The sequence below is a fragment of the Lathyrus oleraceus genome, chromosome 4 (genome assembly GCF_024323335.1).
Source record: "Lathyrus oleraceus cultivar Zhongwan6 chromosome 4, CAAS_Psat_ZW6_1.0, whole genome shotgun sequence".
NCBI classification, from domain to species: domain Eukaryota; kingdom Viridiplantae; phylum Streptophyta; class Magnoliopsida; order Fabales; family Fabaceae; genus Lathyrus; species Lathyrus oleraceus.
This window is the reverse complement of record NC_066582.1, coordinates 197,240,185-197,312,273: the sequence shown is the minus strand read 5'-3', so window position 1 is coordinate 197,312,273 and position 72,089 is coordinate 197,240,185. Positions and strand designations below refer to the sequence as shown.

Below are 72,089 nucleotides of genomic sequence, written 5' to 3'. Positions count from 1 at the left end.
AGAAGTCATATCATAAAACTCTGCAAAATGCATTTTATAAATGACCATAAATAAAATGTTACATACATAGTGCAATAATAAAACACAATAATCATAAAGAAAATCTGACAAATAAGAAGTAAATGATCAACAATGTTGTTATGTCCTAATTTACTACTCAAAAAGTACACAAAGTAATTACAAACTTATATAATTGTCCAAGAAGTAAACCCTAAACAAATAACCATGGTGATATTTGTATATTCTCTAGTCTCATTCTGAAATAGAATAAGATATACCATAGAATATTCCCTATGTAATTAATATGCTGAGTTGTATATTACACTGTATAATACAATTTTCATAGTGTTATTGGAACACACAGTTCATTCAAATGTCTCTCATTCTCTCTTATTTCAACATGGTATACATAGCCTATTGTGACGCAATTGTTCACCATGCTTTACATGGTTGACCCATTGTCTTTCGATGATAAATTTTTCTGAAAAATTGTACCCTAACTCTTATTTGTCTTTCACACACTGTCGTGACTCATCCCGACATCAGTTTTCCGTAACCCTCCCCGGTCACCACCACCCCTTCTGTCACCGCTAGATTTGATAAAATCGGCTAGTCCATATGGGCCATCCCGTCAGACCCGAAAAATCCTAGGGCTTGAGCCTTAAAATTATAGCTCATGTTTTTCAGGACTTTTTTATCCCGACCCTAAAAATCCCGCTACCCATTAGGGCTAGCCTGTATGGATGACGGGTGGCCTGTTAGACCCGTATAACTATAAATATTTAAAAAAATATATTAATACTTATACTCCCTCCGATCCTTTTTATAGGAGAACTTCACATTTTTATATTCATTGAATAATTAATATGTATAATATCTATTATAGACCAGATACATTAATTATTTAATGAATATAGAAAGATGAAGCGTCTCTTATAAAAATGACATGAGGGAATATTGTCTTACTCCAAAATAATACATTGATATTTCTCACCTCACTAAATTTTATGTCTATTCAATTCAATCTTTCTCTTTTAAATCTTATACATTAATATAATCAACATTCTTTCCTCATATTTTTGTAGTTTCTCTTATGTTAAATATTCGAGTAATACTTTATATAATTTAGACATGTGTTGTATTTAAAAACACATTATAGTATTTATAAAAGATGATATAGTACTTAAAAATGTATTATGATTAAAATAATATAATTTTTAATTTCATTTATAATAAATATTATGGGGATTTGCTTTAATTTCTTATTAAAAAAAAGTCTGTTTAGGACCGAGTAGCCCGAAGTCCATATAGAGTCGGACTCGGGTAGTAATTCTCGAGCCCATATTACAACTGGACTTTTCTGGCCCAACCCTAAAAAGCTCGAGGCCTAACAAGGCAGGATCGGGTAGCATATGTTGACAGCTTGAGCTACCGCCGCCACTAATTCTGGAAAATTTCTGGCACACCACCCCCACATACAAAAGTGTCTGCCCCGATCTGCCTCATCCCCAAAAAACTGCCACAAGCGGTCTCCACATGCGTCACTGCAACCTCTAACATGTAGCATGTTACTCCTTCTCGTCCATTTGTCTTAAACGACATTAATATATTCACTCGTGGCAGCTGATTTGGCACTGACTGATGATCTTCTTTGTATTATTATAGATTTATTTATTATTTTTATTATACTTCACTAACCCCAATTAATTTAATTTAATTTAATTTAATCATTTTGTTTTTATGCGATTGATTGAGAAATAAATAAAAAAACCTTTATCCTTACCCACTCAATCATGCTAATTCCGGTGTGAGTTTAAGCGTCTTTAATTTTTTAATGACTTCATATTTGTAGAGAGATTGAACCCAACATGATAAAAAAGATGAAGAGAAATTGAACGCAAAAAATATTAATCATGAAAAATTTGAACTCAAGTATGAAAAGCTCATCACATATTGTAGTTGTGCAAAACTAAACCAAGATCTACTTGAAAAGAAAAAGCAACTTTATAACTCAGAAAAACATATTTTACCGAACTTGAGAATCTTACAACTTGGAAAACTGAAATCAACATCTCGCGTTTTCAACATACCTAGATGAAAAAAACTAATTTTCTAATCGAACATTGTGCGAAACTGCACGAACCTAGAAATGTAAAACTAATCCTTCACAATCGAAATCAGCGAACTCGAAGAAGCATGTCCGAAATTGTTTCAAGTGCTTGAGAGATTCGAAAAAACAGGTTCCAAATTGTTGGTACACCCACAAACAAATATGTATGCATGAAAATCTAGTGAACTTTGAGACGCGCGGGCAAACTTACAAGAAAGCTGACATCAAGAAACTCAGGAAGGAAGCTACCTATGACGTCGTCGGTTTTCCCCCAATTTATATTAATGTTCTTATTGTGTCCTGGTTGACGACAGATATTACATAGTCTTATCATTTTATTTGTCATATCCATTTCTGTCCTGATACATGTGTTGTTTGGCCGTCCTTTTTTCTTTCTACGCATCTCGTCGTTGTGCCAAACTATGTCACCTTCATATGGAGGCTAGTATTCCTCCATTGATAGCACCGAGAAGCTTTTTTTATAGACATTCATGACGGTGATGGCCTTCTAAACATCAGATAGATGGCTGTAAGCGTCCTGGCGAGTATGTGTGCATGCTGCAATGACATGGGAGCAAGGAATGCGGAAGATCTGGAATTTTCCACAGTCGCACAAACTTCTGTTTAATTTGACAGCATAGGCTAAATTTGGTATCCCCTCATTGTAGTCCGTTGTACGTGTGCTAGCTTTGATGCTCTCCTCTTTCATCACTTTCATGCAACATTAACTGAATATTTGCCCATACATCAACACCGCACTCCATCTTTCACCCCTGGTTTCGAAGGTAGAAGCCAACCTATAATAGGTTGATCTGACCAAGACGGTTATTGGCAGATTTCTAATGCCTTTAAATACGTCGTTCATGGATTCCACAAGGTTTGTTGTCATGTGGCCCCATCGACAACTTCCGTCAAATGGCCTTGTCCACTGCTCTACTGGTATGTTATTCAACCATCTTCCTGCATCTTCATTAAACAGTTTAATTTCATCACGGTAATATTGAAATGACGGTTGAGTTAAAGCATACCCAGCGTTCACCACTTTCTTGCGTAGGTTCTTATCTTTTATTGCACGCATGAAGTTTTGTGCGATATGTCTAATGCAATAGACATGGGTAGAAGGAGGTTCATGTCATCAATTGTCATGGTTATTGTAAGCACTCTCAATGTCTCCCTTCAACCGTCCCGGTCGCCCACCAACAAGTCAAACACAACCCAACTACTCTGGCATGGGTCATGAACTCAGCTATGGCGTACACCTTCGTTGCATACTCAAGACTACGCTGATTTGTCTGACTATCTCAACAGACAATCTTCTGCAATTGGTAGTGATGTTCCTGGGCCCTCAGTCTCAGATGCTCAAACACCAGTGGTGAATCATCAACGTGGGTTAGGGTCACGGGTTCGGGTAACTAAGGGATGTGGGATTGGAGGTCAGTTAGATGATCCCGATCATCAACATTAGTTTTTTTTGTGTAAACAGAAATCTATATTAATATAAATTGGTCCGATTTCAAAATTATGTATCACGTAGACTGTTTTTGAAAAAAAAATCACAAAATACACTGAGATGCCAATCCAATTGGCGCCTCCCGTTAATCCATACACTTGGACGCCAATTGAATTGGTTGCACCATGTACCTTAGTCAATCCAATTTGCATCTCATCTCTAATTTTAAAAAGAGATGCCAATTGGATTAACGCCTCATCCTAAAAATGTGATAGTTTAAGAATTTTTTTGAAATCAGAATTATTTTAGAATCTTTTTTTGAAAAATTGAGTTATTTTAGTAAAAAATTCCTAGTTTAAAATAAATGAAATTCTTAACTAGCCGCCTTCATATTGGTCTTATATCATGTGATAGATAAACCAAATTGCTTGTGAGGTTGCTAAATTATAAAATTGGCGAGAAACTGAAATTCATAAAAAAAATACTCAGTTATTGATTGATGATTCACAATAGCACAAACTAAGCTTTTTCTCAAATAATTTAGACAAGAAAATTGGACACAAGATGAAAATTGCTTTATTAGAATCCAAAATTTCTACATCTTGCATCATACTGCATAGTCATTTTCTTTATCGCATATGACCCTCTCGCAAGACATCAATCATATTGTATATTCTCTTAGGATCCTTTGCTTCAATCTGCATACATCAAATATAATTTTAGTAAGAGATAAATTGTTATACACCACCGGTGGAAATAGAGCAAATTGTCTAAAATTTTAAGCACCTTCTTAGCAAGAAATAGTACAGCATCAACAGTGCCTTCGGCGTATATTGATCTACCACAAACATTATGTTGAAATTCAAACGAAACTCTGCAACAATTTGATGAAGAAACAATACACAATAAAGAAAAATTAGTTAGCGAAAAGAAGTGTGTCAAAACATAGAATCAGAGAAGAAAATGAAAATTGTTAATTCTTACGTTTCGTCTGGTGATGTCAAATGATACATATGAAAGGCATGACCCGACAAATACTCCTCTGGAACTCCTACCATTTCAACCTGTAGCTTAGGGTCCCTGATCAATTGTATCTAACAAAATTCATGGAAAGAAGGGGGAAACTCCAGTAAGAATTTGTGGTTATTTTAATATAGACAAAAATGAAAATCAATTTGAGGAATTTCCTGACAGTCAAGAATGGGAAACTATGTTGTACCAAAATGAACCGTGCAATGTGATCTAACGCACCTGATCCATATTGAAAGACGCCCCCAGTTTATCAAAGCAAGATATCACAGCCTTGGCAGTTCCAGATGCGTCAACTTTGTTTGCTTGATGAGACTCTAATACCTACAATCTTAGAAGAATGCATCAGATTTTAATATTGCATTGAACAGAAGCTTTATTAAAGGATGAGAACCAAAATAATTGAAGAAATCATGAAACCTAATGTTACTTTTACCAACATGAGAGTTTAACAAAGAATTTATACAGCAAGATTTGCTTCTGTAATAAGTAAGGTAATACTTTAAATATAAATGCAATTTATCTTACCAATCACAATCCACGGGACTGTACTCTCTAAAACAAGATATGCCAATACTATGTAAGTAATAGGCAATTTAATCAACCAATCTACTTAAACACGAGGTTGCAGACCAGACCAGGATAAAGCAAACCAGAACAACAAAATATCAAGATTATGCAAGTGACCAATAAAATTAACCAAGTGTATGCAGACCAGATACATTTTAGGCTCAATCAATTATCCTAAAACTCACAACTCATTGCAACTCTACATGAGGTTATGCCAGAGTACTCAAGTTTACACACAACTTTATATGCGAGCTAAATTAATTTCGGTATTGAATGATGCGAGTTAACTTGACTTTGACAACCATGCTGGCCTAGAACTCAATTCAAGTTTCTAGCAAAGAAAGAAAAGTCATTGTGTTTGAACAATCTGACAATCTGTCTTTTAGTTTCAGTAGGAATGTTATGAGTTATGACTTATGGCAGATAAAAATGTCCCAAAGTGTAAATACAGCAAAAGGTAAGAGATACCTGTAAGGAATACCCCGAAAAGGCTCCAGGGAATTGCTCTGCCATAATTTCCATAGCTGCAAGAAAAGCAACAACCTAGGGGAAAGAGTATAGCAACATAAGGACTACATGAGTGTAAAAGACATGATAAACAGAAAATTGATCAAGGTTTTCAGAATTATGATTTACCTGCTTTCCCATTTGCGGGGATATGACAGCATAATTCTTTGCATCTTCAACTGTCTTATGCAACAAATCCCTATCTCCACCGGTGGTTCCCATCACAAAGGGTACTCCGACCTTACTGTATAACTCTGCATTGCCTGCAAATTAGAATGAATTAATATATAGCACCAACACCATTAAAATTTTCATAAAATACTCCTAATCGTAAATTTTATAACATCAAAAGTTCAAACACAATTCTATTTTTGAAAGTTCAAAAACGTGTCTTGCACTGATCAATAAAATGGCCAAGTACAACCCGTATATTCTTTGGCATCAAAATACAATTATTTTTGTTGTTTTTTTATAATAGTTATAACTATTTGCATTGCAATTGTCAATCTAATATCAAGAAAACCCTCTCTTTCAGAAGGACCGTTCACAAGAAACTCCCTTCCACTGACCTCAAAAGTCCGTCCTGATTCCTCTTCAACCCCAAACGACACACCAGCACAACATTCAGTCCAGCACATAATAGTGGCTACCCTAAAAAGCACCGCGTAATGGACCACTTAACTTATTCGGTTTGTTAGGATAATACTACAAACACTAGTTCGGTTTAACAGTGGATACCCTAAAAAGCACCAAGTAATGGATCACTTAACTGATTCAGTTTGTCGGGATAATACTACAAACACTAGTTCAGTTTAATAGTGGCTACCCTAAAAAGCACCATGCAATGGACCACTTAACTGACTATGATTAATTAGCATTATATGCATATGAAACCGATTGCTGTCCAGCTGTCCAATTCCACTCCATTCCCACAAACCATAAGCCTTATAGTTTACTATAAATTAGAGCACATGATTTTTCTGTTTCATCACTTCTCACACAAAACAACTCTCTTCTGTCTCACATAAATACTGTCCAATGGCTGTTAATCATGTACTCACTTTTTTAATATGTACACCTGTTATGGTAGCTTTTGCTGAAAACTTATACCAAGATATTCGTATCACTTGGGGAGATGGAAGAAGTAAGATTCTGAACAACGGTTAGCTTCTTACTTTGTCTCTAGAAACCTCTGGCTCTGGCTTTCAATCCAATAATCAATATCTTTATGGTAAGATTGACATGCAAATCAAACTTGTACTTGGGATTTCAGCTGGCACAGTCACCGCTTATTATGTGAGTTTAATCCATGCTCAATCTAAAACAATACTGTAGTATTATTTTAAAGCATGCCTAATGTCTAATATTGAACTTTTGTATCATGCATTGCAGCTACGTTCAGAAGGCTTATCTTGGGATGCATTAGACTTTGAATTCTTGGGAAATTTAAGTGGTGATCCTTACATAGTTCATACCGCTGTGTATACCAAAGGCAAAGGTAACAAAGAGCAACAATTTTATCTATGGTTTAATCCAACCGCGGATTTTCATACATATTTCTTTCTATGGAATCCTACACATGCCGTGTAAGTTTCTCAAACTCATATCACAATCTTAGTATACAAATGAGCTTTTAAAATTACACTATATCATAAGCTCTGCCACATGTGAGATCAGTGTTGCCGATGGCAGATGGCGGTCCATGGCGGAGAGCCAAAATCCCGCCATACCGGTCGATTTGCAGCGTCGCTATAGCTGAAAAAACCGGCAATATCGGCCAATATTTACCATTGTGGTGAGCTCAAAAACCGCCATGTATATCCTCTATTTGGTAACACTACTTAGATTTCATAATTTATACTAAAACATGATAAAAGTAAATGAATATTAAGTTATAGATACTTCTCTACAATGATAAGAGAACATGCTTCAAAATAGTGATACCTACCATTGACTGCATTGGGTACAGTGTAGTCCACAACAATCAAATTTGGATATTTATCGAGAACAGATTCAAGAAAACCCTCTCTATCAGAAGGTCCATTCACAAGAAACTCCCTTCCACCGACCTCAAAAGTCCGTCCTGATTCCTCTTCAACCCCGAACGACACCGGCACAACATTCAGTCCAGCAGCTTCTGCTGCACTAATGACAGCTTTTCCCATTCTTCCAGTACATGAATTAACCTAACCAGAATAAACAAAAATCAACAATCAGTGCTTCACATCTATCGTATTTTCCACTAACCGCTATCAACGACGTTGTGTTAAATCATGAATTATGCGTTTAAACAGATACATAAGTGTAGAATCGAAATTGAAGGATACTTACCATTATTGGAAGTGCAGTGTTCTGAGTGGAAGGCGCGGATTTTTGGAGAAAAGTCTGAACCGGTGAGGCTGACATTGAGACTTTAGGGACCAAACGCAAAATCTTATTCTGAGAAATGCGGAGATTTCTCTTCAAAGTGGGGTTATTGGAGAAGAATGTGAGATTGTTGTGGTGACTGTGAAAAACGTTGGTTGCGGGTTTGAATGTGAAAGTTGCCATGGAGAGATTGAGGTTGGAATTAGGGGTTTAGGGTTTTGGGAAGAAGCTGCGAGTTCACGGTAGGTTTAGAAATGCAGAGTTTGATGCTCTTTCGATTCTGGCACGTGATCCTCAGGAGAGGGTAAAGGTCTCGCACGTGATCGATCGCATCATCGCTGATTGGACGGTTTAGATTAATTAATTATGACTATTTTTCATTGTATATTTATACATCTTTCTTTCCTCTTACTTTTATTCATTTTCACTTCTAAAAAACAACTAGACATTTTGTTCTCTTTCCATTCACTTTCATTCTTTAATATTTATTTTCTTTTACTTTATTTTCTTATCTAAACAAAGTGTAAAAATAACCCAGATGATTCTTTACATTTTTAGTTTAGGGTGAGTTTGAATTTTGAAAAACACCAAGATAATCATGTTTTGCACAAACCTTGTTACAATATGCATGCATATTGTTTTTTCATTTATAAATAGACGTGTAATTGCTCTACGTCACATAGTGTATTTAGGATATTAGGTTGTAATGCTGCTTATAACCTTATTTCTGTTTTTCCAGCAAGATTAATGTTTTCCAAGATGGAGTACAAAAATGAATTTAAGAGTACATATTGTCCGCTAACTAGGTCGCCAATAGCATGTCACATCGGCAAGACCCCTTACCGCTACGTTATTCGCATGCAAAACACTATCAATAATAACCTTTACAGACGCCATATCAATAATAACCTATGCAAAACAAATTTGAACATTTTCTTCTTATAAATAATATAAATTTAATATTATTTATAAAAATGAAAACGAGTTATTTATCTTTAATTGCTGTCATATGGATCATTTATCCATCATTTTCAAAGGCAACCAAAAAAACCTTTAATAGATCATGGTGTTTAGACCGTGCTGACTTTTTTTATAAAAATATAAAATTGTTAAGGACAATTAAAAAATTAATTGATATGCTCCAATATTTTAACAATAATTTACGCATTAAGAAGTCAAATTCAATAACATGACACTTTCGATAACTCTTTACCGCATATTTGCATAATAAAATATATTGTTGGATTGAGACATATTATTATATAGATCATTTCTATAAAATTTAACATCAATACAAATTTATTTGATATGTTAAAGTGAATGCTCATTGTTAAAGTTTTGTAAGACGTTAATTATTATGCACATAGTTGAGATGTCAAATTTTTTTTATTGATGTTAAATTTTATATAGATGATCTATATGCTTATAACATTCAATTCAACAACAAATTTTATAATACGGATGTGTGTTGAAGAATTATCGAATGTGTCAAACTTAATAACATGACATTTCCGATAACTCTTTACCGCATATTCGTATAATAAGATTCACTGTTTGATTGAAAGTTATTATCATATAGATCATATATATAAAATTTAATATTAATCAGAAATCATTTGACATGTCAACGAGATACATAAAAACTAATGTCTTACAAAATTTCATGATGACCGTTAATTTTTATCATTCTCTTTAATATATTAAATAATTTTTTATTGATGTGTAATTTTATATGTATGATCTATATGATAATAATTTTCAATCTAATAGTGAATTTTGTTATACAAATAGGACCGACCATGAACAAGGGCAAAACGATCCTTAGCACAGGACCTCCAAATTAAGTGGTCTCATTTTGCTTTAAAATAAGCAAAATATATAGTTATTATTATATTAAATAAATTATAAAATAAAAAATAAGAAATGAATTTCTTAATGGTCCGGTGGAAGTAGAGCAAATTTGAAACATGGTAGGAAAAGTTGTGGGTTTGATCCTCTTAAAATTATTTGTTCTAATCATTGTTGTATGTGGTGTCAGTATTGTATACGATGTTGAAGACGCACATATTTAGCATAATTTTGACGAATATATGAATAATTCTTTATTAAGGATCCATTTTTGTTTTTTGTCCCGGACCTCTAAAAATCGAGACCGACTCTATGTGGTGAAGAGTTATTGGTTGTATTATGTTATTAAGTTTGATATCTTTGTGTCATTTGACCATGACTATATATATATATATATATATATATATATATATATATATATATATATATATATATATATATATAATATATATATATATATATATATATATATATATATATATATATATATATATATATATATATATATATATATATATATATATATATATATATATATATATATATATATATATATATATATATATATATATAATGACAATTATAAATGATTGTGATGGATTGATTCTATAAAATTTTGTACATTTAAAATACATAAAAAATAATTTCATTTAATTCATTATTATTATTATATATTAGATCAAATATATTTTTAATTCTAATACAATCCGGAGCTTCCAAGCTAACTCGCATATGAAGACTACGTATATTATTTCTCATAAGGATTTTAAAATATATTCTTGTATAAAATTTACAAGACTAAAGATTTTCCGTCTTTCCATTTTAAAAATAGTTCTTGAACTTTTTCTAGAATTTAGAAATAAATTTTCAAGGAGTGACCATTTTATTTTATCATATATCAACTTCTAAAAGACCAATTTTCACTTCAAACCACTAATGATTTCTACATGTTTAAGTTTTATAAACACTTTTTTAATTTAAAAACAAATTGATGTGAGACTCATTCTTAATATTAAGATGTGTTGTGTGGAGTAAGAGTTGGCATACAAAGTACATCATTTTCTGCACAAAAGGTGTATTAAAATGTAACAAAAACTCGAGAGTTGCATTGGAAAGAGCTCAGAAAATGATAGCATGCTAGGTACATCAATTTTTGGGCAGAATTGTTTATCATTTTTTTTTTTGAAGTGATGAAGATAGTATGCTAGCTGAGGTATACGCGGATGCAATGCAACCTTAGTTTAATGAAATTCAAAGTTTCTTCAACAGCATCACAACCGTTTGGTTGTGTATGAAAGATCACTTTAAACTTATGTGGTTCTCTTTTCTTGTTGTTTTTAAGATATTGACACTGATATAATAATGATAGAAAGCACTTTCATGAAAATTATTTGAAAATTTAAAGTAAAGTGAATCTTTTGGTTGTGTGTGAAAAATTATTAAAAAGCAAGAAAGGTTATATTATTGGAGCAATGTTTTTCAACGACAATAAAAATAATTGTTATAAATTTCGGAAAGATTAAAGGGATCCAGGCTTGAATCGTGAACGCAACATTTTTCTTATAGTATTTCAAACACTCTCGATTGTCTTAGAGTTCTGATGCAGGAATACTCAGGATAATTCAGCCTTATCGAGTTTGCGCAAGACCGGCAAAAACCCGAATGCAGCGAAGAGCGTCTGGAATTATTTAGAGGATTTTCAAATTTTTGTGTGTTTTATTCTAAATCCGAATTTATGCTTTTATAGGCCATGTTGATATTGTTTCACAAGGTAGCGACCCTTGGTGAAGCAATGTCCTTTTTCCAATAATCATAATGGTTGGCCTGCAGCATGTTTCACCAACAGTTGCATGGTTTCGCCTTTGCAACATCTCATGAAGAGTTACAATCTCCGAATTCAAAATTCAAATCGTAGGCACTGACCAAAAGGGAACAAAGATAATAGCCCGGCCGAAGGCCGGCCGGCCGCTGTAACACCCTTCTACCCAAACGACATATTTAATTAATTTATCAGAGTACAACATGTAGAAGAGTTTACATTTCACATCATATAATACTTATCACATCAGAGAATAAAATTATTATTTATTTTGCTAAAATTTCGCAGCGGACAACATCAGGAATATGTCATGCATCATATGACAATTCATAAAATATCTTAACATTTAAATATCATAGACAACGTAAATCATAACTCGTTTATCTATCGAATCCCATAACCCCGGTGTCACATGACCAGAGCATTTGACTCGACTCTGTAGAATAACTCTACACTTATTCTTCAAACCTCAACAAAAGCTACTCTTCATTATCTGCACATTGCTCATCATAGATGAACATAAACACATGCAGAAGGGGTGAGAATTTCATTATTAAACAATAATATAACGACAGAATATAATATAAACATATTGCACACATGTCAACACAGTTCATCATCAATCATCATCATTATAATCACAACTCATGAACATCAACAAAACAACACATCAATTGCAATGCACACACCCATGCATGACTCAACACGACTCGGTATACCCATTTTGTGACCACTACAGGATCACCACTCCCAGATTCATCACCATAGAATCCGAGTTCCCCGTAAGGAACCAAGCCTCTCAACAAGCCCGGAGTCAACAACATCATTGGAACTCAGTCCGTTCATCACTAGGCATCGGCCTTTCATGAATGCATGCACATCAAACATGCATCATAATCATCATAGCAACAACAACATCATATAGTCATGTTATCATCATCATTAATAATATGATATACAACTCAACAAAACAACAACAACATTTCATCGATTTCACATCATTACATAACACATTTATTATTAAACATGTACATTCAACATGTAATCATCATAAACACCTCATACACTATCATATAATCACTATTAATTGTTATAATACAATTACAGCGACCTACTAAGAGTCTCGCAACTCAACGTACTCCAAACTCATTAACATCAGATTCTGGATTTATCAGTTCGCGCCGCCAACATAGGTTCGCGTCGCGAATAATCAATTTCGCTTCAGTTCGCGCCGCGAACGAAGGATCGCGTCGCGAACAGTGAATTACAGAACTCCTCTGAATCCTGCTCAGTTCGCGCCGCGAACTGAGCTTCGCGCCGCGAACGCGCGCGAACAGAACTCCCCTGCTACGAAAACCAGCGCAGCTTTGCCTCTTTGCTCGCTATAACTCACACCACACGGCTAACAATCCAAAATCAACATTCAACAGTTATATATACACAACATACTTCGATTACAATACATATAACGTCACAAAACTCACAGATCGGACAATTTCCCTCAAAAACCCCAACTTTCCCAATATCCCTAAAATTCCCAAAATCTATCAACGATCCCACAGATATCGCGAAATTGCTCGCATATTAACGTTTAATAAGATTCAGACCCCTTACCTCTTTGGATTGAAGGAAACTCTGAGCACTCTTTGGCCTTTTCCTCTTCCTTCCCTTTCTCTTCTGCAGTTCTTTCTCTTTTTCTGACTCTGAAGCAAAACACGTGAAAACCAACTGAGTTCTCCTTTTGGCCTCTTATATCCAATTCCACCTTTACCCTTCCACTCTTCATATTCCATTTATTTTATTTATTTAATTATTATTAAAATAAATAACATCTATAATAATAATAATAATTCCCAAAATCTCAACTTTATTTAATTAAATTAATAACATAATATTAACTTAATTAAATAATTCTCTTATTTTAAATCGGGGTGTTACAACTCTCCCCCACTTTAGAAGTTTTCGTCCTCGAAAACATACCTCAAGTAAATAGAGCCGGATACGACTCCTTCATCTGATCTTCACGCTCCCAAGTCAAGCTCTCACCAGCTGGACCTCCCCAAACAACTTTCACTAGAGCAATCTTCTTACCTCTCAGGGTCTTCTCTTCTCGGTCATCTATCCGAATTGGCAACACCTCAACGGTCAAATTATCCCTCACCTGGATATCATCCAACTGAACAACATGCGAAGGATCCGCAATATATTTTCTCAACTGAGATACATGAAACACATCATGCAGATTAGAAAGCGACGGCGGTAAAGCTATCCGATACGCCACTTCCCCAACCCTCTTCAAAATCTGATACGGACCCACAAACCTCGGAGTAAGCTTTCTAGACTTTAAAGCTCTACCCACACCTGTCGTCGGAGTAACTCTCAAGAACACATGATCTCCCTCTTGGAACTCAAGTGCCTTTCTCCTCTTATCATGATAACTCTTCTGACGACTCTGAGAAATCTTCATCTTCTCCTGAATCATCTTAACCTTTTCAGTCGTCTGCTGCACAATCTCAGGTCCGAGTACAACACTCTCACCTGATTCGTACCAACACAATGGAGTTCTACACCTCCTACCATACAATGCTTCATATGGAGCCATACCGATACTAGCATGAAAACTATTATTATAAGTAAACTCCACCAACGGCAAATAACTATCCCAAGAACCACTCTGCTCCAACACACAAGCTCTCAACAAATCCTCCAAGGATTGGATAGTTCTTTCAGTCTGACCGTCAGTCTGAGGATGATAAGCTGAACTCAACCTCAACTTAGTCCCCAACGCTTTCTGCAAACTTTCCCAAAATCTAGAAGTAAATCTGGGATCTCTATCAGACACAATACTGGATGGAATACCATGCAGCCTCACTATCTCCTCAATATACAACTCTGCCAACTTCTCTAAAGAGTGATTAATCTTCATCGGCAAGAAATGCGCCGACTTAGTCAATCGATCCATAATCACCCAAATAGAATCATTACCTTTCACCGTCCTCGGCAATCCCGTCACAAAATCCATGGAAATGCTATCCCACTTCCATTCAGGAATCTTCAAAGGTTGCATCATACCTGTCGGTTTCTGATGTTCAATCTTTGACTTCTGACAAGTCAAACAGGCATACACAAACTTAGCAATATCTCTTTTCATACCAGCCCACCAAAACAATTTCTTCAAATCTTGATACATTTTAGTTGCACCTGGATGGATACTCAATCCACTCCTATGGCCCTCTTCAAGAATACTCTTTTTCAATTCCGACACCTCAGGAACACAAACTCTACCTTTAAATCGCAGGATGCCATTCTCATCAATCTCAAAATTACCACCATTACCCTGGTTAACCATAGTAATATGATCAACTAGAGCGACATCAACTTGCTGACCATTCCGAATATCCTCCAGAATTCTACTAGTCAACTTCAGCATACCCAACTTTACACTATCGGCGGAAACTTCACAACCCAAACTCATATCACGGAACTGTTCAATTAACTCAAGCTCCCGAACCATCATCATAGACATATGTAGAGACTTTCTACTCAGCGCATCTGCAACTACATTAGCCTTACCAGGATGATAACTCAATTCGAAGTCAAAATCCTTCAGTAATTCTAACCACCTTCTCTGCCTCATATTTAACTCTTTTTGATCAAACAGATACTTCAGACTCTTGTGATCACTGAACACTTCGAATCTGGAACCATACAGATAATGTCTCCACATTTTCAACACAAATACCACAGCTGCAAGTTCTAGATCATGCGTAGGATAATTCCTCTCATGAACTTTCAACTGTCTAGAAGCATAAGCTACAACTTTACCATCCTGCATCAAAACACCACCAAGACCCATCAAAGAAGCATCACAATAAACAACGAAGGACTCACCAGGTTTAGGCAAGATCAACACTGGAGCACTGGTCAACCGCCTCTTCAACTCAACAAAACTCGCTTCACAAGCTGTATCCCACACATACACTTGACTCTTCTTAGTCAACTGCGTCAATGGCAATGCCAACTTAGAGAAGCCCTCAATAAATCTGCGATAATAACCAGCTAACCCCAGAAAACTGCGTATTTCAGTAGCAGACTTCGGAGTCTCCCACTGTAATACAGCAACAACTTTAGCAGGATCAACAGAAATCCCACCACTCGAAATCACATGGCCAAGGAAACTCACTTCCTTCAACCAGAACTCACATTTAGATAACTTTGCATATAATTTCTTTTCTCTTAACACCTGCAAAACAATTCTCAGATGTCCTGCATGCTCTTCTTCCGTCTTAGAATATATCAATATATCATCTATGAACACCACAACAAAATTATCAAGGTACGGATGAAATATACGATTCATATATTCCATAAACACACCTGGAGCATTAGACACACCGAACGGCATCACAGTGTATTCATAATGACCATACCTCGTACGGAAAGCAGTCTTCGCAATATCCCCTGACTTCACTCGGATCTGATGATAACCCGACCGCAAATCAATCTTACTGAAAACATGAGCTCCAACCAACTGGTCCATCAAATCATCAATCCTCGGCAATGGATACCGATTCTTGATAGTCACCTTATTCAACTGCCGATAATCGACACACAACCTCATCGTACCTTCTTTCTTCTTCACTAACAATACTGGTGCACCCCAAGGAGAAACACTTGGACGCACAAACTTCTTCTCAAGCAATTCTTCAAGTTGCTTCTTCAGTTCAACTAATTCAGTCGCCGACATTCTATAAGGAGACATCGACACTGGACTCGTACCTGGTACTAAGTCAATGGCAAATTCGACTTCACGTTCTGGAGGTAATTCACTTACATCCTCCGGAAACACATCCTGAAATTCACAGACAACAGGCAAATCTACACTCACCACTTTCTTATCTGCTTGCAGAGACGCAAATAGAGCGAATATCTGAGCTTCATCTTTCATAAATTCCCCCACCTGCCTAGCAGATAGAAATCTTGCCTCATCATTCTCACCAACTTCAGAAAACCGCACCGTCTTCCTATAGCAGTTGATAAGCACGCCATAGAATTCTAGCCAATTCATTCCCAGAATAATATCAATTTGGTGCAAGGGTAAGCACACCAAATCAACCACGAACTCTCTCTCAAAGATCGTCAAATGACAACCTCGACAGACAACAGAAGTCTTCACAGAACCATTAGCAGGAGTATCTATCACCATACTTCCGCCTAGGGACGACATAATCACACCAATCCTGGTCGCACACTCATACGAAATAAACGAATGAGTAGCACCAGTGTCAACAATAGCAAGCAATTCAACATTATTTATCAAGCAAGTACCTTTAATCAGATTATCTTCTTTAGGAGCTTCAGCCCCACTCAGAGCAAACACCCTACCAGTAGTATGAGCTGCAGTAGCCGCTTTCTTCGATTTCGAGCACTGCGAACTGATATGGCCTTTCTCGCCACAATTAAAACACGTCGGACCAGCATCCTTACATTCAGTAACTCTATGACCAGCCTGACCGCATCGGAAACATCTCAGCACTCTCTTGGTACAGCTATCAGCACGGTGGCCTGGCTCGCCACACTTGAAACATTTACCAGCTATGGAAGATCCTCCCCCACTTGGCTTCTTCTCATCTACCACTTTCTGCTTACCTTTACCATTCGGAGATGCATAAGGACTACCACGATCCTTATTCTTCTTCTCACTAAGACTCTTGTAATGAGCAGTCCTAGCCTTGCTATCTTCATCAAATATCCTGCACTTATTAACCAGTGTAGGAAACCTACGAATCTCCTGGTAACCAATGCCTTGTTTGATCTCGGGACGCAACCCGTTCTCAAACTTGACACACTTGGATTCCTCAGCATCAGCATCATTATAATGAGGACAATACTGCACCAGCTCCTCAAACTTCGAAGCGTAACCAGCAACAGACATGTTACCCTGCTTCAGTTCTAGAAATTCCATCTCCTTCTTACATCGCACATCAGCAGGAAAATATTTCTCCAGAAAGGCCGTCTTGAACCTTTCCCAAGTCATCTCAGCACCTGGTACTGCAATTCTCTGGCGAGTGTTATCCCACCAGTTTTCAGCCTCTTCAGATAACATATGCGTACCAAACTGCACCTTCTGTGCTTCAGTACACGTCATCACTCGGAAAATCTTCTCAATTTCCTTCAGCCAAATCTGAGCACCATCTGGATCATAGCGTCCTTTGAATGTAGGAGGGTTATTCTTCAGAAACCTTCCCAAATTCCTAAACTCGTCGACCGGTGGATTCTGCTGCGCCTGCATAGCCTGCGCCATAGCAGTCAAAGCCTCAGCAATCGCACGGTCATTCTCTCCAGCCATACTCTGCATAACACAACTACAACTGTTAAATATCGACAGTGTCATTTACGCTAATCGACCAACAGGGAAAACATCACATTATGACTCGACTGGACTGACCATGCTCTGATACCACTAATGTAACACCCTTCTACCCAAACGACATATTTAATTAATTTATCAGAGTACAACATGTAGAAGAGTTTACATTTCACATCATATAATACTTATCACATCAGAGAATAAAATTATTATTTATTTTGCTAAAATTTCGCAGCGGACAACATCAGGAATATGTCATGCATCATATGACAATTCATAAAATATCTTAACATTTAAATATCATAGACAACGTAAATCATAACTCGTTTATCTATCGAATCCCATAACCCCGGTGTCACATGACCAGAGCATTTGACTCGACTCTGTAGAATAACTCTACACTTATTCTTCAAACCTCAACAAAAGCTACTCTTCATTATCTGCACATTGCTCATCATAGATGAACATAAACACATGCAGAAGGGGTGAGAATTTCATTATTAAACAATAATATAACGACAGAATATAATATAAACATATTGCACACATGTCAACACAGTTCATCATCAATCATCATCATTATAATCACAACTCATGAACATCAACAAAACAACACATCAATTGCAATGCACACACCCATGCATGACTCAACACGACTCGGTATACCCATTTTGTGACCACTACAGGATCACCACTCCCAGATTCATCACCATAGAATCCGAGTTCCCCGTAAGGAACCAAGCCTCTCAACAAGCCCGGAGTCAACAACATCATTGGAACTCAGTCCGTTCATCACTAGGCATCGGCCTTTCATGAATGCATGCACATCAAACATGCATCATAATCATCATAGCAACAACAACATCATATAGTCATGTTATCATCATCATTAATAATATGATATACAACTCAACAAAACAACAACAACATTTCATCGATTTCACATCATTACATAACACATTTATTATTAAACATGTACATTCAACATGTAATCATCATAAACACCTCATACACTATCATATAATCACTATTAATTGTTATAATACAATTACAGCGACCTACTAAGAGTCTCGCAACTCAACGTACTCCAAACTCATTAACATCAGATTCTGGATTTATCAGTTCGCGCCGCCAACATAGGTTCGCGTCGCGAATAATCAATTTCGCTTCAGTTCGCGCCGCGAACGAAGGATCGCGTCGCGAACAGTGAATTACAGAACTCCTCTGAATCCTGCTCAGTTCGCGCCGCGAACTGAGCTTCGCGCCGCGAACGCGCGCGAACAGAACTCCCCTGCTACGAAAACCAGCGCAGCTTTGCCTCTTTGCTCGCTATAACTCACACCACACGGCTAACAATCCAAAATCAACATTCAACAGTTATATATACACAACATACTTCGATTACAATACATATAACGTCACAAAACTCACAGATCGGACAATTTCCCTCAAAAACCCCAACTTTCCCAATATCCCTAAAATTCCCAAAATCTATCAACGATCCCACAGATATCGCGAAATTGCTCGCATATTAACGTTTAATAAGATTCAGACCCCTTACCTTTTTGGATTGAAGGAAACTCTGAGCACTCTTTGGCCTTTTCCTCTTCCTTCCCTTTCTCTTCTGCAGTTCTTTCTCTTTTTCTGACTCTGAAGCAAAACACGTGAAAACCAACTGAGTTCTCCTTTTGGCCTCTTATATCCAATTCCACCTTTACCCTTCCACTCTTCATATTCCATTTATTTTATTTATTTAATTATTATTAAAATAAATAACATCTATAATAATAATAATAATTCCCAAAATCTCAACTTTATTTAATTAAATTAATAACATAATATTAACTTAATTAAATAATTCTCTTATTTTAAATCGGGGTGTTACAGCCGCCGCCTCATTAACGCCGCAAATAGCCCGATTGCTCTGAGGTGCTCAAGTGCCGTCTACAAGCCGCCACTAGCGCCCTACGCCCACGGACCCGGTCCCGGTCCCCGAGTCGGACCGAAGCCGGTGTCGCCGGTGGCGACACCGGCGAGTGGTTGTAAGGTTGGGACAAGTGGCATAATGCTTGAGACCACCATATGTGTTCATGTGGCACTTTATCCTCTTTTGTCCTTTTGTTGAGTTAATGATATTAACTCTTTATAAGGAATTACAAAGTGAGTAAATCTTCCAATGTGGGACTTTATCTCATGCATTTATTAGCATTAACTCACTTCCACCATTTGTCATTTTGGAACACACTTGTATTTAATAAATTACAACAATCCGCCACTTGTTCTAATAATGACAAATCCAATTCCAGAATATAGAAAGCAAAAAAATGTTAATACAATTAGGTATCTTTCGATTTGAACTTAACCTTAGTAAAGACAACGCAAAGCCTAATCGGAACGTTAGGTAGCTATGCTTTGAACCATTATCCCATGTGATCAGACCGGCGTTGCTATACACACACTTTTAGAGGTTCTTCACCTACATACCTCGCCTGGCACTATTTATGGCCATGTGCTTTTCCTGTTTTCATGAATTTTTCATGAGAGAAACTCCAACTCTCACCTTAAGACGGCACCATCTTGAAGTTCATATAGGTGAAGTTCAATTCGTATCTATTTCTTGAGATACGTATCTTCCTTGATATAGAACTTCATTAAGAGTTTCTTTGAAAACTCAACCCTCAGTTTGTAATCGTCAACATTATCGCGGAATGTTGCATAACCTTCTGAATCAACGACTTGTTGTTACCCATTGAATCTTAGGTTAAGATGTGTTAACTTCAGATTGGGTTGTTATCATTGTCGGAACCCTTATTCAAGGAGTTTTAATCCCATACCTTTCGAGGTAGTCTTTACTAAATCTCTGGCCAGTGGTTTAGTAAATGAATCAGCCAAATTATAGCTTGTTTGTATATATGTTAGTGAAATGATCCCATCCTTTATCATTTTTCTCACGAGAGAGTGTCTAAGACCTATGTGTCTAGACTTTCCATTGTACACTTCACTGAACGCTCTAGCCAGGGTGGCTTGACTGTCACAATGTATCAATACTTTTGAAACATTATCTTTAGCTAACGGAACCTCCAATAAGAGGTCCCTCAACCATTCTGCTTCTTGTCCAGCAAACGCAAGAGCCACAAACTCTGATTCCATGGTTGAGAGAGTAATGCATATTTGTTTCTTGCTTTTCCAAGAAATCGCACCTCCAGCTAATGTGAATATCCACCCAGTTGTAGATTTATAATCTCCAACACTTGATATCCAACTTGCGTCGGTATATCCTTCTAGTACGGCAGGAAACTTACCATAATGAAGGCCAAGATTTTTGGTCTTTAACAAATATCCGAAAATCCTAGTTATGGCCTTCCAATGTTCATCATTTGGATTGCTAGTAAATCTACTCATCTTACTAACTGCAAAAGCTATGTCAGGTCTGGTGCATTGCATTAAGTACATTAGACATCCAATTGCACTTGCATATTCCAGTTGTGCCACGGTTCTCCCATTGTTCTTTTGAAGTTTGACACTAGGATCGAATGGAGTGTTTACTTCCTTAAAGTTTAGGTGTTTGAACTTTTCCAACATTTTCTCAATATAATGTGTTTGATTAAGTTCATAACCCCCACTATTTCATTTTACTTTGATCTCTAGTATAGTGTCAACTAGTCCAAGATCTTTCATCTTGAATGTGGAAGTCAAAAATTTCTTTGTTTCTAATATTCCATTCATTTCATTGTTGATAATCAACATGTCATCAACATATAGACATAGAAATATCACAACACTTCCGCGCACCTTTGTGTACAAGCATTTGTAACAAGAGTTTGGAACAAACCCATTTGAAATTATGGCGGTGTCAAATTTTTGATGCCTGTTTTAAACCGTATAAAGACTTAACAAGTTTGCATACCTTTTGTTCATTTCCAGGAAGCATGAAGCCTTCTGGTTGCTCCATGTAGATCTCCTCATCGAGATCTCCGTTTAGGAATGCTGTTTTAACATCCATTTGATGAACAATAAGATTATTCAAGGAAGCTAGTGCAAACAGGATTCTAATTGTCGTAGTTTTTGCTACCGGTGCATATGCGTCAAAATAATCGACACCTTCCTTTTGTCTAAATCCTTTTGCTACTAGTCTAGTCTTGTAGGTGTTTAATGTACCGTTACTATGATACTTTTTCCTAAACACCCACTTGCATCCAATGGGTCTTGATCCTTTTGGAAGATCAACTAGTTCCCAAGTATGATTTGACATAATTGAATCCATTTCATCTTGGATAGCATATTTCCAAAAAGAAGCGTCCCTAGAAGCCACTGCTTCCTTATATGTTTTAGGATCATCTTCTACTTGAAGAATAATAGGAATTTTATGAACATCATTCTTGCTATTTCCTTCAACTAAATAAAGAGAAATGAGTTGGGAATTGATTTCATCTGGTCCTATATCCTTAGTTTTTCGTGCCCTTTTGCTTCTCCTTGGTTCTGATTGTGTTTCAACAATTTGTGTCGAATCTTTGTCACGAGATTCTTCAATTGTGGGATTTTCGGGTCTCTTATCCTTTGTGATGAGATTTTCAAAGAATTCCACATCTCTGGATTCAACAATTACATTAGACTTTAGATTTAGAAGTCTGTATGCTTTGCTATTTGGTGCATATCCTATGAAGGCACATCTGATTCCTCGAGGACCCAATTTTGTCCTTTTGAGATCCATGTTCCTGTAATAAGCTACACACCCCCACACTCTGAAATAACCAATACTTGGTGGTCTTCCTTTCCATTTCTCATATGGAGAAATACCAGTTGTTTTTAAAGGAATCTTGTTCATTATGTGACATGCGGACAATAGTGCTTCACCCCATAAATTAAATGGTAATTCTGAATGCATTAACATATCATTTATCATCTCTTGATATGTTCTATTTTTTCTTTCGGCCATGCCATTTTGTTGTGGTGTGCGGGGCGCAGAACATTCGTGTATGATGCCATATTCTTCACAATATGCATCAAATTCTGCTGAGAAATATTCTCCGCCTCTATCGCTCCTAAGTATACCCCACACAGTCTTCGTCGTCGTTGAAACAACGATTTTCTCAAACACATTCGCATCCACACAATGATGAATGTAGAATAACGCTTTCTGGTTTTTCTTCCTCGTATCTCTTTGCGCGTTTCTATGTTCCTCTGTCACATCCACTGCAACCGGAACATAATCATCGGTAACAAGATTATGAATGTCTTGAGCACCGAACAACACATGCATTTGAATCATCCACCGATTCCAATTCTTTCCATCAAACACCAGAAGCTTAGTATTCAAATTGTTTTCGTCGTCCATCTTCGCTCTTGTGCACTGAAACTCAAACAGATCTCTGATCTCACCAAAACACCCGTGTTTCTCGATTCCGCAAAATCAAGAAATGCAATTCTGTTACGATTCTGATCGTGAATTCAAGAAAACAAAATCAATCACACACGCTTCACCGAACACTCATGTTTCTCTGTGATTCAAACTGGAGCTCTAGATATCAACTGTTGTTGTACAAGGTTGAAGATGATAGAAGAGAGAGAAAGAGAAGAGAAAGGGAAAATGTTATAACAAACTTTAAAGGAGAGAGAAACTCTATTCACTTATAAAAACTAATTACACATTTGTTTAAATACACAAATCAAAATTCCACGTATGCATAATAAAGTAATACTAAAATTCAAAAACTAAACACCACTTATGAATCTCAAGTATATATCTAACAATATCGTCTGTATTCAAACTCTAATAATAATATCTATTTATATTTATATATCAACGTTAACTATTTAAACAAAAATGTTATAGTAGTTATTGCCCACAATGTAAAAGTTCTGAAACCAGGTTGGCAGGCAAACCATTGATAACCTTCATGCATAGCCCGTGGGGATGGCATTCTGCCTTTATGATCATCCATGCGTCACATCCTTCCTTCCTTCCTTCTCTCTCAAACGTTAATGTCGTGGTCCTTACTGCTACTGTCCTTAGTTTGTCACCGTATACACACCCATTGCAACCCAAAAATGAATATACCAATTTCACTGCCCAAAAGCACAGTCACTAATTTGTCTCCTTCTCTGACCCTACATAACATAACCCCATACACACAACACAAAAACAATAACAAAACATTCCCAGTACAATTCACACATATTGCTACTTGCTCCTTTATTTCCATCCCTCTCATTTTCCTTACTTTCAAATTTGAACATAAAATAATATCTATCACCTTTCTTCTTACTCTTAAAATCACTTTTCTTTTTCTTTACAACAAAAATAGAAACACAAATAACTCTTCACCTTTATTTTCAAATTTCAATTTCCTCATTTTGGTACCAACCTTCAACTACACTTTCACTTTTTCATGCTTTTGTTTTTCAATTTCAATTCCGCCACAAATTAACACTACCATGACCGCCGCCCAAGGAATGCAGTTAACCAGACCTCCGCCGCTCGATGATCATCCCGTCGACGGAATTCCAGTTTCAGAGGTTCCTTCCTCCGACATTCCGTCATTACCGACGGTTGCATTTGACCGGAGTAACTGTTCAGGTAGAACAACAGTCTCTCCGACATCAGTGATCGCATTCGAAGATGAGAGCAACGGTGTTTCCGAGTCATCGTGCGAATTGAGTACCAAACATTCGCGCGAGTCTTCAATCATGAGAAATTCAAACGGTGAAAAAGAGAGTTTGGATTGGTGTTCAGCGTTGAGTTCAGATTACGCATCGTCTCGTGTTTCTTTCTCGAAAAACAACAACGAACCTATTTCAACATCCAACGTGGATTCTGATTCTGAAAACGATGACTGCAAACCGGGAGAGCCGGTTAAGAGAGACTCCATTAGGAAAGGGAAGAAAGGTTCGTGTTACCGGTGTTTCAAAGGTAGCAGGTTAACGGAGAAAGAAGTTTGTCTTGTTTGTGATGCTAAGTATTGTGGGAATTGTGTGCTTAGAGCTATGGGATCAATGCCAGAAGGAAGAAAATGCGTTGGTTGCATCGGGTATCCGATTAACGAGTCGAAAAGGGGTAGTTTGGGAAGATGTTCTCGGTTGCTTAAACGATTGCTTAATCGGTTGGAGGTTAGACAGGTAATGAAGGCTGAAAGATTTTGTGAAGTGAATCAGCTTCCTCCTAATTGTGTTTGTGTTAATGGAAATCCTCTTTCATTTGAGGAACTAGTTACACTGCAAAACTGTTCTAACCCTCCTAAGAAGTTAAAGCCTGGGAACTATTGGTATGATAAAGTATCTGGTTTTTGGGGGAAGGTAGCTACCTCTCTTTCTTTATCTTTGTTTACTTAATAATTTTCTCTATGCATTAATATTTAGCGTCGGTTAGAAGTAACTTATTTGCCGGTTAGAAGTAACTTATTTGCGCTTATCTGCTAGCTTAAACACGTGTGAAACGGTACGACAAAATTTATGAAAACAACTTATGACATGTCTGTTAGCTTTTTTCAGCTATGCACTACAGGATAACTTTTAAAAACAACTTGTTACTGATTATATCAAAACAAATTGACTATATTATAGAAATAGTTTATATATAATAGCTTACCTATGTAATATATTCACACAAAAAAACACTTCCATGCAATGTAACAAAGACACTTCAAATTGAAGGTGCGTTTGGTGTCCACACATGTCATTGTCCGGAATGTATGGTTATTATTTAATTACTGTATTGTCTCAAATTATTACCCGTGTATGGTGTGTGAATCTGTTTATTTTTTTATATGTTGGTGTGTGTATGCATTGGTGCTTTATAGCTTATGTGATAAGTGCTTATACTAATAGTGCTTAATTAAGTTGTTAATCAAAACTTATTTGTCTTGTTGTTTGAAATTGAGTTTTACATGACGTGTTGTGTGTTTTTTAGGAAGGACAGAAGCCTTGCAGTATTATTAGTCCTCATCTGAATGTTGGAGGACCCATCAAACAGGATGCTAGCAATGGAAATACTCAGGTTTTCATCAATGGTCGAGAAATAACAAAAGTAGAACTTCGAATGTTGCAGGTTGTAAATTCAATTCATGCAAGTACTAATAGAAAATTATAGGCTTTGTCTTAATCGTTTATGTTCTTTTGCTTTCAAACAAAAAATGATATTGAAAAGATGTTTTGGTTGGGCAGTTGGCGGGAGTTCAGTGTGCTGGTAACCCACATTTTTGGGTCAATGAAGATGGTTCATACCAAGAAGAGGGACAAAAAAATACCAGAGGGTATATATGGGGAAAGGTAACATTTCTTTTGAAAACTTTTCTCTTGTTTTACTATTTTTAATTTTGCAATATTACACACTCTTGTTTTACTTGATAGGCTGGAACGAAGCTTGTATGTGCGTTCCTTTCCCTGCCAGTTCCTTCTAGATATTCAACTTCATGTGGGTTTCTATCCTCCAATGTAGTTGCTAGGACGGTTCCTGATTACACCGATCATGGAGTAGTTCACAAGCTCCTCTTAGTTGGTTATAGTGGTTCTGGGACAAGCACTATTTTTAAGCAGGTATTTTTTATTTAGTAATAATTGGGTTTCCTATTTCTCTCTGCTTTTTGTTTTATGCTTGAAACTTTCTTTTAGTCAGGAAAAATTCCTTTGGACAATATATGTTCAAAAGCTTACTTTCATTAAAATTATAATTTTTAAGTCAATTAAACAAGCTAACATGGAAAAAGCTTCTATGAGTATTCAGTCATAAGGAGTATGATCTTGTCGGTCATAATAATATGCATTTATGTGGATACACAATCATGTGTATTATAATTCTTGGGTTGGATGAACATTCATGTTAGGCTTCTGTAACTGGCTTGATAGTTGAACATATTACATGATTATATGCAGTTACACGGGCAACTGAAGAAGCTTTGTTGACTTCAAACTATTGAGCTGCTTTTGAGCTATTTAAAACTTATAAATGTGCTATGATACATGACCTGACTTGTGAAATTGGAAAATTCTCAAATAAATTTTAAACCTCCATTCCCATCCTCTGGGGAAAAAATTGACTGTTGCTGTCGATAACTAGCTATGTTGTGCTCTTCTATGTCAGCATGCCTGTTGTTGCTTAAAGATAGAGAGATCAACATATTTATCAAGTTGTAAATACTTTTGTCAGGCCAAGATTCTTTACAAAAGCACCCCCTTCTCAGAAAAAGAACGTGGAAATATAAAGTTGACCATTCAGACCAATGTCTATGCCTATCTTGGCATACTTCTTGAGGGCCGTGAGCGTTTTGAAGAAGAAAGTTTGGGGAATTTAAAGAAAAATCAATCTTTACTTTATACTACAGGTTTGAGTTTAATGTTTTCCCTCCTTTTCATCCCTACCAAAATATGTTCATTTTTATTGAATTTTGACTCATTAGCTCATTAGCGAAGCTTTCTTTCTTTTTAAAACATTACATATGTGATATGTGGCTTAGTAAGCTTCAACTATACCATTTGTTTGTTGTTCTAATGGTTTTATTATTTTGAGTAATATTTTTTCAGACTTCAAATATTTGACATGCATTTTATCAAAAGCAAAATGTTCATAAGCTAGTACCATTTTGGGTATAGGAACCAGTCCGAAACATGGCAACAAGACAGTTTATTCCATTGGCACAAGACTGAAAGCATTCTCTGATTGGTTACTGAAAACAATGGTTTCGGGCAAGCTTGATGCTATCTTTCCAGCCGCTACTCGTGAATATACTCCATTGATTGAGGAGTTATGGAATGATTCAGCCATTAAGGCCACCTATGAAAGAAGAAACGAAATCGAAATGCTACCCAGTGTTGCTAGTTATTTCTTAGAGCGGGTACAGGATCATTCTTTTATTGAGTTTACTTTTTATCATTATTTTAAACTTTTTGACTCAACTACATATGACCTTTGAACTGAGAGATAACATATTTATTTGTCATTCCCTTGCATATAGAAGAAAATGTAAGTAGAAGGGTGTGTGTGGTTACTTACGGGTGGAAAAATTAAGGAATATATCGGTGCTGAATTCTGTAGCTTTCAAAGATAACAGGATTCTTAATTGATGAGTATAATTAAATTTTTATTTTATTATAGGTATGAAATACAGTGTAGGAACAATTGTGTCAAACATTATACACTTCACGCTACCTTGTTGTATGCTTCTTTTGAGCATTAAGCTTCATTAGGATTATTTGTGCAAGTATTTGTACAATGTTTGTGCCTTTATTTACTTTCATAGTTCTTTTCTATTTGTTATCTCGTGAAGAAAATTGCTAGGTCAGTGGCTTTGAGAATCTAACATGTTAATTGTTGTTTAGGCTATTCAGATACTAAGGACTGATTATGAACCCTCGGATATAGATATCCTTTATGCTGAAGGAGTTACTTCATCCAATGGGCTGGCAAGTGTAGAGTTTTCATTTCCTCAATCAGCTCCTGTAGAAGCTGGCGATACTGATGATCTTCATGATTCTTTGGCTAGGTAAGAAAAAATATTTGGGCCTTCTTATATATCAGAAATATTCTGGATAGCTCTGCCCCTGTGGTCCAATTGCTGTATATTATATTAGCTCTTGTGAAACAGAAAAACTTAAGATAATGGCAAAGGTGGTAACTTGTAAGGAAAATTTAAGACATGAATGGTGCCAACTCTAGAAACTAAGACATGGTGTCTAGTAACAAGGCATGTCCATCTCTTCTCATGTCTAACAAATAAACACCTCTAAGCAGTCCCATGAGCATAACTCCACAGACAAGCCAAGAAAGTCATCATATACCAAATTTTATCGTGAGATGACGAAAGTGTCCTTGAAAATTCTAGTATTCCTTTCCAACCGAAGACACTAGAGAACAGCTAAGATAGCACTACGACAGAGCTACCCCCGAGCTTTTAAGCGTTTCTATGATATCCCAAACCTCTAAAGTTAATAAGGAGAAATTGATTGAAGTTCCTAGAGATGATCCAATTCTCATAGAAAATTATTTTGTAGCTCAGGTTTAATGTGTTCTTGTGCTTGAAGACATAGTGGAAATTCCTTCCATTGAAGCGCATGGAATTGAAATACACAAATTCTTGTGATCTGTATAGATAACTCTTTTTACCTAAGAAAATGTTTCAATTGAGATAGATGCCTTTCCTTAACTAGCTTTAGTTTTTGCATCAGTTGATGCTTTAAATTCATTTTTGCAGTCACCAAATGTTATCACAGTGCAATTTGAGTCAGGTTTACCATATAAAGTTTACCTGTGTTTCATTTATTTATTTTCAATTATTGGAATATTTATTTCCAAAAGTAAATCACAATTATGTCAGAACAATATGGCAATGTTGCTGATTTTCACAAGCTTGAGTCAAATGAGAAAATTTTGTGCTTAGAAACCATGCCTGTGTTTAAATACATTTTTTTTGGGAGGAGGGGTGATCCTTAGAAAAGCGGCTATAAACTGTTTCTGATCTGTAGCTCTGATCTCTTTGGTTGATTCACAGGTATGAGCTAATTACAATACATGCAAGAGGGCTAGGAGATAATTGCAAGTGGCTAGAAATGTTTGAGGACGTTGGATTGGTCATCTTCTGTGTTTCCTTGAGCGACTATAATCAGTTTTCTACTGACGGAAACAGTTGTCTCACAAACAAGATGATATTGAGCAGGAAACTTTTCGAAACCATTGTTACTCATCCAACTTTTGAGCAAATGGACTTCCTGTTGTTATTAAACAAAATGGACGAGTTTGAGGAGAAAATAGAACACATTCCACTGACTCAGTGTGACTGGTTCTCTGATTTTCATCCAATAATTAGCCATAATCGCCCTGGCAGCAACAACAACATTAACAATAATCCGTCCCTAAGTCAGCTTGCTTCCCATTACATAGCAGTTAAGTTTAAGAGGCTTTATTCATCTCTTACAGGGCAAAACTTGTATGTGTCCTTGGTGAAGGGGCTGGAACCTGATAGTGTTGACGCATCACTTAAATATGGAAAGGAGATTTTAAAGTGGAACGAGGAGAAACCAAACTTTAGCTTAAGTGATGACTCGATGCACAGCATCGAGGCAAGTTCGTTCTCTCATTAACTGTTAGTTAAAGTTAAAGCTAGTGTTGTAAACTTGTAAGTCATCCTTGTGACGTCGATTCTCTTCATGTACATATATGCCAACTAGGAGTAGAAACACGCAAGCACATACCTTCAATTGGCTATCGAGTTCTAATATGCCCTTGACATTGTTTGGTGGCACATCTTGTGCCAGAGAGATGAAGGTGTTCTGTTCAAATCCATTTTTTCACACTAATATAATATATAGATGCTTATATATTGCTGTGTCAGCTAGGCCTTCAGCTTGTATAGGTTGCAAATAGACTTTTCTCTAAATCACATTATCTCTACGTGTGCGATTGTAGAAATTAATTTTCTGAAATAACTAAAAGCTATATCAACTTGAAATTAATTTTCTGAAATAACTAAAAACTATATCAACTTGAGATAAGCATTTCTTACTACATAATAATTGTAACCATTTTTTACTTCTAATAAATCCATCTTCTCTATTTCTCTATTTTCTAGCTTGAAACTTATTTGTGTATAATTGAATATCACCATTTAAAGAGGAAGCACGGTCATTGAATGGCCGAGGGTACCCTGTATTTTCTTTTTGTGTGGGGCTTCAACCAATGAAAGGACAAAGACATTGATAACGGAAAAAGAAAGAAAAAAGAAAAAGAAGAAAATATATATACCTCTCGGTCATTCAATGACTGAGCTCATTCTTTGCTGAATCTCGTTTTATATCATTGACCAATGAATAAACGAGTGTATTTAGAAAATGGGACAGTTGAGTAATTTTTTTAAAATTTAGGATATTTTAGAATTTGATTTTAAAAAAAGAGACATCGAGGTTAATAACTCTGAGATTGGCTTTCTAATAAATGCATAGCACTACTTCATTCGTCTATGTTTTTAAAAAACATGTTTTTGAAGAAATATTTCTATTAAAGATTATATCAAATGCATGATGGTTCCACGAAAGCATGACCACATTCGTGATCTCCAAATGATGGATGTGTGCATGTGACCAAAGTAATTGTTCAATAAATTGCAATTGCAATTGCAATATTATTTCTGATTGGCGTTTCAGTGCATGCTCAATTCTCACTCAAAAGCTGACATTTTGTTTCTCTACATTGGCAAAGCATAGCTCAGCCTCAGTGATTAGTCAACAGCTGGATGTACAAAACATTATAAAATCTCCTACAATCAAAAGGAGTAGTTCCTTAGTGAAACAAAACGTAGTGGGGGTGGCCCAACAATGATTGTTACCCTTTTATAAAAAAATATATATAATTCGCTTAAAATAAAGTGCTTATTCGTGGGGATAGCACTAGCTTCCCCTGCCTTCCTTCAGTGCTGTGTAGGGTAGCACATATTATTGATTACTCAATTAATAATTGATTTCTATGTTCATTATTAATAACAATTTACTCAATATTTACATGCAAGGTCCTGCAGTGATTATACTCTACGAGTTTAACTAGCAGGAATAAAATAAACAAATAAAGACAAACCCAATTATTTCATTCAGAATCAGATTCTGGTATCATTTCAGTCAAATTTCTCATGTTTAATTTTAGTTGATGTATTATTTACTACGGAACAAATTTCAGTCAACAAAGAAAGCATCCACCACATAATGTATCATCATCAACTATGGCGTGAAAATGAACACTACCTTTTTACAAAAGTTGGAAATCCTTTTTCTATGCATAAGTAGAACTTCTCCCCATACAATATTAATTCAAATTACACCATGACTTCCCAATATTGTAACAAATATCCAAAGCCAACTCTACAAGCAGCTCAAAAACAGAAGAGGAAAATTTAAAAAATATAAATAATTTAAGCGACAAGAAACATAAACTAACAAATCAACCCCTGTATATTCCAGCAGCATACAAAATTACCACCAATTCAGTCTTCCTGCGGCCTTTAGAAACATCTCACAAATAATATTTCATGTTCAGTTTCCAAAATTGAATAAAATCGCCTACCACTTTGCCATCTCATGTCTCAAAGTCTTCTTGAACAGTAGGAAGACCCCCTTCTATGATAAAACTCGGGTTAAGAAACTTTGCCACAAAAGCCCATAATTTATATACATCCTCAAAATTAGTCAGAAATCCCAATGAAGCCGTGACAACTTCAAGCCTTACATAGCTGCCTTTTCCATCACGCCGGCCACTCTCCATGGGCTTGCAAAGCGCCGTGTCTTCAAGATTCAGAGCTACACGCTGATGTCTTGAGTTATCGAGAATCTTTATATGGCTGAGAATACCAATACCGAGAGAGATTCCTTCTTTTTCAGCCAGCTTTTGAACAATCTCAGGATTGATTAGCCCCCTACTTCTGTCCCTGAGGTTGAAAGCAACAGCTGCACCTCTTTCATATTTTATTTTTGGGCCATAGATATGAACAAGGTTTACTTTTTCATCCCCATTAGAAACGGGTAACTTTAGTTGCAGTAGTGAAGTGACGAGCCAGTTAATCAAAAACCGAAGTCTAAGCGTAGTTTTATTGAGACCAAGCATATCGACATGATCAATATTTCGACATACAATCTCGGTGTCCCTTCTGCCCCAATCTTGCCCATCACCATATTCTCCGTCACTACTGACCTCTTCATCATCTAAACTAGTTGCAGATATGTCCCCTATCTCCAAGCTCTCTCTTACATGCTCTTTACGATTGTCTTCCATGCTAAATGACACTCTTCTTCCTCTGCCATTGTGTTCGTCATCTTCCAAGCCAATTAGCCTACTACCATCAAATCGATTCCCTTCTCTCCGACCCAACAACCTAAACTCACCTTCAGTTTCCCGTCTTATAGCACTCTCTTTTATCTCAGAGCATATTTCAGAGGCAGAGCCATTCTCCAAGCTTCGATGCCGAGCAAGAGATGTTGAATTATTGAGCCAAGATCCTCCCATATCATGAGTTCCATTCTGAACTGCTTCACTGGTTCCAGGTTCTTCCATTATCTCACTAACATGTGGACGATCTGACCCATTTCCATTTATTGAATAATGATGAACTTCTTCAACATACTCTTCTTCAGGGACCTCTTTGACACGGTCTAGTTCTTGTGACATTAGGACAGCAGCATCAAATGATAGAACACGGTGATCATCATGAGAAGCTAGATGAACCTCTCTGTCATCATACATAGGACTTGGTTTTGGAGAATGTTGTTTCTGGTTCTTTCTCCCATTAAACCAGAAAGATGGTAGGGGAGAAGCTATCTTCTGTTTATTCGATTGACCTGCATTGTCTGACCCCAATGGACTTTGACCCAAGTCAATCCAAAATGAGTTGTCAGACGACTCATCCTCACTGAAGACGGGGCTCTTTATCACTTCTCCAACAGATATACTCTCCGTCTCTTCAAATATAGTGCTCGTTCCATCTCTTTCAGAACTGTCATGATCCATTTCAGTCTCAAATACATCTCTGACTTGTGCAGACGTGTATGCACCAGAGAAGGCAGGCAACTGTGATCCTTGGCGAGGTTCAAAAGTCTTATCACAAGCCCGATTGACTTCATTGTCTTCAGTCCCAGCCAATCTATCCAAACCATCTACAGAATCACTCAAATACACTGGAAACTCGGGGGTAATCTTCACCATTCCGGACCCGGTACTCCCAGACTGATTTTGAAGGCTTGCCATCACAGATTTTTTTATCAGAAGACAACCAAAACCTGTGGGATCATACCCAAATACCCTGTAAAATGATGTAATTATGAAATCTGGCCTGAAAAGTGACAAGCCAAGCGAATCCATGTCTTTGGGGCCCAATGACCCAGCATCAAGCAAGACATGCCAGTTGTTCTGCTGTGCCAAGGCCATCCACTGGTACGAATACTTAGCCCCGGTTACTCTAGACTGAACTGGGAACACAAAAAGACCAGTAGCTGAATCCTTCTTCCTCTTTTTCTTACTAGAAATCTGTTTTCTCAAATCAGTAGAGCAGAGTTTGAGAGTTGGCCATTTAAACCATGCACTGTGCACTTTGGCGCCTTTACTCCTAGCACACTGAGCCATCCAGTTAACAGACTGACTGTCATGGTCGAACATAGTCAACAATTTTTTGTTCGTTTGGAAAGGGTATGATTCGGCGAGCAATTTAAAAGCTGACCCTCTGCTAACAGTAAAAACAAGACCATATTCACTCTCGGGGATATTTAGATAGTCCATAATTCTGGCCTTTATATCATGCTCAACAGTTCCTTTCTCAGCACCGCCATACAGTGCATGGTTACTCAAATTTGCAGTTATCTCAGACAAACTAAATGTACAAGATTCCCAATAGTGAATAGTCTGAATAAACGAGAATAGACCGAACCCACAATAATCAAGGCATACCTTGGGCGGCAGATGAGAATATTCCTCAGACCTCAATTGATCAACTTTCTCCGAGGACATATACTTGGGATACATAGTGAGAAACATGGAAAATGCTTCTTGAAGGCTGAGAATTTCTTCCTCAGAATCAAATGTGCGTTCAGCTGCAAGGGCAGTAGCACGAAGGAACTCGCGCTGAGCATTCAGCCTGGCCAGCGATCTAGATCTCCCAAGGCTCTCATCCTGGTTCCCAGCAGTATCAGGTTCCATGTCTTGTGATTTGGCAAGTAATCCATCTTCTGAAGCTTCTTCAAGAGCTTCCCTCAGCTTGTTTTCTTGTAGCTTCCGGAGCATTGACGGGTTTCTTTTTATATCAGCCATGGATTCAGCTTTCTTCTTCCTGCTCTTCTTGTCCAAGATCAGAGAAGCACAATGAGAAATGGGCTTCCACAGTGAGAGATGCATTATAGCTTCCTCTTGTACTCACACAAAGCAATCAGAAACTTCAAACAGCACACAAACAAAAGGGATTACCCCATCAATCTGCAACAATTAAGCAGCAAACAAGAAGGTTCACCCAAAAGCAAAAAGAAGCTATAATAATATAATGAATCTTGAATCTTTCAAGACAACAAAAAACAGAATAAAAGACAAATGACTCACCTCAACACTCGAAAACCAACAAGGGGAAACAAAAAGCTTAAATTTGTTTTCCCCAGCACACAGAATAGGTTTTCAACCCCTAATTTCAATGAGAGAGAAAGTCAAACCCTAGAGCCCAGATCCCAAAATCTCCAAACCAACTCAAAGCTCCATGAAACTCAACCAAAACAAGAAAAACAAATACTTTATGAGAAATGAGTTTGAAGAAGAATCAAACAACACTAAAAGAAACCCCAAACCTCAATCAGAACCATCAAAAGAGAAAGAAAGAAAAAACCTCCTCTCTCTATTCTCAACGTAACACACAAACACTCTCTCTCTAGTTCGCTGAAGCATAATTAAAGCAACGAACCCCACATGAAATTCTCTTTTAATAGGAGAGAAGTAAGAATTGTATTTTGGGTGTACGATTTTGTTGTCAAATTTAAAATCCAAAGAAAAAGAAGAAGAAAGAAAAGGAGAGAAAAAGAAAAAGGAGAAAAAATTCAATTGAGAATAAACCCTATTCTACTACTCCAAAACCTCTTCAGCCACAATCTGAAGAGAAAGAGAAAAAAAAAACACGATCCTCGATTAACAATCTAGGAAGAAGGGACATTGACTATGAGAAAAACCAAATTTGTTTGTGTTATTAAAATAAAATCGAGTTGTGATTTTCTCACAATTTTTAAGAATTTTTGTTTCATTGTCCATGTTTTAATGGTGGGACCCATAAGATGACGTCATTAGTTAAAGTCAAATAATAAGCTAGGTTGTAAAAAAGCTGCCCAACTTGGCAAACCGCAAAAGTCCAACTTCCAAAGTCCAATACCCCAATAGAAATGCGAGACTATCAATTTTTAAATAAATGTCATTTTAATGAAGAAAATTCATTTTTAAATAAATGTTATTCCTCATTAAAATTTAAATTTTCTGTGGTATATGAAAGAAAAAAAAAAGGCCGTTTTGCTGTGGGTTTTGCTTTTGTTTTTGGCTCCAAGACAAAAGTGTTGCTTTAAGTTTCAAATACAACCAAATACTTCACTCGAAGTTGCTAGTGTAATAGTGGATACTCTCTTAGAAAGAATCTATACCCCGCAGTTCCTAAAGGTAAAAGATAGAAAATTGAAAAACGAATCTTTGATCTAGACACTTTGAAAGTTACTTGGGAGTTTATTTTTGTTATATTCAATAGTTAGATTTCAACCTTAATCTAAAACTAACACCATTAATCTTCACTCTATCATGTATTATTTTGTGGAGAAAATTGATCGATTTTTGATACATAATAACAAAATTAGTAATCTTTACGATATCAACATATTGTGCTCGAGAGCTATATATACTTATTTAATTTATCGGGAAATATTATACTAATCTTTTTAAAATTATATTGATCGGTCAAATTAGTTGAATTAGAAATTGAAATAATTTGTTGAATTATGAATTGAGATTAACAACCCGATTATGTTTTTTGACTTTATATGTTATTGAATCGGTGCAAACTTGAGTGAACCAGTCATAACTAAGAAAAATTGATGAAATGACAGTTTTTATAAATCAAACGGTTCAAAAGCTCTTTTTTAGAGATGAAACAACATTATTTTTCTTTTTTTACTTAAATCATTAAAATAGAAGAGAATTAGAAAGTCAGAGAGGAAGAGAAAAATAAAATTCAAAATAAAAATACGACTTTAGAAAATAGAAGAACTTGTGAGTGCATTATCTTCTTATATATGTTTTGAATGATGTCAAAAATGGGACACTTAGTATTTTTTGTACATTGGATTTTATTGTCTATGTCTAGATGTGTGTCATCATAGTAAGACATTTAAAATCAGATTAGATAAGTCATTACAAGTAAAAACTATGATTTTTCATGAAAAACTGGTGAATGAGTTGATACATTATAGTTATGTATCAAAATATACTAAATGAATTTTGAAAGAAAATACTTATGACTTCAAGGTATCGATACATAGGGGTAAAAGTCGATACACAGTGTGAATGAGTCGACTCATTCGTGTTTGGAGTCGACTCCAACTGAAGGTGTTTTTAAGCAAAATGACATTGCCCATAATGTATCGATATATTATGGTTGTGGGTCGATACATAACAAGTATGAGTCGACTCTCTCGTGTTTGGAGTCGACTCCAACTGGAGACTTTTTTTTCAAGCAAACCTTCATGCCTTCAATGTATCGAATCCCATACTTATGTATTGACTCGTTCAAATTTGGAGTCAGTACATGTGAGATATTTGATCGAACTCTAGTGTGGTTGAAGGGTTGCTTCTTGGTTCGACAATCTAACTTGATCATTAACATTGTCGTCGAAGTTTGTTCACATGATGTTGTTGAAGTATGATGGGATTGTTAGCATGTTGAATTGGTCATGTTTGTTATGCCCAATTGTTTAAGTTAGATTATTCTCTAAGTTAGCTTGTGTAATAGGTCTGTGTGTAAAAGCATATTAGTTTAGTGTGCTTGTTTTCTTATAAATAGCATACTAGTCTCTCATCATTGCATAACTCAAATCCTAATAATGGTGAAAGAGGTTATTTGCTATTCTGTAACACTTATAATCTTGTTTCAAAAAGAAAGTAAAGAATAGCAGTTTATAACCAACTTGTTGTGTTATTCTTGCTTCCCTTTTTTTCTACCCTTGTGGGTTTCTTGCCAATCAAGAAATTGATTATACTTTGTTATTCTAGTATCATTTTCACAACAAATTAGTGTGATGAGCATGAAGAAGATGTCGTCAACAAAGTATAAGATTGAAAAGTTCACTAGAGTGAACGATTTTGGTCTGTGTCGCTTGAAGAAGAAAGCCCTATTGGTTCAGCAGGGTTGTTTAGAAGCGTTAAAATGAGCCAAAGCCATGGACGATGCGTTAACGGACAAAGAAAAAATGACTATGGTAGAGAAAGCCCACACGCCATCTTATTGAGCCTTGGTGATAAGGTTCTTCGACGGGTATCAAATTAGATAACATCGTCAGGGTTATGGGTGAAACTCGAAAGTTTGTACATGACCAAATTATCGATTAATCGCCTCTACCCGAAGCAAGCTATGTATTCATTCAAGATGAGTGAAGACAAAGTTCTGGTTAACCAGTTTGATATGTTCAACAAGCTGATTATTGATCTTGAAAATATCAATGTCAAGATCAAGCACTGTTATTGTTGTGTGCTTTGCCCAAATCACATGCTCACTTCAAAGAAACTCTCTTGTATGGAAGAGAGTTCTGGCCTTTGAAGAAGTTTAATCAACCTTGTATTCTAAGGATTTGAACAAACGAAGGGAGCAAAAGTTATCTTCGATTGGTGAAGGCCTGTCGATTAAAGCGAAATTCACAAAGAGAGATGGCAAGTTCGACAAGAAGGGTAAAAGTCACTAGAAGTCTTATAGTGATGATGCATCTGGTATTCGATGTTATCACTGTAAGAAGGAAGGCCATACAAGAAAAGTATGCCCTGAACGCTAGAAAGATTGTGGAGGTAAGGATAATGGTAATGCAGCCATTGTTCAAGATGATTTTGACTTATCTGATGTTCTTGTGGTTTCAAGCAGCGACTCAAGTAAATAGTGGATTATGGGTTCAGGTTGAACTTGGCACATGACTCCAAATAAAGACTTGTTCGAGGAACTATGCGATCAAGATGATGGATCTATATTGCTTGGAAACAATAAAGGTTGCAAGATTGCATGTGTTGGATCTGTGAGATTCAAGCTCCATGATTAGTCAATAAGGTTGTTGATTGAAGTCAAATATGTACCTGATTCGAAGAGAAAAATTATTTATCTTGGTGAATTCGACAAGAAAGGATATTCCAAGGAGAGAAAATTATTTTAAAAGTCATGAAGGGGTCATAGGAAGTCTTAAGAGGCATGAAGAAATAAGGTTTGTATACCCTTAAGGTTGAAGTTGTCAGTGGTTCTGCAGATGTTGCATCCATGAAACCTTTGTCGAAGACTGAAATTTGGCACATGATATTAGGCCATGCCAGTGAAAGGGATCTGGTCAAATTGGGGAAACAAAATCTAGTTAGTGGAGATAAATTCGAAAATCTGAAGTTTTATGAGCCATGTGTACTTGGAAAATCTTGTAGAGTGAAGTTCAATAAAGGCAAACAAAGAACACATGGATCCCTTAATTACATCCATGTTGATATTTGGGTGCCTACAAAGTGTCCATCACATTCAGGAGCAAGGTATTTTCTATCCATAGTTGATGATTATTCAAGAAAGTTATAGGTATTCATCCATAATACTAAGGATGAAACTTTTGAGAACTTCAAAAGTTGGAAGACTCTGGTCGAAAATCAAACTGACATAAATGTCAAGAGGTTGATAACCGACAATGGCCTTGAATTTTGCAATGAGGTGTTCGACAGTTTTTGTGCAGCCACTAGTATTGCAAGGCATAGAACAACTGCAGGTGCTCCTCGTCAAAATGGTTTGGCTAAAAGGTTTAATCGAACCATTTTGGAAAGAGTTAGATGCATGTTGACTAGTGCTGGGTTAAAGAAGGTGTTTTGGGCAGAGGTTATTTCAACAATAACATATATGATAAACATATGTCCTTCGAGTGCGTTAGATATGAAAACACCTGAAGAAGTTTGGTTAGGACACCCACGAGATCTCGACAAACTTAGAGTATTTAGTTGCATAGCCTATTCTCATATTAGGCAAGATAAGTTCGAACCTAAAGCTCTAAGATGAATGTTATATGGGATACACTAAAGAAATCAAAGCTTATAGGCTATGGTGCCTAGAGCCAGGTCATAGGAGGTGTATCACCAGTTGAGATGTAGTTTTCAATGAAGCTGAGACGACTTTCAAGAAAACTGATGACGCTAGTCGAAGTGCATAAATATTTGAAGAAGAGATGGAACATGAAGATATTCGTGTTGAGGTGGAGCATGTTGATGTTGAATTACGTATCCCATATCAAGTTGAACTAGAAGTACAAGATGTTAAAGATACTAAGGAAGTTGAGGAAACTGTCGATGACTACCATTTGGTAAGAGATAGGCCGAGAAGAGTTATCAAGCCACCTCAAAGACTTGGGGATGCAGATCTCATAGCTTATGCCTTAATCTCTACAAGTGAGGTTCTATATGAAGAACCTAGAGACTATAAGGAATTTATGAGGAGTCAAAATAATATTGAATGGATGAAGGCCATGGATGATGAGATTAAGTCTCTTTATGATAACCCCACTTGGGAACTGAATAAGAAACCTGTTGGAGCCAGGTTGGTGAGTTGTAAGTGGATTTTCAAAGTTAAGGAAGGAATCTAACGAGTGACGTTGTAAAGATACAAGGCAAGATTGGTTGCAAGTGGTTTCACTTAGAAAGAAGGTGTCGAATTCAATGATGTATTATTTGTTATTGTGAAGCACATTTCCATTCAAATGTTACTTGCCATGGTGGCACAGTTCGACCTAGAACTGGAACAAATGGATGTGAAGACTACTTTCCTATATGGAGATCTAGACGAAATAATCTTGATGAGTAAACCTGAAGGGTATGCAGAAAATGGAAAGGAAGATTTTGTGTGCAAGCTGGATAGATCTTTATATGGACTAAAACAATCTCCTCGACAGTGGAATATAAGATTCGTCAGGTTCATGGCACACATAGGTTTCATTAGAAGTCGGTTCGACCACTATGTTTACTTCACATTTTGACCTGTAAATTCATTTGTTATTTTGTTGCTTTATATGGATGATATTCTCATAGAAAGAAACAATGTCGGGGATGTAATGAAGGTGAAGGTTGAACTCAATGTCGGGGATGTAATTAGTGTCCTAGTACTGAGGTCTAAAGAGCTTATATGAATAACATCTCATATGCTAACATAGTAGGTTTTTTTATGTATGTTATGGTTTGTACTAGACCCGACATAGCACATACAGTAAGTCTTGTAAGCAGGTACATGGAGAATCCTGGAAAGGCTCACTGAAAAGCATTGAAGTGGATTCTAAGATACATAAATGGATCTCTAAATAGAGTTCTGGTTTATGGTGGAGCATGTGGTGAAAATAGTAAAGCATAAATCGAAGGGTATGTCGACTCTGATTATATAGGTTGTATGGATTCCAAAAAATATATTTCTGGGTATGTGTTCATTATGTTTGGCACAACGATTAGTTAGAAAGCAACAGTTCATAAGGTTATTGCCTTATCAACCACGGAAGTGGAATATATCGCCCTCACTAAAGCATTGAAAGAAGCATTGTGGCTCAAAGGTTTTGCTATGGAGTTGAAACTTCAAGGTCGAGTTATCATTGTTAAATGTGATAGCAAAAGTATTATACACCTATCAAATAATTCAACCTATCATGAGTCAACCAAGCATATCGATGTGAGGTTGCATTTCATCAGAGGGGTAATTAAGCATGGAAAAGTCCAAGTGCTAAAGGTTTCGACAAATCACAATGTTGTTGATATGATCACCGAGACATTACCAAGTTGCAAGTTTTTCCACTGTATGCAGTTGATAAAGTTGCATGAAGAAAGCTAGTTTGTTCCCTTTATGTTATAGATTTTGTTCCAAGGTGGAGTTTTCTGAGATATTGGATCGAACTCTAGTATGGTCGAAGGGTAGCTTCTTGGTTCAATAATCTGACAGGATCATTAGCATGTCTTTGAAGTCTGTTCACATGTTGTAGTTGAAGTAAGGTAAGATTGTTTGCATGTCGAATTGGGCATGTTTGTTATGCCCAATTGTTTAAGTTAGATTGTTCTCTAAGTTAGCTTGTGTAATGGGTATGTGTGTAAAAGCTCATTAGTTTAGTGTGTTAGTTTTCTTATAGATAGCATACTAGTCTCTCATCGTTGCATAACGCAAGTCTTAATTAGGGTGAGAGAGGTTATTTGTTATTTTGTATCACTTGTAATGTTGTTTCAAAGAGAAGGTAAAGAATATCGGTTTATAACCAACGTATTATATTCTTCTTGCTTCTCTTTTTTTCTACCCTTATGGGTTTCTTACCGATCAAGAAATCGATTATACTTTATTATTCCGGCATCGTTTTTATAACAATACATTTTGTTCTACTTTATAACTTGTAATTTCTTTGCTAAAATATGTTTTATTTGTTATTTCTTTTTACACACACATACATATAAATATGGACTCATGCATCATTTCTCAACATAGAAACCAATAACAAACTTAGAATTTTCTCTTCATCTTCAACCTTTTTCTTCACACATTCGACAATTACACATAATCATTTTTGTTGATTGTCATCTAGATTAGATTGATAAGGTCTAATTTAGGATTGTTGTAATCATAATTTGGTTGAGTATTCTTTAGGGGTTTCTTTGATAAAATTGGTTATGGATTTTCCTCTAAGATCAAAGATTGATTTGGGGCTTTTATATAAAATAGTTTGAGAAACTTCAACACAACCAAAAAAATCTAGCTAAACAAATTGCACACTAAATGTATTATCAAAATGTAAAGATATATATATATATATATATATATATATATATATATATATATATATATATATATATATATATATATATATATATATATATATATATATATCTTTACATTTTGATAATACATTTAGTGTGCAATTTGTTTAGCTAGATTTTTTTGGTTGTGTTGAAGTTTCTCAAACTATTTTATAAGACAATTGTAATCTAAACAATTGTAATTGGATTTTCATACTATCAATACAAAGGGAAATAAGCTTGGTGTTTATTGAATATCAAGTGTTTGCACACTAAGTGTTCGATAAATTGTCTTTGTCAATATTTATTTTCTATTTCGTTAGAAATTGATTGTAATTATGTGATTTAGTTTAAATGTGTAATATAAAACACATTGATTTACTTTCTCATCATTAGTATATGTTTTGTTATGGTTTAAACGCATATTTGATTCTTCTGATAACGGTTCGGGATAGACGAATGTCAATCCGGAATTGCTTTTGCTTGTCATAGTAAATATTTTCAAAAATAGAATTTTTAATTATAGAAAATTTTATTGTGATCTATGCACCCCCCCCCCCCCCTCTATATAGTTGTCTTCGTCTAACAAGTGGTATCACGAACACCGGTTTATATTGTGCTTTGAATTCGCTTATTAGATTATGACTTTCGAACCTAAAGGGGCGTATAATAAAGCGCATGTTTTTAATGGTAAAAGTTATGGTTATTAGAAGTGTTGTTTGTGTACCCATATCAATTCTATCGATAGGAATGTATGGAATGTCATACAAAATGGTCCATTTGAAATTACGATGACCAATACGGATGATGTTGTTGTACCTAAACCGGAAGCACAATGGAATGCAAATGATGAGAAAAAATGGTCTTGTGATAGGAAAGCAAGGAATATTCTAATCTCCTCTTTAGGAGTTGGTGAATATTTATGTGTTTCTCATTGCTAAACCGCTAAATCTATGTGAGACTCATTACTAGTTGCCCATAAGGCTATAAATGAGGTCAAACAAGCTAGAATCAATATTTTAAACCAACAATTTGAAATGAAGCATGGTGAAACCATTGTTGATATGCAAAACATGTTCACTAGTCTTATAAATCATTTATATGCACTTGGTAAGTCGGTTTCCAATGAAATTGCTACTAACAAAATTTTGAGATGTCTTAATAGGGAATGACAACCTAAGGTCACCATCATCAAGGAAGATAACAACCTTTTGACATTAGACATTACTATTTTGTTTGGAAAGCTTGAAGAACATGAGCAAGATCTCGTTTATTTAGAGAAGTATGGGAATAAGATTAAGAAAGAAAAGAACAAGGACAAGGAAGTGAAAAATAAGTCAATTGCTATTGTGGCTTGTAGTTCTAAGTCCTAAACAAAAGAGCATGATGAAAGTGGAACTAGTGATAATGAAAAGTCAGACGATAAAGAAATAGAGTTGTTTGTTAAACGGGACCATAAATACATTAAGAGAAACGAAGTAAAGCACTCCGACAGCAACCTCATAAAGTTTAAAAGACAAGTTAACTCCTCATAGCAAGATGAGATTAAGAAAGGAAGGTCAAAAGATTCATGTTTTAATTATAAACCAGATTATCCACAACTTAAGAAGGATAAAGGTAAGGATCGATACAAGAAGTCTAACAAGCCTAGAAAAGCACACATAGCTTGGGAAAGTGATAGTGAATGTAGCTCAAGTGAAAGTGATGAAGGGACAAACTTTTGTCTCAAAGAGATGTTTTGAATGATGTCAAAACTGGGATGCTTAGTATTTGTGTAAATTAGACCCTTCTCTCAATGTCTAGATGTGAATTTTCATCTTAGAACATTTAAAAATAGGTTAGAATAATCTTTACAAGTCAAAATATGAGTTCTACTTGAAAAATATAGTTTTTGGTCGACAAATACTAAAGGCAATTTTAAAAGGAAAGTTGTTGCCTTGTTTGGGTCGACACACCAGGCTATTGGGTCGACACATAACTCGGGTGGGTTAACCTATAACCTCTTGGGGTCGATTCCAACTGATGCTTAGTGTTGGTTCTATGTGTTGGCATCAATTTTGGTAAAACCTAAAGTTTTCACAAGTTGTCACAAGTGTTGTCTTGACATGAGATAACAGGTTCATGCAGGGTGTTTAAAATGTGAATGTGAAGGATTTAGCTGAGATGTCAGACCCGACGTCAAGACATCTGTATACAGAACATTAAGTCTGAATGTTATGTATTGTGTGATTGCGTTTTTTATGCTAATCTATGTGTAATTGATGTGATGATTAAACGCGCCATTCAATCAGTAATTAAAACCATAGTGATTTATTTTCCAACAAGATATGATCAGTTGTCACAAGAAGATACGAATGGAAAATAGTTTTAGGGTTTTATGATGTCCAAACCTAGCCAAACACTTCTATATAAAGGGCATGGAAAACCTGGTTTTAACACACAAGAAATAACGAACGAAATAGTGAGAGAGAATAAGGGTTTTAGTCTTGTGTGGTCGTGTGTATTGTGAGCCATTCATTCATCCATAGATGATTGAATTGGATTGACTTTTGAGTTGTAATTTGTCCACTCTAATCTTTGAAGCATGAGTGTGTGTTTACTTGGTTGAAGCTTTTAAGCAAGATCAAGTATGTGTTCTTGAAGAGTGTTTTCTTTCATTGTAATATTTGTTTTTACATCACTGCTGTGATTGAGGGGGAGTGAGTAGGATCTCTTATTTAAGAGTTCTTAGATAGAAGTCACACGGGTAGAGATTAGGTGAAAAGACTGTAACTTGAAGTTGTTTACTGAGAGGCTTTGAACTAATTCTGTTTAGTGGATTTCCTTCATGACTTGGTAGCCCGCAGACGTAGGTGAGTTTGCACCGAACTGGGTTAACAATTGCTTGTGTCACTTGTACTACTGTTCTTTATCTTTTATCCTATTTATATTGTTCAGATATTAGTGTCGTGACATTACCTTCGACATCTCATATCTGATACCAGAATTTCAATTGGTATCAGAGCAGACATCCTGCTCTGGTTCTGGGTGAGATCTAGGGACGTTACTTTCTGGTACTATGGATAGAGACGGAGGATCTGTTCACAGACCACCAATTATGGATGGATCTAACTATGACTACTGGAAACCTCAAATGGTAGCCTTCCTGAAATCTTTGGGTAATAAGGCTTGGAAGGTTGTTCTAATAGGCTGGGAGCATCCAGTTATTACTACGGAAGGAGAAGTCACAACTGATAAGAAGGTTGAGGAATAATGGACCAAGGAGGAGGATGAACTAGCCCTTGGAAACTATAAAGCATTGAATGCTATATTTAATGGGGTTGATAAGAACATCTTCAGACTGATGAGCAACTGCGAGGTGGCTAAAGATGCTTGGAATATTCTCAAAACCACTCATGAAGGTACCTCTAAAGTGAAGATGTCTAGATTGTAGTTGCTTACTACCAAGTTTGAAAATTTGAGGATGAAAGAAGATGAAAATATTCATGACTTTCATATGAATATCCTTGAAATTTCTAATGCCTCAGGAGCCCTGGGTGAGAAGATGTCAGGTGAAAAAGTACTGAGGAAAATACTCAGGTCACTTCCTAAGAGATTTGCCATGAAAGTGACAGCCATAGAAGAATCTCAAGACATTTGCAATATGAGAGTGGATGAGTTAATTGGATCCCTCCAAACATTTGATTTGGGAATGTGTGATGGATCTGAAAAGAAAGTCAAAAGCATAGCCTTCATGTCAAACACTGAAGAGAAAGAGGAAGAAAGTGGTTAAGATACTGATGAAGATCTGGCAAATGATGTAGCATTACTGGGGAGATCCAATGATGCTAGAAGAAAAACAAGATCTGATGAAAAGTCCAAACAAGGAAAAGAAGTTTAGCGCCATGAATGTGATGGGTATGGACACATTAGAGCTGAATGTGGGACCTACCTCAAGAAATAGAAGAAGAGTTTTGCTGCTATTTGTTCTGATGAAAGTGAAACAGAAGGAGAGTTTGCCAATCTTGTGATTGCCTTGACTGGAAGATGGGGTTCTGATGAAGACTCAAGTGATGATGAAGTAACCTTTGATGAGTTAGCCACTACCTACAGAAAGTTGTGTTACATAAGTGAAGAAGTGTGTCAACAAATGGAAAGTCAGAAGAAATTGATAACACAACTGGAGGATGAGAAGACAAAACACTTGGAAACCATCTCTAAGTTGAAGACTGAAGCAGTGTTCTTGAACTCCAAATTAGATGAGATGACAAAGTATGTCAGAATGCTAAACAATGGATCTGACACCTTAGACAAAATTCTCTAGACTAGAAAAATGGCAGGAGACAAGTCTGGCCTTGTGTTCAATGAATCCAAACCTGAGTGTAGTCACACCGGTAGCAAATCAAAGATGTCACATCATGTGTCACAACATCGTAAGGAAATACAACATAAAGGAAAACACCAAAGATGGAGATGTCATTACTGTGGAAAATTTGGCCACATAAAACCATTATGCATTAAGTTGTATGGCTATCCTAGTCATTATCATCATCAACCTAGACCCAAACACCACATGCCTGTCAACATAAAATAATGGGTTCCTAGTACTGGTGCTACTAACCTGATAACTCACACTTCCTTCAGAGTTTCAGCCAAAGAAGACTGGTACTTTGGTAGTGGATGCTCCAGACACATGACTGGAAGCAAAAACCTGTTAATTGACCTTCATCCTAATGCCACCAGCTATGTAACCTTTGTGATGGAGCAAAGGGTGAAATAAAGGGGATTAGAAAGCTAAACTTCCCTGGAGTCCCCAACCTTGACAATGTGCTACTTGTTAAAGGACTGACTGCAAACCTAATCAGCATCAGTCAACTGTGTGACCAAGGTCTAAATGTAAACTTCACAAAATCTGAATGTTTGATTACTAATAAAGAAAATGAAGTGATCATGAAAGGAGTCACGTATAAGGACAACTGCTATATGTGGAGTTCTCAAGAAATTGGTTATTCATCAATGTGTACTCTAGCCAAAGAAGAAGAAGTGAAGCTATGGCATCAAAAATTGGGCCATCTGCATCTTAAAGGAATGAAGAGGATTATATCTGTTGAAGCTGTCAGAGGAATCCCAAACTTGAAGATTGATGAAGGAAGAGTTTATGGGGAGTGTCAGATTGGAAAACAGATAAAGATGTCACATCAGAAGCTCAGACATGACACCACTTCCAGAGTGCTGAAACTTCTCCACATGGACTTGATGGGACCTATGCAGGTGGAAAGTCTTGGTGGGAAAAAGTATGCTTATGTGGTGGTGGATGACTTCTCCAGATACACCTGGGTCAACTTTATAAGGGAAAAATCTGATGTATTTGAGGTATTCAAAGATCTTTGCCTAAGATTTCAAAGATAAAAAGAAAGTCAGGTTATCAGAATCAGAAGTGATCATGGGAAAGAATTTGAGAACAACAAATTTTCTGGATTCTATTCATCTGAAGGAATTATTCATGAGTTCTCATCTCCCATTACCCCTCAGCAAAATGGTGTGGTAGAAAGGAAAAATAGAACTCTCTAAGAAGGAATTAAAGACCTACTATCAAATACTTCCATGTGTTTGGTAGTAAATGTTATATCTTGACTGATCGTGAACAAAGAAGGAAGATGGATCCCAAGAGTGATGAAGGAATATTTTTGGGTTACTCAACAAGCAGCAGAGCATTTAGAGTCTTAAATTCCAGAACAAAAGTAATAATGGAATCTATCAATGTTGTGGTTGATGATCAACAGATTGATGTCACAGACGATGTTGAGACATCTCTAAATGATGCCCTAGCTAATTTCCCAGACAAAAGTAATGAGAGTGAACTCACTCAAGCTGAACCTGAAACTAACAAAATTAATAAGGGACCCTCTATCAGAATTCAGAAGGATCATCCTAAAGATCTCATTATAGGAAACCCAAATAAAGGGGTCACAACTAGATCAAGGGAAGTGATCTCACATTGCTATTTTGTGTCCAAGATTGAGCCTAGGAATGTCAAGGAAGCCTTGACTGATGAATTATGGATCAATTCCATGCAAGAAGAGTTAGGCCAATTCAAGAGAAATGAAGTATGGGAACTGGTTCCAAGACCTGAAGGAATAAATGTCATTGGAACAAAGTGGGTTTACAAGAATAAATCTGATGAACAAGGGGTGGTTACTAAAAATAAAGCATAGTTAGTAGCACAAGGATACACTCAAGTTGAAGGAGTTGACTTTGATGAAACATTTGCCCCTGTAGCTCGCCTTGAGTCCATTAGACTATTGCTTGGAGTGACATGTATTCTGAAGTTTAAACTGTTTCAAATGGATGTAAAAAGTGCCTTCTTGAATGGTTACTTAAATGAGGAAGTGTATGTTGAACAACCTAAATGGTTTACATATCCAAATATTCCAAAGCATGTGTATAAGTTGAGGAAAGCCCTATATGGTTTGAAACAAGCTCCTAAGGCTTGGTATGATAGACTCACAGTGTTTCTCATTGACAATGGATACAGGAAGGGAGGCATTGATAAGACCTTATTTGTGAAAAATGAAGGAGGAAAACTCACGGTGGCTCAGATATATGTGGATGATATTTGTAACATCTCAAAATTTGCCCTCCTCTCTTGGGATTAGCATAACATATTCCATATCATTGTTAGGTCATTAGGCATTGCATATTGCATATCATGTGGTTACATTGTGCAAGTCATCCTCACAAGTCTTGATCAGAAGATGGGAGGTCATGTGCAAGCTAGGGTTTTATTGGACTGGTCATTGATCATCTGAGGATGTGCAAGTCCAAATTAGGGTTTCATGGTTCTCAGGAGATCGATCTTCATCTTGTTTGAAATGATACATTATCATCATCATGGTTTGTCATCATCAAGTGTTGAAGCAGATTCCTTGAGATTAGGGTTTTGACCACTGGTCAACCCTAATCAGTTGCATTGGGCCAATCAGGGCATGATCAAGAGATGGGGTCTATGATGTATATGGGGATCATCTTATGTTTTTATGGAGCTTAATGAGGCTAGGGTTTCACCCTTGGGCCATTTCATCAGAAGATTGGAGCTCAGTTTGATCAATGCATGGCCAAATTCATCTATCAGTTAAAAAGTCAACTGTGGTCAACTGTGAATGATTTAATGGATTTGGAGGTGGAAATGAGTTGGATACACTTCATTCATGTTGAAACAAGTGTTATTTGACATGTCAAAGCTTAAGAATGGAGAAAATCAAGTCAGACAAGAAATTGCCAAAAATAGAAAGTGACTTGTAATAGAAGTTTCCAAAATTGGAAAGTTTTTGACCTCAAAATTACATGTCCAAGGAAGCTTCAAATGAAAATTTGTTCAACATGAAAGTTGTAGATCTTGGTCTTACCTTTCCAAAAAGTCCAAGAACTTGAAAATCCCATGTATGGTTGGCAAGTTATGGTCCATTCAAGTTCAAAAATGACCCATAATCAGAGGGGCATAACTTCCACATGGAGTGTCCAAATTGAATGATCTTTTTATGTGCGAACTCCATTTGACATGTACTTTCATGGTGCATAATTGGAATTCATCAAAAATGGTCAATGCAAAAAGTCAATTTTCAAGTGTACAGTTAAAAGATCCAGGGGCAAAATGGTCCAACTTGAGAAATAATGAGAATTTTTGAATGGGGATTTTTGCAACACCTCACAAATGCAATTTGAAAATTGTTGGAATGGTCATAACATGTCAAGGTTTCATATTTGGTCAACTCACTTTTGAAATGCAATTGAAAAGTGTACAAATTGCCATGGCATAGTGAAATTCCAAAATACACATCCAATGGCCATGGGACAAGTTGCAACAGCTCACACATGTCATTTTGAGAGTGTGTGAGCTGTCAATGAGCTGTCACAGGGCTTGAGTGAAAAGACCATTTTGCCCTTGCTTTGAAAGTGACACTTTTGCTAATTACCTTGCACTTTGGTTAAATCATGATTAAGAGTGTGATTAATTGGGAATATAAATTCCTAATCATAACAAACTTCTGATTACAATCACAATTCACCAGAAATTGCAAAAATTTTCCCTCCAATTCTCAAGAAAACTCAAGAACATTCAAGACCAAAAATCCACAAATCTCTTCCAATTCTTCACCAAATCGTGTGGTTCTTCTTGCTGCCTCTTCCTTGGATCTTCTTCTTCAACTGTTTTGGCAAAGCAACATCAAAATCCTCAAGATCCGTGACTGTTCAAGTAATGCTCATCCATGGTGAATTTGAATTCTGTCCATTAGAAGCAACTTTGAGCTGAAGCGATTGTTCTAATCACCTTCCTAAGGCTTCATCTTCAACTGTTTTTGGCAATTGGATCAAGAAACTTCAAGAACAACTTCTGCCATCACAACAAGGTTAGGATTCGAAATTCACCATTGCTTTAATTGTGATATGCTTCTTGTAGTTCGTTCCATGTAGATCATCCTGATATGAATAGTTTGTGAAATGATTAACTGTAGAGAAAGTTATCTGGATTTTTAGTTTGATGTGTGTTTGCATTTTCGATCGATCCCGTGTGTACAGTAGGAATTAGGGAAAAATAATTATATATTCGTGATCCTGGTGTTCATACGGTTCCAACGGTTATAAGCATGTTGATTTTGGTGAGAATTTGATGTTCATGTGTTCATGTGGATTCTGGAAAAATATGCGATGAAGATGATGAGATTTCTGGAAAATCTCTTAGTTTGATCCATACGCTGGCCTGGCCGTTTTCAAATCATGTTTGTCGCGCGAATCTGGCCAATCACGAGCTGCCAGCGTAAAAATGATACGCACGCGTTTTGGCATGGCAGATGGATATTACAAGTTTGCCACTCGGTCCAAATTAATTAAATTAATCCATTCAATAATTATTTAATAATTCAACAAAACTTAGAAAAATCATAGAAAAATATTGACTAGTCCAAAAATTATGAGGATTTTTTTGATAGCTTCCAAATTCTCTATAGAATTTTATGAGCATGATTTCCAAAATTGTGCATGGTGGAAAATTGACTTTGCCTAGGGATGTTTGACTTGTGTGTATTTTTTACATGTTTTGCCATTTTCATTGTGAAATGCTCATACATTAAAAGAAATGCCTGAAATTTTTTGAGCTCATTCTGGACATGTTGATGGTGATTTACATATAAAGTTTGTGATTTTTGGATACCTGAGGAGTGAGATATGATTTTTTGAATCTAGGTGTGACAATTTGTGTCACACCTAGCTAGGTCAACTTTCTGAATATTTTTGCCTGGCCTATGATTGATGGAATGGATTGAAATTTTGCATGGATGATCATTGATATGTTGAGATGTTATGTGAATTTTTCTGGATTTTTCTATGGCATTTTCAATTTGATTGATATTTTTCTTCTCTGTATGTTCATTTTGCAAGCTTGTGTGATACATGTTGGAATATCTTGTGTGAAATTCTCATATGGTTTTGCATGAATGTGAAATTTGGTATGCTGATTATAGACACATTGTAGGACATTCCTGTTTTGGTCCCATTCATTTCTTAATTGATTTCATTGATTTATGAATTTTTGAAGTGAATGCATGTGTTGATGCTATGAATTGGCTTACATAATCTTGTCTGGATTTCTTGATTTTCATTGGCCTAGTTCCTTTTGTCCAATTGAGCTGAAAATTGACATGCTATACCTTGAATATGTCCTGTTTAGGTGTGAATTATTTCAGGATTTTTGGAATTATTTTGGTATGCTTTTGATGGAATTCATTCTGTTTGGACATTGGATGTTGCATTTGACCTAGTTTGACTTGTTTTGGTCATGAAATGAATATGGTGAATGATATGAGTATGGGATCAATTGAATTTGCTTTCTATTTGTGTTAATTTGGTTTTGGTTGAGAATTGTTTGCTGTTTAGAATTTTTTCTCCCTTTTGGACCCTAGGCTTGGCCTAGTGGTCTAGTTTCTCACATTTGGTGTGGATTTTCAGGATGAAATGCACAATGCTTCAGGAGAATGATTCAAGTCAATTAAATTGGGATTGTTGGATGTTGTCTACTAACATGACTTTATTTTGTAGGTTGTGATGCTTGAGCTTGGGCTTATAGCTGGCACTTGTGTGCATTAACTTGTGTTGTCTGACTGATTAACATTTGTTGTTTATTGTTGTTTGTCTGAGTACTGATGATACTTGATTGATTTCAGGTACATTTAGTCGCTTACAGTTCTTTAAGAACTTGCTTGCTGCTGCTTGGTTTTTAAACCACTTGAGGTAGGACTTCTATTCTTCATGTAGTCTGGAAGACCTGGCCTGTTACTTGGCCAGGCAACTGTCTGAAGTCCTCCTTAAGAGGCGATGATTGTGGTTGTTTACGTTTGTGCCAAGCAGGTGAAGACCTCTATGAGGCAATTGGTGGAAGCCAAGGGATATGCAATCTATCCCCCACTATTCTGTGAGTCGTCCCTCTGCTCACACAGTTGTGTGTTGATGCATTGGGACATAAACCCAAGATCTTGTGCTGTTGCACAATTGAGTCAGGGTCTTGAGCGTAGAAGGGTCCCTCTATTCTGGACCCACGCTCCTTTGTTTGAAGCTCTCCCTAGTCAGGGATGAGAGCTGTGAAGTCTAATCTTCACTCACCTTTCATCTGCTTCACCTTAGCCCCGTAATGGCAAGGTTAAGAGCGAATACTACCCATGTACAAATGACTTGCTTCGGCAGTCAAACCCATTGTTTGAGCCTCACTTGATTGGCTATAGTGTGTGCTTTGTGAATATTTGTTTGACATGTTTGCTTGAAATGCTTGTTTTGATCTGTATGCTTGTATGCTTGCTTTCTTCCTGGATAGGATTAGCTTGCAGTTGCGCAAGTAGGTAGAAACCTGAACATAGGGTAAAGATGCATGACAACACTAGGCTCGAGTCCAGCTCCCTGGTAGTGTGTCTTCCCTTGGTTTCTGGCTAGATTTTCTTTCCCTTGAGGGGGAACTACATCGCCCTGATCCTCGTTCCAGACGAGGTATGTAGGCAGGGGGTCGTGCGAGACCTCTCCGGGCACTTTTTTTTTCTTTTTGTGTATGTCTGTTGGGTTCGGATGCTGACGTAAGCCCAGTGATTGGCAGTCGGGCTCCACGTTTGCCCTTTTGTGCTTGTTTCGGTTCGGATGCTGACGTAATTCCATCGAGTGGTTGTCGGGCTCCACGTTTGCCCTTTTGAGTGTGTTTTGGTTCGGATGCTGACGTAAGTCCAGTGATTGGCTGTTGGGCTTCATGTTTGCCATCTGTTTATGTGTTTTGTGTTGTTTGGCGTGCGTAAGCCGAACTACAATGGCTCTGATTCTCGTTCCAGACGAGATATGTAGGCATAGGATGCGATGTCCTATCGAGCTCCCTTCTCCTAACCCCACCTGCGTTCCCTGTGTGTGTGTGTGATGTTTAGCAACCTATTCTTTATTTTAGAACGTGGATCCCGTCGAGTACGACGGACGTGAGGGGTGCTAATACCTTCCCCTTGCGTAACCGACTCCCTTACCCTTTCTCTTTGGTCGCAAGACCATTTCCTTTCCAGGTTTCTCTGAGCGTTTCCTTTCCCTATCTTGGGATAAATAACGCGCAGTGGCGACTCTGTGTTGTTTTTGTTTTAGCCCGCCGGTTGTTTTTTCGCGGACGCGACAATATTGTGTTTGGTGGGATGTCAGATAAGATGGTCAAACATTTTGTTAAACAAATGCAGTCTGAATTTGAAATGAGCCTTGTTGGAGAGCTAACCTATTTTCTTGGGCTACAAGTCAAGCAGATGGAAGATTCTATCTTTCTATCTCAAAGCAAATATGTCAAAAACATTGTTAAGAAGTTTGGCATGGAGAATGCAAGTCATAAAAGGACACATGCTCCTACTCATCTGAAAGTCTCTAAAGATGAAAATGGTGTTAGTGTAGATAAAAGTCTCTACAAAAGCATGATAGGGAGTCTGCTATATCTCACAGCAAGCAGACCTGACATTGCTTTTGCTGTAGGTGTTTGTGCTAGATATAAAGTTGAACCCAAAGTTAGTCACATAAACCATGTGAAAAGGATACTGAAATATGTCAATGGCACCAATGACTATGAGATATTGTACACTCATGGATCTGGATCTGTGCTTACTGGATACGGTGATGATGATTGGGCTGGAAGTGTTGATGATAGGAAAAGCACATCAGGAGGATGCTTCTTCTCGGGGAACAACTTAATATCATGGTTTAGTGAGAAACAAAATTGTGTGTCTCTGTCCACTGCTGAAGCTGAATACATAGTAGCTAGAAGTAGTTGTTCTCAACTGGTTTGGATAAAACAGATGCTGACTGAATACAATGTCACGCAAGATGTCATGACATTGTACTGTGACAACATGAGTGCTATAAATATTTCTAAGAATCCTATTCAGCACAGTAGGACAAAACATATTGATATTCATCATCATTTTATTAGAGAACTAGTGGAAGATAAAATCATAGTCATAGAGCATGCTGCTACTGAAATGCAGTTAGCTGATATCTTTACAAAGGCTTTGGATGCAAATCAATTTGAATCTCTAAGAGAGAAATTAGGGATTTGTATATATGAGAATTTGTAGCAATTAATTTGGAGTGGAAAAGGTAATAAAAATATTGTCCGCCCACTTAAAATAAAGTGCCTCATTTATGGTAAATCATCACCTAGTGTTGGAAATTCCATCTATTGCCTTTTCACACGCAACCTCTACTCAAACATTTCCAACTTCCTGCAACTTCATCAAACTTCTCTACTAGGGTAACTGAAACCTTTCCACAAAAACAACAAGATGTCACAATATCCTTCACCATCTGGTTCTAAAACTACCAAACCTACTCACAAAGATAGAACGCCTTCTATGGACTTTCTTGATGAAGATATTTTGGACGTGATTCCCCTGTCTGTCATTCTAGGCGAAGCTCCTGGCTCATCCGCCACTGCATGCCCTACTCAAGGTAACAGTTCTAATATCCCATCCAGCTCTACTCATACTCCTAGTTCTAAGGACGACATGCATCACACTGATCGTGTCATAAGAAACCTAGTCACTAGGATTCTCAATGAAGGACATTTTGTAAAAGGAGTTTCTACTCCTCTATCAAGAAGGGACCCCTCTCCTGAGGTTGGACCTCATAATGAGCAGGATGATGATTCCTCTGGATCTGAAAAAGATATGGCTGCTGAAGGTTTGTGCTCTTTAGGTCAAACTTTGTCTGGTAAGAAATTTGTGGCATCACCTACTGCCAATGCTTCACAGTCTAAGAAGCATGATTCTGCAAAGAAGGTGATTAACCTAGAAGTTGATAGTTCGGATGATCAAGATGATAACTTGCTTCATCACTTAAAGCCTAGTGTGGCTAAGAGGATGAAGACCAGAAAGGGTAGGTCTGTGGCTGAAATGATGTTAGCCAAAACTGCTAAGAAGGATATTGTTGTAGGCCCCTCAAAGTCTTGGAGCAAAGTGGAGGCGAAGAAGAGAAAAGTGAGAGAAATTTCTGACTCAGATGAAGATGTTGAAGAAGATGTCCCTGACATCTCCCCTGTCAAGAGGACAACTGTTAGGAAATCCCCTATAAAAGTTGTTGTTGTACACATGGACAATATTTCTTTCCATCTTGAAGATGGAGCAGCAAAATGGAAGTTTGTAATCCAAAGAAGGATGGCGGTGGAGAGAGAATTGAGCAAGGATGTTGTGGAGGTCAAAGAGGTCATGGACTTGATTAAAACTGCTGGATTAATGAAAACCGTTGTTGGGTTATCTCAGTGTTATGAAGGACTGGTTAAAGAATTTGTGGTCAACATTCCTGAGGACATTGTTGATAAAAACAACAAAGAATTTTGTAAAGTGTTTGTAAGAGGGAAGTGTCTCACATTTTCTCCATCTGTGATTAATAAGTTTCTAGGAAGAGGAACAGAAGGTGCATGTGAACTGGAAGCTACATACAATGAGATCTGTAGGGAAATAACTGCAAGACAGGTCAAGGAGTGGCCTAGTAAGAAGCATCTCCCTGCTGGGAAGCTGACTGTGAAATATGTTATTCTGCACAAGATAGGGTCAACAAATTGGGTGACAACCAACCACATCTCTACAATTTCAAATGCCCTTGGAAGGTTCATCTTTGTTGTTGGAACCAAGCTGAAATTTGATTATGGTAGATTTATGTTTGAACAAATTGTCAAACATGCTTCTACAAATGCAGTTAAACTGCCCATAGCTTTTCCCTCAATGATTTGTGGGATTATCTTGAGCCAGCAACCTAGAATTCTGAGCACAAATGATCTTTCTTAGTATAAGAAAACCTCCTCTATCAGTCCATTACAAGTTGTTTGAAGCCAGTCATGTCGAAGACATTGTCATGACATCTGCTGCGAAGAAGCCAACCTCAAAAGGTGGTTTTATTGCTGAACTGAAAGAAACTTGTAGAGAATTGGATACAGGGATAAGGGTAGTTAAAGCCAAGAAGGAAGATTTTGAGGCTCTGATTGAAAGCTTGGAGCAAGCTGATAGAGAGAATGTTGGACAAGCCAAGGAAACAGAAGCCCAAACCTCTAGTGAGAGGTCTGAATATAAAGATGAAACAAGTGGCAGTTCTGGTTTTGATGTTGATGAAGATGCAAGCTCCTTTGACTAGGTTTGTTGAAGTTGTCCCCCACTCTTCTGATGATGTGTTGTGATGGATGTTTTGGTGTTTCTTTTGGTAGTCATGTTCTGCTACCTTGATGTATTTTTTTTGAGTTCTTTTTGGTTTTTCTGGATTTTTATCTCAGCTTGTATAGCTGTGTGTGTTCTAGGATCTGTAACACTTAATAATCTGCTTTGACATTCTGTGTGACATTCTGTTTGACTAATAGACATTTATTTTGTCTCTTTGGTCTATTTTGGCTAAAAAGGGGGAGAAATAGCTAAATTAGATATGCTATACTACAAATAGATGACATGTGATGTTGAAGGTGATGTTAGATGAGGAGGTATATGTTACAGGTGATGTTGAAGGTGATGATAAAGAGGAGAAGTGTTATGTCTGTGTTGAGCAGACTAAGGGGGAGGTGGAGCACAAGCGCATGTGTGTTTAATATGTGTTTACTAGTTGCTATCTTAGCTAGTAATGTGTGTTTTATTACTTATGCTGCTAAACTGATACTGTGATTATTCTCTTGTGAAACAAATGATATGATGTATGTTTTAGCCAAAATTTGCCAAAGGGGGGGGGGGGGTTGTTGGTTTTATGTGTTGGCATCAATTTTGGTAAAACCTAGAGTTTTCACAAGTTGTCACAAGTGTTGTCTTGACATGAGATAACAGGTTCCTGCAGGGTGTTTAAAATGTGAATGTGCAAGATTTAGCTGAGATGTCAGACCCGATGTCAAGACATCTGTATACAGAACATTCAGTCTGAATGTTATGTATTATGTGATTGCACTTTTTATGCTAATCTATGTGTAATTGATGTGATGATTGAACACGTTATTCAATCAGTAATTAAAACCAAAGTGATTTATTTTCCAACAAGATATGATCAGCTGTCATAAGAAGATACGAATGGAAAATAGTTTTAGGGTTTTATGATGTCCAAGCCCAGCCAAACACTTCTATATAAAGGGCATGGAAAACCTGGTTTTAACACACAAGAAATAACGAACGAAATAGTGAGAAAGAATAAGGGTTTTAGTTTTGTGTGGTCGTGTGTATTATGAGTCATTCATTCATCTATAGATGATTGAATTGGACTGACTTTTGAGTTGTAATTTGTCCACTCTAAGCTTTGAAGCATGAGTGTGTGTTTACTTGGTTAAAGCTTTTAAGCAAGATCAAGTATGTGTTCTTGAAGAGTGTCTTCTTTCATTGTAATATTTGTTTTTACATCACTGTTGTGATTGAGGGGGAGTGAGTAGGATCTCTTATCTAAGAGTTCTTAGATAGAAGTTACACGGGTAGAGATTAGGTGAAAAGACTGTAACTTGAAGTTGTTTACTGAGAGTCTTTGAACTAATTCTGTTTAGTGGATTTCCTTCCTGACTTGGTAGCCCCTAGACGTAGGTGAGTTTGCACCGAACTGGGTCAACAATTGCTTGTGTCACTTGTACTACTGTTCTTTATCTTTTATTTTGTTTATATTGTTCAGATATTAGTGTCGTGACATTACCTTCGACATCTCATATCTGATACCAGAATTTCACTTAGACAAACCAAAATGACCCTGACTTGTTTGGGTCTACTCCTATGCTGCTTGGGTCGACGCATAAAAGCTTTAATACTTCTATGGGTCGACTCCAACTTCCTCGGAGTCAACACATTTTCTTCTAGTTATTCTAAACTTGTAATTTTTGCTAAAAAAATATTTTTCTGTTATTTTTTCTTCTCTCACACACACACGCACACATACATATCTCCCTATCTCTCTCTCTCTCCGTCCCTCTCTCTCTCTCTCTCTCTCTCTCTCTCTCTCTCGTCCCTCTCTCTCTCTCTCTCTCTCTCTCTCTCTCTCTCTCTCTCTCTCTCTCTCTCTCTCTCTCTCTCTCTCTCTCTCTCTCTCTCTCTCTTACTCTCTTTATATTTTGATAATTCACTTAGCGTGCAGTTTGATAAACTGATAATTCTATTTGTGTTTAAGTAATTCAAACTGTTTTGTAAGATAATTGCAATTGGTTTTTCATATCTTCAACACAAAGGAAAATCAACTTGGTGATTATTGCACACCAAGTGTTTGATAAATTATCTTAGTTAATTTGTATTTCATGGTTCATTGGAAATTAATTACAAAGTGCTAATTATTCAAACGTTATTTTAGAAAACATATTGACTTGCTTCTTATCATTGTTTTACGTTTTGTTACGGTTTATACGTATATTCGATTCTTCTAATAATGGTTCGAGATAGATGGGTGTCGATCAAGAATTGCTTTCGATTGTCATATTAAATAATTTTTAAAACCAATTTTTTAATCGAAAACAATTTTATTTGCGATCTATTCACCCCCCTCCCCTTTAGATCGTTGCCCTTGTCTAACCAGAGAAATGAAGAATGGTTGAAGATGAAGAATATTTTTATGGGTTATTTTATGAGTTTGTCATTGTTATTTGTATTGTTACTTGTGTTTACATTTGTTGCAACACATGTATTGAAATAATTTAATTTGTTTGTATTATTGAAATTAGGGATGACTTGTGTAATGTGATGTAATTTGTTTGTTTTAATTAAATGATATGTTTGGCGACTTGTTTAATTTTGACACAAATTAGTATAACATGTAAAAAAACTTTGACACAATTTTGTAAAATCGGTAACATAATTCACAAGTGATAACAACTTGTGTATAATGCAACTTGTGCAACTTTTTTATAGTGCAAGTTAAACAATATAACTTGTAACTTGCAACTTGTTTTGAACCTGTTTATAATGCAACTTGCAAAAACAACATAACTCGTATATAATGTAACATTTAACATAACGTGTAACATCATAGTTTGTGCAACTTGTGCATAACATAGTATAACATAAAAATAACCTGTATAATGTTAGACGAAGGCATCGATTTAGAAGGGGGTTGAATAGATCACCAAATAAATATTTTCTTATAAAAAAATTATACTTTGAAAAATATTTTTCTATGGCAAGCGAAAACGAATTTGGATCGACTCTCATTTATCTGAACCGTTATTGGTAGGATCGGATATGCGTACAACCCCTAATATAAAGTATGCTAAAGATGAGAAAATCTAATCAACAAGTTCAATATAGTTAGTTTGAATAAAACCACACTTAAGATAAATGATTTCTAATGAAAAGTAAAAATAAACTTGACAAAGGAATTTTGTCAAACACTTGGTGTGCAAAAAATTTATCAAACACTTTGTGTATAATACACCAAGCTTGATTCTATTTGTGTTGATGTTACAAAAAATTAATTGCAATAGTTTAGATTGCAACAGTTTTACACAAACAGTTTTAAACACTTCAACACGTGAGTGCACCTTCATATTATATATGTTTCGTATGATATCAAAACTAGTTCATTTTAGCATTTATGCATATTGGACGGTATTATATGAGTCTAAATGTGCATCTTAGTATTAGGAAACTTAAGAATGGTTTAGAAAAAGGCTTCATGCAATAAAACAAGTTTTTATGTGAAAAATAGGTATATGTATCGACACATACATGTTATGAGTCGACACAAGTGGATCATTTTTAAAGGTTGTAGCTTTTGTAATGTATGAGTCAACACATAAAGCATTTCAGGTCGACACATAGAAGAAAAATTATTTTATGAGTCGACACAAGTAGTTCAATTTTAAAGCATGTAACCTCTAGTTGATTTTTCTAATGTGCATGGTGTAACACCCTTCTAAAATACCCCAAAAATTTAATTAAAATAACAATATATCAATCAGAGTAATCATGCAATTAAGGGTGTCACACAATATTTCACACTATTCATCAAAGTAGCTTGTCATGCTCATTTATTTATCAAATAAAACAGTTGCATAATACGCAGCGGATAGAGATCAAATCGATCATTCAAAACATGTAACATACTACATGTAAACTGGTTCAACAAACATCAACAACACAATTAAAATGTTCCCTCCCGATGTTACATCTATCAGAGCATGACCCACTAAGGAGACTACACTAGACTCCAAGCACTAGCTTCTACTCAATCACTGCTCGTTACCTGAAAAATAGTTGTAAGGGTGAGTTCCTCAATCGATATAATAAGCATTAAAAAATATCATGTCATGTTAAGCAATTTAACACATTAATCACCCTAATCACATCACACATTCCGTAACGGCACATCAATTCAAATATCATACTCAATATCAACACAATTCATACTCATGCTCAATGCCAACACAACACACGTATAACATTGGAATACATCCATTCATATTATACACTACACATATATTATGCAATGAGACTCCATGCATGCGGTACCGACTATTCGTGAACATATAGTTCAACCTCACCGACCAAATCCAGGTACGGCTACCAAGCTCACTAGTCCCACTCATTTGAGACCTAGTGACTCACATCACTAATTCCTCACCATGGGAATTAGCTACCACCCCAAGGGCCATGCTATGCACGCTAATTCACCTAGCATGCAAACATCAACAACAGTCCAAAATGACTAACATCACTAATTCCTCACCATGGGAATTAGCTACCACCATAAAGGCCACAATATGCATGCTAATCGCCTAGCAATGCAACATCACAACAAAAATCCACAATGGACATATGCTCACACTCTAAGCCATAAAACAGTCCATTCACCACACATGCATAACATATACATTCACAATATTATGCATACCATCATACATCATCAACACATGTATCAAAACATCATATCATGTCAAATAATTCAATCACAGTATTAGCACACTCTACTAATACCTATACTGCTCAAAACAGCGGGAATAATCCCTACTATATCACACACCGATATAGGCCAACCATCACATATACACATACATTTAAAATATTCATTTTTCCACTTTTTAACAGTGTTAACCGGTTAACGCCCTGGGTTAACCGGTTAACGCAACACAGAACACACTTTCTGGCAAAACTTAACAGTGTTAACCGGTTAACGCCCTGGGTTAACCGGTTAACGCAGCACAAACAGCAATATCTCAGCAATCACAACAGTGTTAACCGGTTAACACCCTGGGTTAACCGGTTAACGCAGACAAAACAGCAATTTTACACCATACAACACAGTGTTAACCGGTTAATACCCTGGGTTAACCGGTTAACGCAAGACAGAAAGCTGTTCCTGCGCTAACACAAGGCAGAATGCAGAATTCTCCGCATTTTCCGCCGTTGGAGGACTTCCGGACCTCCGATTCCAATTCCGTAAAAAGCTATACGTTCGGGAAAACACTACCCCTCCAATTACCGATTCAATTTCAGTTTAACACAGTTTATTCATCACAATTTTTCAGCATTCAACAATCCCAATTAGGGTCAATTCAACGGTTTATCACTACCCATTACATGCTAACCCATAATACCCATTAAACGACGATAAACCCCCCTTACCTGAGTTAATCCGGCAATCTCTAAGCTCCAAGCTTTTCTCTTCTCCAACCTTTGCCCTTGCTCTTCCTCTTTGCCCTTTCTCCACTTTCCACTTTTCAGCCGCTTCTCTGTTTCACGTAAAACTCTTTTTACCAAATGGGATTCTTTTTCCTTACTTCACACTTATATATTTTCCAATAATTATTATCTCAAAATAATAATAATAATAATAATCCAATAATTCCAATTATTTAATTAAATTAATAAATATAATATTAATTTAAATCAAATAATTATCTTATTTTTATTGGGGTGTTACAACTCTCCCCCACTAAAAGAGTTTTCGTCCTCGAAAACATACCTCAAGCGAATAACTCAGGATAAGACTCCTTCATCTGACTCTCAAGTTCCCAAGTCACGTTGCCACCTGCTGGTCCTCCCCAAGCTACCTTCACCAAGGCAATCTCTTTACCCCGCAACTGCTTCAACTCTCGATCCTCGATCCTCATAGGTGATGTTTCAACAGTCAGGTTATCTCTCACCTGTACATCATCTACTTGGACTACATGCGACGGATCATGAATGTACCTCCTCAACTGAGACACATGAAAAACCTCATGCAAATTCGCAAGCGACGGCGGTAAAGCGATACGATAGGCTACCTCCCCTATCCTCTCCAAAATCTGATAAGGACCAATAAATTGAGGTGTCAACTTCTTCAACTTCAAAGCTCGACCAACACCAGTTATCGGAGTGACACGAAGAAACACATGATCTCCCTCTTGAAACTCAAGTGACTTCCTCCTCTTGTCGTGATAACTCTTCTGACGACTCTGAGCAATTCTCATCTTCTCCTGAATCATCTTAATCTTTTCCGTAGTTTGTTGAACAATCTCCGGTCCAACCACAACACTCTCACCGGACTCATACCAACATAAAGGTGTCCGACATCTCCTACCATACAAAGCTTCAAACGGTGCCATACCAATGCTCGAATGAAAACTATTGTTGTAGGTAAACTCAATCAAAGGCAAATAACAATCCCAAGCACCTCCCTTCTCCAAAACACAAGCCCTCAAAAGATCCTCTAGTGACTGAATCGTCCTCTCAGTCTGACCATCAGTCTGCGGATGATATGCAGAACTCAATCTCAGCTTAGTTCCCAAAGCCCTCTGCAAACCTTCCCAAAACTTCGATGTAAATCTAGGATCTCTGTCCAAAACAATACTCGACGGAATACCATGCAAACTTACAATCTCCTCAATATACAACCCGGCTAATCTCTCTAACGGATAATCCATTCTGATCGGAATGAAATGAGCCGATTTCGTCAATCTGTCAACAATCACCCAAATAGCTTCAAAATTCTTACTTGTTCTCGGTAACCCAGAAACAAAATCCATACTGATACTATCCCACTTCCACTCTGGAATAGCCAACGGTTGCATTAGCCCAGACGGCTTCTGATGCTCAATCTTTGACTTCTGACAAGTCAAACAGGAATAAACAAAACTCGCAATTTCTCTTTTCATTCTCGGCCACCAAAATAACTTTTTCAAATCATGATACATCTTCGTAGCTCCAGGATGAATACTCAGGCCACTACGATGTCCTTCCTCCAGAATACTCTTCTTAAGTTCGGTAACATCCGGAATACACACCCGATTACCAAATTTCAAAACACCATTCTCATCAACTCTGAATTCACCACCTTGACCTTGATTCACTAAAGTCAACTTATCAACCAAAAGCACATCGGATTTCTGACCCTCTCTAATCTCATCCAGAATACCACTCGTTAACTTCAACATTCCCAATTTAACACTATTGTGAGTACTCTCACACACCAAACTCAAGTCTCTAAACTGCTCAATCAAATCCAATTCCTTAACCATTAACATAGACATATGCAATAATTTCCGACTCAATGCATCAGCCACTACGTTTGCTTTACCCGGATGGTAATTCAAACCAAAGTCATAATCCTTCAGAAACTCCAACCATCTCCTCTGTCTCATATTCAGCTCTTTCTGATCAAACAAATACTTTAAACTCTTATGGTCACTAAAAACCTCAAATCTTGACCCATACAAGTAATGCCTCCACAACTTCAGAACAAAAACCACAGCTGCCAACTCTAAATCGTGTGTCGGATAGTTCCTTTCAAGAATCCTCAGTTGTCTCGAAGCATAAGCTATAACCTGCTTATTCTGCATCAACACACCTCCCAAACCCAATAATGAAGCATCACAGTAAACCTCAAATGATTCCGACGAACTCGGTAATATCAGAATAGGAGCAGTAGTCAACCTTCTCTTTAACTCTTGGAAACCTTCTTCACATTTTGAGTCCCAAACAAATGTTTGCCCCTTTCTAGTCAACATCGTCAACGGTAACGCCAACTTAGAAAATCCCTCAATGAATTTCCTATAGTAACCAGCCAATCCAAGGAAACTTCGAATCTCAGCAACAGACTTCGGAGCTTCCCACTTAGACACCGCTTCTATCTTAGAAGGATCAACAGCAACACCACCTCTTGAAATCACATGACCAAGAAAACTAACCTCCTCTAACCAAAATTCACACTTGGATAGTTTAGCAAATAACTTCTTTTCTCGTAGAACTTCTAAAACCACTCTCAAATGCTCAGCATGCTCTTCTTTAGATTTCGAATACACCAAAATGTCATCAATGAACACCACGACAAACTTATCTAGGTACGGATGGAAGATCCTATTCATATACTCCATAAATACTCCAGGCGCATTAGTCACACCAAAAGGCATTACAGAATACTCATAATGTCCATACCTTGTTCTGAAAGCAGTCTTCTGAATATCCTCAGTTTTCACACGTATCTGATGATATCCCGATCTCAAATCTATCTTGCTGAACACACTCGCACCAACCAACTGATCCATCAAATCATCAATCCTCGGCAAAGGATACCGATTCTTGATCGTCACTTTATTCAGTTGCCTGTAGTCCACACACAACCTCATAGTACCTTCTTTCTTCTTAACCAATAACACTGGTGCACCCCACGGTGACACACTCGGACGAATAAATTTCTTATCCAACAGATCTTCCAACTGACTCTTCAATTCAGTTAACTCAACAGCAGACATACGGTACGGAGCCATCGATATCGGTCTAGTACCAGGTACCAAATCAATCGAGAATTCAACTTCACGCTCTGGCGGCAATTCATTCACTTCTTCAGGAAACACATCAGGAAAATCACACACCACGGCTAGATCGCCAATCACCAGTTTGTCTTTAGCCTCCAAAGTCGCTAACAGCATAAACAACTCTGCCCCACCTGCTACTTCCTCATTCACCTGTCTTGCTGATAGAAGCAAATCCTTACCTTCCTCAATCTCAGGAAATATCACAGTCTTATCAAAACAATTGATAGAAACTCGGTTAAACACCAACCAGTTCATACCCAAGATAACCTCAATCTGCACTAATGGAAGACACACAAGGTCTATCCCAAAGTCTCTACCAAAAATACTCAAAGGACAATTCAAACAAACTGAAGTAGTAGTCACTGAACCCTTCGCAGGAGTATCAATCACCATACTACCACGCATCTCAGATATCTCTAACTCAAGTTTCACAGCACAGTCCAAAGATATAAAGGAATGAGTAGCACCGGTGTCAATAATAGCTACAAGAGGAAAGCCATTAATATAACACGTACCTCAGATCAAACGATCGTCTGCAAAAGTCTCAGAACCTGATAAAGTAAAGACCTTGCCTCCCGACTGGTTCTCCTTCTTTGGCTTAGGACACTGTGGACTGATATGACCCACCTCTCCACAGTTGAAGCAAGTCAGAGTCTTCAACCGGCACTCTGCAGCCAAATGACCACCTTTGCCACACTTGAAACACTTCTTCTCAGCACTGGTACACTCATGGAAACGATGTCCAGCCTGACCACATCTATAACACTTAGCAGGAGCACTAGAGTCTCCCCCACTAGGCTTCTTCATCCCACTCTGCCTCTGGAAACCTTTGCCAGCTGCATACGGTTTCCCACGATCATTCTGATTCTTGCCTTTCCTATCAACCCTTTGCTGATAGCTCTCTGCTCTGGCCTTGGTATCCTGTTCAAAAATCCTGCAACAGTCAACCAAATCAGAAAACACTCTAATCCGCTGATACCCAATAGCCTGCTTGATCTCGGGACGTAACCCGTTCTCAAACTTCACACATTTTGAAAATTCCCCAGCAGCCTCATTATAGGGAGTGTAGTACTTCGACAGCTCTGTGAACTTAGCAGCATACTCAGTAACAGACCGATTGCCCTGCTTCAATTCTAAGAACTCTATCTCTTTCTTTCCTCTGACATCCTCTGGAAAGTACTTCCTCAGGAACCTCTCTCTGAATACAGCCCAAGTGATCTCAGCATTCCCAGCAGATTCCAACTCAGTGCGGGTAGCAACCCACCAATCATCTGCTTCCTCTGACAGCATATGCGTACCGAACCTGACCTTCTGGTTATCGGCACACTCCGTCACTCGGAAGATCCTCTCGATCTCCTTCAACCACTTCTGAGCGCCATCTGGATCGTATGCTCCCTTGAACATTGGAGGATTGTTCTTCTGGAACTCACTCAGTTGACGAGCAGCTCCCATTCCCACAACATTCGGATTCCCTCCAAGTACTCCAGCTAGCATACCCAGAGCCTCAGCAATCGCAGCATCGTCTCTTCCTCTTCCAGCCATCTCTATTCTGAAAACCCAACAAGCTAAAACAATAAGTACCGATAGGGTTACACAACACCTATCCCGTACAGGGGAAACAGAATAATTACGACTCGACTCGACCGAATATGCTCTGATACCACTAATGTAACACCCTTCTAAAATACCCCAAAAATTTAATTAAAATAACAATATATCAATCAGAGTAATCATGCAATTAAGGGTGTCACACAATATTTCACACTATTCATCAAAGTAGCTTGTCATGCTCATTTATTTATCAAATAAAACAGTTGCATAATACGCAGCGGATAGAGATCAAATCGATCATTCAAAACATGTAACATACTACATGTAAACTGGTTCAACAAACATCAACAACACAATTAAAATGTTCCCTCCCGATGTTACATCTATCAGAGCATGACCCACTAAGGAGACTACACTAGACTCCAAGCACTAGCTTCTACTCAATCACTGCTCGTTACCTGAAAAATAGTTGTAAGGGTGAGTTCCTCAATCGATATAATAAGCATTATAAAATATCATGTCATGTTAAGCAATTTAACACATTAATCACCCTAATCACATCACACATTCCGTAACGGCACATCAATTCAAATATCATACTCAATATCAACACAATTCATACTCATGCTCAATGCCAACACAACACACGTATAACATTGGAATACATCCATTCATATTATACACTACACATATATTATGCAATGAGACTCCATGCATGCGGTACCGACTATTCGTGAACATATAGTTCAACCTCACCGACCAAATCCAGGTACGGCTACCAAGCTCACTAGTCCCACTCATTTGAGACCTAGTGACTCACATCACTAATTCCTCACCATGGGAATTAGCTACCACCCCAAGGGCCATGCTATGCACGCTAATTCACCTAGCATGCAAACATCAACAACAGTCCAAAATGACTAACATCACTAATTCCTCACCATGGGAATTAGCTACCACCATAAAGGCCACAATATGCATACTAATCGCCTAGCAATGCAACATCACAACAAAAATCCATAATGGACATATGCTCACACTCTAAGCCATAAAACAGTCCATTCACCACACATGCATAACATATACATTCACAATATTATGCATACCACCATACATCATCAACACATGTATCAAAACATCATATCATGTCAAATAATTCAATCACAATATTAGCACACTCTACTAATACCTATACTGCTCAAAACAGCGAGAATAATCCCTACTATATCACACACCGATATAGGCCAACCATCACATATACACATACATTTAAAATATTCATTTTTCCACTTTTTAACAGTGTTAACCGGTTAACGCCCTGGGTTAACCGGTTAACGCAACACAGAACACACTTTCTGGCAAAACTTAACAGTGTTAACCGGTTAACGCCCTGGGTTAACCGGTTAACGCAGCACAAACAGCAATATCTCAGCAATCACAACAGTGTTAACCGGTTAACACCCTGGGTTAACCGGTTAACGCAGACAAAACAACAATTTTACACCATACAACACAGTGTTAACCGGTTAACACCCTGGGTTAACCGGTTAACGCAAGACAGAAAGCTGTTCCTGCGCTAACACAAGGCAGAATGCAGAATTCTCCGCATTTTCCGCCGTTGGAGGACTTCCGGACCTCCGATTCCAATTCCGTAAAAAGCTATACGTTCGGGAAAACACTACCCCTCCAATTACCGATTCAATTTCAGTTTAACACAGTTTATTCATCACAATTTTTCAGCATTCAACAATCCCAATTAGGGTCAATTCAACGGTTTATCACTACCCATTACATGCTAACCCATAATACCCATTAAACGACGATAAACCCCCCTTACCTGAGTTAATCCGGCAATCTCTAAGCTCCAAGCTTTTCTCTTCTCCAACCTTTGCCCTTGCTCTTCCTCTTTGCCCTTTCTCCACTTTCCACTTTTCAGCCGCTTCTCTGTTTCACGTAAAACTCTTTTTACCAAATGGGATTCTTTTTCCTTACTTCACACTTATATATTTTCCAATAATTATTATCTCAAAATAATAATAATAATAATCCAATAATTCCAATTATTTAATTAAATTAATAAATATAATATTAATTTAAATCAAATAATTATCTTATTTTTATTGGGGTGTTACACATGGGTTTCATGTCGACACATAAAATAAAATTTTCTTATATGAGTCGACACATACTTTGAATGTATCGACACATAACTTACATAGGTCAACACATACAATCCATTTTTCCAAAAATTCATGATTTTTCCAAACCTTTTGCATTCCTTTTGCCTCTAACTTGCATACATATAAATACTTCATACATGCTTCATTTCAAGGCGATGATGGAAAACCATAGCCGAATCAGGAATATACAAAGAGTTCTTTTCATCTTCAACATATATTCTATGCATACCCACAAACAAATTACACATAATCATTTTTTGTTTGGGTGCCCTCAAGAATCAGAGTTGATAACGTCCAATTTAGACTGTTGGATTGTAAATTGGGTTGAGAATCTTTGGGGATTTCAAATAAGAAAGCTAAGTTAGGGGTTTCCTCAAGATTAATTGGTGATTTGAAGGTTTTGGAAAAGATTACGCAATTTGGATTCGATCGAGTGAAAGTTTTGAAGAATGGGGCTTCTTGCGAATGAGTAGTGTGAGACGGTGGATCAAATTGGTAAATCATGGATGACAACAATTTTCAATTTGGATCGATCGAGTGAAAGCTTTGAAGAATGTTTTTTCAAAAGGAGTATCATGAGACGGTGGATCAGATTGGTATTGTTGGGGGACTTGATCAAGCTCAGATAAAGGGAAGAGAAAGTGTAAGAATTAACATCAAACATAGTATTTGTAGGGTTGCATTGTTACATTTCTCTTGTAAACTACTTTTGCAAAGTAAGATTAATTTTCATTTTCTTAATTCGAGTTCGAATTGAGGGAAAACATACCCATAACAAGACCAATTAATGAACTTCCTAAATAAATCATTGTGTATTCTCTCTCTCTCTCTCTCTCTCTCTCTCTCTCTCTCTCTCTCTCTCTGTATATATATTACTTTTCATTTGCAAATTGTTGAATTTGTCAATTATGCGATCAACGCGTTTGGTTTAAGCTTTAGATGACCTTTTGAAAAAGGTCTTGTTGGGTTGATTACAATTTACTAGTTTATGGTTGGATTTGAAAATCAACAAAACCATACAAAAGTCTAAACAAAATTGATTGCACACAAGGTGTTCGATAATTTGTCTCAGTTTCATTTTTGTGTATTTTGTCATTGGAAATAGACTTTACTTTTAGTATAGCATTCAAGTGATTGTTGATGTCAAAAAGTGGTAAGAATATTGATGTCAAAAGATTTTTTTGACACATTTTGCATTTGTTTCAACTTTCATTCAAGTGTTCCTTGTGAAATGCATGTGCATCCTTCTTCATTCGTACGGTGAGGTGAAATCGTTTCAATTTTTGCTTTGTAAGTAAGTCTTTTCTTTTACTTGTTTATTCTTCAAAAGTATATGATATACTTGGTACATGATACATGTTATGAGTGTTCATTTCCAAAAATTTCAATTGATAACCATGGTGTGTTTCAATTTATATGTTTTTAGTGACTTCATCTTAATATCTTCACATGTATTTTATACTGTTAATATTTTATGCCTGCTCCAAAGATTTCAAGTTATTTCAAATGGACGTGAAAAGTGTTTTCCTTAATGGATATATTAATGAGGAAGTGTTTGTTTCACAACCTCCCGGTTTTGAAAATTATGAGTATCCTAATCATGTTTATAAGCAAAAATGAGCTTTGTATGCTCTTAAACAAGCCCCTAGAGCTCGGTATGAGCGACTTAGTAAGTTCTTGATCGATCAATGATACTTTAGAGGGAAGGTAGATACTACATTTTTCATTAAACGTCAAGGAAAAATACTCTTCTAGTTAAAGTTTATGTTGATGATATCATTTTTAGTTCCACTAACCTACAATTAGTCAAGGATTTTTCTAAGCTAATGCAGGGTGAGTTTGAGATGAGTCTCATGGGAGAGTTGAACCATTATCTCGGTTTTCAATCAAGTAAATATGCAAAGGGAAGTTTGTGTGTCAAACAGAATATTGCCACGAATTTCTAAAGAAATATGGTGTGGAAGATGCAAAATCAATTGACACTGTAATACCCACAAATGGAAACTTGAAAAAAGATGAAAATGATAAGGATGTTAATGTCAAGAAGTATAGAGGTATGATTGGATATCTTTTATATCTTACTGCATCTAGGCCAGACATTATGTTTAGCATGTGTATGTGCACTCGTTATCAATCGCCTCCTAAGGAACCGCATTTAAAAGTCGTAAAACGCATAGATACTTTCATGGTACATCTATGTATGGATTATGGTATTCCACGGAAAGTGATTGTAATTTGGTTGGTTATACTGATTCCAATTTTGTTGGTTGCGAATTGGATAAGAAAAGTACTAGTGGAACTTCCCACATGTTTTCAAACTCCTTAGTAAGTTGGCCTAGAAAGAAATAGGTTTCCATTGCTTTGTCAACTGTCTAGGCATAATACATTGCAACAGGTAGTTGTTATGCTCAAATATTGTGGCTCAAACAATAATTACTTGATTTTGATATTAAACTACAATTTATTCCTATCATGTGCGAAAAAACTAGTGCTATTAATCTAACCATAAATCCGGTGTTACACTCCCGCGCTAAA

At 36.9% G+C, this 72,089-nt stretch overlaps 3 protein-coding genes across 5 annotated transcripts; 1 reads left to right on the top strand and 2 right to left on the bottom strand.

Annotated features, from left to right (window-relative positions):
• Positions 1-4,029: 4,029 nt before the first annotated feature.
• Positions 4,030-8,391, bottom strand: LOC127074499 (4-hydroxy-tetrahydrodipicolinate reductase 2, chloroplastic). The gene is made up of 8 exons (XM_051015832.1): positions 7,998-8,391; positions 7,615-7,852; positions 5,796-5,929; positions 5,628-5,702; positions 4,812-4,913; positions 4,545-4,654; positions 4,347-4,434; positions 4,030-4,258 (listed from the first exon to the last, which is right to left on the bottom strand). Exons 1-8 carry the CDS (start codon positions 8,214-8,216, stop codon positions 4,190-4,192), a joined length of 1,035 nt encoding a protein of 344 aa, XP_050871789.1. The 5' UTR covers positions 8,217-8,391; the 3' UTR covers positions 4,030-4,189.
• Positions 8,392-23,992: 15,601 nt separating this feature from the next.
• On the top strand, positions 23,993-30,389 carry LOC127074498 (extra-large guanine nucleotide-binding protein 1). 3 transcript variants are annotated; one of them, XM_051015829.1, is made up of 8 exons: positions 23,993-25,363; positions 25,977-26,114; positions 26,231-26,335; positions 26,417-26,602; positions 27,213-27,387; positions 27,656-27,897; positions 28,382-28,545; positions 29,551-30,389. In XM_051015829.1, the coding sequence occupies exons 1-8, from the start codon at positions 24,011-24,013 to the stop codon at positions 30,137-30,139; spliced, it is 2,952 nt and encodes a 983-aa protein (XP_050871786.1). In that variant the 5' UTR covers positions 23,993-24,010; the 3' UTR covers positions 30,140-30,389. The 3 variants fall into 3 exon arrangements, with proteins under 3 accessions (XP_050871786.1, XP_050871788.1, XP_050871787.1); XM_051015831.1 differs by lacking the exon at positions 23,993-25,363 and adding an exon at positions 25,702-25,720; XM_051015830.1 differs by lacking the exon at positions 23,993-25,363 and adding an exon at positions 25,738-25,756.
• A 1,350-nt stretch (positions 30,390-31,739) lies between these two features.
• LOC127074496 (uncharacterized) lies at positions 31,740-35,767 on the bottom strand. The gene is made up of 2 exons (XM_051015828.1): positions 35,121-35,767; positions 31,740-35,000 (listed from the first exon to the last, which is right to left on the bottom strand). The coding sequence occupies exon 2, from the start codon at positions 34,920-34,922 to the stop codon at positions 32,121-32,123; it is 2,802 nt and encodes a 933-aa protein (XP_050871785.1). The 5' UTR covers positions 34,923-35,000; positions 35,121-35,767; the 3' UTR covers positions 31,740-32,120.
• Between the last annotated feature and the right edge of the window lie 36,322 nt (positions 35,768-72,089).

Coding starts and splice junctions, on each gene's coding strand:
- LOC127074498 (XM_051015829.1), top strand. CDS start 24,011: ATGCGTCACATCCTTCCTTCCTTCCTTCTCTCTCAAACGTTAATGTCG. Junction 25,364..25,976: donor TATCTGGTTTTTGGGGGAAG/GTAGCTACCTCT, acceptor TGTGTTTTTTAG/GAAGGACAGAAGCCTTGCAG. Junction 26,115..26,230: donor TAGAACTTCGAATGTTGCAG/GTTGTAAATTCA, acceptor TTGGTTGGGCAG/TTGGCGGGAGTTCAGTGTGC.
- LOC127074499 (XM_051015832.1), bottom strand. CDS start 8,216: ATGGCAACTTTCACATTCAAACCCGCAACCAACGTTTTTCACAGTCAC. Junction 7,853..7,997: donor ACACTGCACTTCCAATAATG/GTAAGTATCCTT, acceptor TATTCTGGTTAG/GTTAATTCATGTACTGGAAG. Junction 4,914..5,627: donor TTTCGGGGTATTCCTTACAG/GTATCTCTTACC, acceptor CTAAGATTGTAG/GTATTAGAGTCTCATCAAGC.
- LOC127074496 (XM_051015828.1), bottom strand. CDS start 34,922: ATGCATCTCTCACTGTGGAAGCCCATTTCTCATTGTGCTTCTCTGATC.